Here is a 72,089-nt window from a genome sequence, read left to right as displayed (position 1 = left end):
TTATGATAAATATTATACTTGCTATGGAAATATATAAATGTTTTTCTTGTAGTGTCAAACATCGCAGGTGTCAAACTTAATAACCTATTTATCTGGATATGCACATAAGTAAACTTTTTCTGGAATTTTAATCTATTTACAACAGCATACATTCATTATGAATGTTTTACATGTAACCATTAAAAATATATTCTATAGAATATGAAAATAATTAGCATTATTTGCATGCTATTTATAGAGGGTTGATGCATGAAAAGCTTTAAGTATCATGATGATGAAGACTATCATCATCCATCATAAAAGGAAAACATAATGTATCCCCCAAAACTATGTAATATGAATCTAATTTAGCATAAGCGGGACCTTTGTTTTATATTTTCTCGCAACAATTTAAAGTGCTTCATCAGCGTAACGGTGTTGCACAGCTGATTTGCTGACAGATAACAGAGGGTGTGGCTGGGCTGGGTCTGATTTGTGAAGAAATACATATGTCACCAGGAAAAGCTGGTCTTGCTTTCTCCTTCTGGTTTGGGACACACAGCTAGCCTATGCATTCAAAACCTTGTTACTACCATTAGTCTGTGAACTTCTGTTAGCATTCATTCATGCAGTCGGTATGTGGGTGTTAGAGGAATCCACGTGGGATTCTGGTTGAAGTGAGTCAGACACTTGGATGGCATCTCTGCTATCACATGGCAATATATAGAGGCTCCCTCTGAATATATGGAGGATATTTGTACTTGTCATTTGATTGTCTTTATGTATAACTCTTCTCCTCTGCCTGTGTGTATGTACTGTGAACTATTTTATTATATTTGTGCCACTACTTATTAATGAAGAAACCCTGTTTCATGGTAGTACAAAGAACAGGCCAACTCACTGGATCAGGTAGCTAGTCTGTAATGTATTGTTGTCTGATACACATTGTCAGGTTGAAATTAATTTGCACCTCCCAAATTGCATTGTAGAAAAAACTACTTTTCTTTGAGTGCTTTCTAAGACGCTCCTTGAGTATTATCTGATTACTTTCCAAGTGCTAATAGATTTTTCTTCCTAATCTGTGGAATGCTTGGGAAGTATCATTTATTTACATTTTACAGATAGACAATCAAAGGTTAAAGGAAATTAATTACTCATGACAATGTCACAGAATATCTCTGAAAATCAGTAGACAATTCTGGATCTGCTGAATCTCAGTCCAGTGCCCTAGTCATCTCCATTTCCAGTAAAGCTCTGAGAAATTATAGTAGACTGTACAGTCAACAGATTTTTCAAGGTTATGGTAAAGTCAGTCTTCTGTTTTGTGGGAAATTAAAAAAAAAAAGACTTTCACTTTTTTGAAATAGCCCAAAAACTCTCACAAAAACAACTCTAGATCCTAGTGTGACTGGCTCTGGAGATGCCAAGGAGCTCAAGTTATCTACAAACTGTCAGGTGCTTAAGCTCAAATAAGAACATCTGAGAAATCTGGCCTAAATATATTTGCACATTGTGTTCAGCCTCCCACATTCAACGGTGCTATGAGGTGGATCTGCCTCTGTGTTCTTCTAATGACCTCCCAAAGAAAATGAAGAGGCGTAGAAATTCAAATATATTTTTGTTAGAACATAAATTAAATTAATTAACTTTTGTTATAGAGGTTGAATAATGAATATTCGGAGTGAGTAAATGAGAGCAGAAATCAAAAAAGCTTATAAATACCATCCCTTCTACCCATTGTGTCCTTGCAGAGCAAGTACTTGCTTTCTGGCAGCATTTCAAAACACTTGCTGCCTTTTTGTCTTCCTCCAAGTTCTGCTCATTTCTCGTTGCCTTTTGGATATTTTTCCCATTAACTCTGGATGTCTGCACACTACCTGGCAGCCCATAGGCTTGGCACAAGCTGCAGTTATAGAGAGGTGTTGTAGAGAGTTGTAGAGAGGTGTCAGAGAAAGACGCAGATTGGTGTGACTGGAGGATGATGGAGGCTTCTTGGGTGTGGAAGGACTTGCAGAGACAGGGCCGTCAGCCAGACAGTGGACCTTGGATTGGCAGGCCTTAAGGACCTGCAGGCTGGAATTGGTCTAAAGGCTTCGACACCCCACCCAAGTGCCTCGAAAGGCAGGCTGGTGAGTAGAGTTGCTCCTGCTTTACCATTAAAAATGCCATGAAATAAAGAGTGCTGCCATTAAATGAAATAAGTGCATGTAATTAGATTCAGTTATGTTGAAAAAACATTAAGAGCATTAGCAGCAATGGGTTGTCATTTCATTTTGTAAAAACACCCCGAGAATGCACCAGTGTGTTTATTGGGCTCTGCAAAAGGAGAGCTGGATATGCAGGGGTGGCAGCGCCAGCGTGCCGATGTGGATGGAGGCTCCATCCCCAGCGCGGACCACGCGCTCCGCTGTGCTCGGTGGGGTTTGCACCTGGGAAGCGCTGGGTACAGGAGCCTGCTGGGAGGTGGTGCCTGGGGGCACTGGAGCTCTGTCACCCCTCAGCGCTCGGTCCCTCCATGCACGCCTCCTCCTCCGAGCTGGGGTCCCGCTGCTCGTGGAATATCTGACCAGGATGTAGCGCCGCCGCGGGGATCTGCTGCGGGACCTCTCCCTGGACGCGTTGCTCTGGGGGCAGGCAGAAGAGCCATCTCCGTCCTCATCATCATCTGCTGGCAGCACCCGCAGGATGCGATCGAAAGGCCGCCTGCAGAGTGGGCACACAGGTCTCATGGCGGCCCACCGCTGGATGCAGCCAAAGCAGAAGCGGTGGAAGCACAAGGCCACGCGGGCAGCTTTGTCGATTTCTCCCAGGCAGATGGGGCATGGGTCATCTTCTGGGGCCTCCGACCGCCCTGCCTGCTGCAGCTGGCTCCCGCTGGCCATCACGGCAGAGCCGCTGTCCTCCACAGCTTCCTCGGCAGCCGGCATCACGTCCTGCAAAGAGAGATGTGCAACACGCCTGAGCTTCCCTGGTGTGAGGGGAAGGGAAAAGCAGAGAAAACCCCAGCAAGCGGTGGGAGAGGGGAGCTCAGGGCCTCCCAAAGGCTCCCCTTGAGGGCTGAAAACCTGCGGGGCAGCCAGCACCATGGGCTGCCCTCCACACGTGCCCGCTCGTCTCCCCCCAGCCACACCGCCTGCCAGTCCCAGCCCCCTGCCACAGCTCCCAGATGACCAGCACGGCTTGTGCTGCAGCTGGCGGGAGGTACCTCACGGAGGAGGTGCTCAGGGAAGGCAGAGGCACTTGCTGGCAGTCTTCAGCCGGGCCTGCGGTCCCGGGACAGCCACTGTGGGGGAGCCCGGGCACCCCACGGCCGAGCAGTGGGGAGAGGAGCACAGGAAGGGGGGGCCTTAGCTCAGCGCCCAGAGCTGCTGCTCTCCTCAGAGCCAAGACTCAAGGCCAAGCCCACGACCCGGCTCGAGTGTGCGCGCCACACGCTGTGCGGCAGGACAGTGGCAGGGCCTGCTAAAGAGCAGTGGGGTCACGGGCTCCACTGTGACATCACAGGGTTCTCGGGGCTGCTGTCCTGTGCAACAGTCCTCCTGATGCAGCCCAGGATACTGTTGGTCTTCTTTGAGGCAAGAGGACATTGCTAGCTTATGCTCAACTTTGTGCCCACCTGGATTCCCAGATCCAGATCCTTTTCTTCAAAGCTGAGATGTGTTAGCCAGAGAATTGCTGTGCAGCAGTATTGCAGCCTGACAGGAGTCACTGCCTCCAGAGCTGGGGGAGACTTTGCAAGATGCAGAGCAAGAGCATTTAGGGTTGCACAAATACTGTAAGGGAATGTTGTGCAGGGACTTGTGGAAATATGTGACACTCATCCCAGGATGTCTTGGGGAGGGCCTGAAGGTGTAAGGAATAGATGGATCCAGCTGGATGGGAGAGGAAGCAGTGTGGGAAGAGAAGGGTAATCATAGGCTCATAGGAAAATTCAGATTGGAAAGAACACCAGGAGGTCCCCAGTGTAATTACCTGCTCAAGGCAGCATGAGTGAGGAGGCCAGACCATGTGGCTCAGGGATTTTTCAAGCCTGGTGCTGAAAACCTCCAAAAAGGCAGGCTGTACAGCCTCTTTGGGCAATCTGCTCCACCCTAGACTGTCCCCATGGGGAAAAACGTTTCCCTTTATATCCATTCTAAACATCTTTTTTCAACATATGCCCAGTGTCTCTTGTGTTGAGAGCCTGGCTCTGTCTTCCCAGCATGTGGGTCATAGGTAGAAGGCGACTACCATGGAGTTCTCCCAAAGCCTTTCTTTCTCCAGGCAGAACTAGCCCCACTCCTCAGGTTCTCCTAACAGAGCAGGTATTCCAGCACCCTCATGGGTCTCTGCTGGGCTCATTTAAGCCTGGTGCTGTCTTTCCTGCACTGGGCGCCCAAACCAGAGAACACAGTATCTAGGTATGGTTTAAGGTGTGTGGAATTGAGGGGGATCATTGTATCCCTCCACCTCTTGGCTGTGCTTCTACTTCTACAGCGCTGGATGCTGATGGGCCTTGCTGCTGCCAGCCTTAGGGTAGCTCCTCTGCCCTGTTTCCAAAGCCACAGGGACTTCTGTGCAGAACTGCTACCCAGGCAGGGCAGGCAGTGCTCAGTTCCTTGCACAGAGAGTAAATTTACATTGTTGAAATGTTTGAACTTGGCAGTCTTCTCAACAATGTCTTTTCATAAAACTTGGACCAGAATAATCTTCAGATCTTAACATTTTTTATGGGTTCTTGTCCTGGTTTCAGCTGGGATGGAATTAACTTTCTTCTTAGTAGCTGGTGGAGTGCTGTGTTTTGGATTTGGTGTGAGAACAATGTTGATAGCACACTGATGGTTTTAATTGTTGCTGGGAGATGTTTATAGCAAGTCAAGAGCTTTTCAGTTGCTCAGGCCCGTCCAGCAAGAGGGCTGCAGGGGCACAAGGAATTGGGAGGGGACACAGCGAGGACAGGCCAAAGAGGTATTCCATCCCATGGTATATGGGATGCCATGCTCTGGAGGAAAGTTGGCTGGGGCCAGCTGATCATTGCTTGGGGACTGGCTGGGCATCAGTCAGCAGGTGATGAGAAGTTGTACTGTGCATCACTTGTTTCCTCCTTTCCTTTTGGATTTTATTCCCACCCCCACCCCACCCTCAGCCCTCTTTTTCATTATAACTGTTATCATGATTATTATCATGATTATTGTTATTGTTCTTTCATTTTTATTTTGTTTCAACTATATAAATTGTTCTTATTTCAACTCTCAAGCTTTACATTCCTTTCTGATTCTCCTCTGGGTGAGGGGAGTGTGGCACTTCATTACTGGGTTATTATATGGCTGGGGTTAAACCATGACAGTCCTGCACAAACTATCACAGCATCTTTAGATTATAATGATAGGTTAACTGAGATAGGAAGGGATCTTTCACAGTCATCTAGTCCAACCTTTGCTTAAAGCAACACTTAGTCCCACATCTTATTATGTTACTGAGGGCCTTGTTCAGCTGAGTTTTGACCATGTCCAATGATGGAATGTCCTTAGTTTTCCCTTTTCCTAAGTTTTCTTAGTCTGTCCTGGGCTGCATCAAAAGCAGCGTGGCCAGTAGGCTGAGGGATGTGATTCTGCCGCTGTACTCCGCTCTGGTAAGATGCCACCTGGAGCACTGTATCCAGCTCTGGAGTCCTCAGCACAGGAAAGAGGTGGACGTACTGTAGTGGGTCCAGAGGAGGGACACAGAAATGATCAGGGGGCTGGAGCACCTCTCCTATGAAGACAGGCTGAGACAGTTGGCATTGTTTGGCCTGGAGAAGAGAAGGCTCCAGGGAGACCTTATTGTAGCTTCCCAGTACCTAAAGTCTTATAAGAAAGACGGGGACAGCCTTTTTAGCAGGGTGTGTAGTGACAGGACAAGGGGCAATGGCTTTAAACGAAAGGAGGATAGATTCAGGCTAGGTATAAGGAAGAAATTTTTTATGATGAGGTTAGATGTCCCATCCCTGGACACATTCAAGTTGATGTTGGACTGGACTCCGAGCAACCTGATGTAGTTGAAGACGTCCCTGCTTATTGCAGGGTGGATGGACTAGATGACCTTTAAAGGTCCAGTCTAACCCAAACTATACTGCGGCCCTGTGTTTCTGTTATTCCTCTCCCATTCTGTTGCTACACATAAAAATGGCTATAAATCCATATTGATGAGTGATGTTAATTATCTAATTATTTGTACATGGTTATCTCTTAATTAATGGCAAGGATTTGAAATTGCATTTTCTCAGGTTATTAATTGCATCATCTCAAGGCTAATGTAATTTAATCAGAGACTATACAGACTTGATCAAAATATCAGAAGTGTGAAAATCAAAGGTATAGACATTTTGGAGAGAATATAAATTGCAGACTGAAAAAGGAAGTATGTTGTTTCTGAGTTTAGGAATTTTCTCACATCATTCTTTAAATTGTCTTAGTGTGGTTCTTTTAAAGAGAAACAAACCAAACAAATCCAAGTGTAACAATGCCTAGAAATTCAATGAGAATCTGTGCTGATGAATGAGTAATATTTGATCATACTCAAATGGGACATTCCCTATAACACAAATTCTTCAGAAACTTGGCTGTCATCTGGCTTTTCATGTATGGACTCAGAAGGTGGCAGAACTGATACAGTACAACAAACTCTAGTGCTATAGTAACTAATATTAACTCCCAAAAGTTATTTTTACTTCACCTTTTTCCATTTCTTAAGAAAACTTTAAGTTTCTTTTGACACCTAAGTGCTTATGCCATTGGGATTTCCCCCCTTTGTAAATCATGTTTGTATGGTTACTGAGATTAAATACAGGAAGTAACAGTAGTTACGATCCGTACAGTTATTTCTAGACCTATTGTATTCTGAAAGTAACAGATCTAAAAGAACAAATTTCTAAAAAAAACTATTAATGGTAACTTTGAAAGACACCTCAAACATATTGAAGGATTTCCTGTTATTTATTTTATGTCTGGAATAGTGGTACCAGGCAGCTTGGTTTATAAGGAGATAAAGCTGTGTAATAGAAACTACAAAGTCTTTCAAAGGCAATCCTCTAGTTATGGTGTCTTCAGCACCAGCATATGGGGTACACTGGCATGTCACCCCATTTCTTCCTGAAAGACAGTGCATTGTACTTAAGGAGAAAGCTGATAATTAAAGCACAGCAGAACACATATATCTATCAGGAAGATTAAAATTAAAAATATATCATGTAGCATTTAAAGGAACATGATGTAATTTCTTGTGGATCTTTGATAGGCCCTAATGTATTTGTACCATCTGAAACCATTTCAATGGCAATAAAAGGATGCATAAACATTTTATATCTACCCTCAGTTGAGTTATTACAAATAATGAGACTGCTGTACATGATTTAGCAATGATAAAAAGCCTGCAGCACTCTATATCCTGTTTGCAAAATTACTATGGATAACGTAGCAGTTTCCTTTTTGAGTCTTATTTGTCTTGCTTTGAAAGACTAAGCATAAATTTGAAAGACAGACAGTGAAGACTTACTGCCCCCAGGTGTCAGTATGGGAATTCATTTCATTAGGCGGCAGCAATATCCCTTGAGGAAGTATCTTCCTTTTTCTGTCAAAAAAATTAGATTTTATGCTTTTATCTTAGGTATCCAAAGACTTTCACTTTGGTTTAGGATGTACAGTATCATTGTCAGAGTTAGAAATAATTTAGATTATGTCTCAGGCATTGACCAAATGCCCAAGCTGAATTTCTCAAGAAACAGTTTGTTTCTATTTTAACTGGAAGTGGGCAAACTTTGACTATATAATCTGCTATACTGCTAATGGTCTTGAACAAGTCAAATCGGATCTTACCCAGCTTATAGTAACTCAGAGAAAAACTGCTGAGAACTGCTGTTTCAGATAAGAAACGGTGAAACAGGAAAACAACAATGAAGGAAGCATGATTTACATCCCAGAAGCACCACAAAAAAAAAAAAAAAAAAAAAAGCAAAGCAAGGAAAAGGAGTTATCCCTGTTTGATTCTCTAGAGGTTAGGAGAGTAAGGGAACTGTTTACACAATGGAACCACTGGAGAATTAGTGCTTTATGTTCCATATTCTGCATACTCATTGAGTTAATTCTTTGAACATGACACTTCCTATATTTCCTATGTGACACATGAGTCACTGAGCAGGGAAGTATTACTGTGTGATGAAGTTGGGCTTCCAGTGGGATCCTGGGCTGTCTGGAAGGGTTGTGAAAAGGCAGGTTTTAATAGCAGTTACCCTTCACTACCCCAGGAATCTTCTGCTATCATCTGGAGGCACATCTGCTATATACAGATCCAGCGTGCCAGAAGTCTCTCCCACCTTGTGTGGTATCTTACAGATCAGCAAGCTGAAGCGCCTCTGCCTTCACTCAGGTTCATAGACTCCACTAATCACTCAAGTAGCAGAGGCTTGTGCCGTGAGGTGTCAAGGGTCCCTGCCAGGCCCATCTTGATAAAAGGGCATCAGATCAGCATAGCATTTTCTTAATGCATGTATATTTATTTAAGATAACAGAAGCATATGTGAGCCATGCTATTCTGGACTACTTTAGGACAAGCTCTTTGTGATGCTCTCAAGATAGTCCATCTATGCTGGAAGGCGCAGTTTGCAGGAAGCTGTGATATATCAGGTGTCATTCTTCCCTTGAGATGTACAAAACCTAATACATTCACCAACATAAGACAGGCAACCATACACAGTTTTCTGTTTTTCGAATGACAGATTAATCAATGTTCTTTAACATTTGTGGTAACTAAAGTTTTAGATATTTAAAGGTTGTGTAACTATTAAATAATTTCCTAACCTACAAGAACATACTACTCTGACTATGATCCTTTCTGCACTCTATTTAGCAATTTATTTATAGTTTCAAACGGGTACAATAGTCTTAGTTAATTCTTTAACTAGACTATTAAGAGATCTTTCATAAAAGCAGTGCTATATTAATTCTAGAAGTATTTCCACTTAAAGAATCCTTAAGTCTATTCTGTATAAGTCTAATTTGCAATTTCCCTGGGAAGAAAGATGCTGCCTATACTGAAGATTTTATTCCTTAGTATCTCTAAATCGAAATAAGAAATGATACATACATAATACTAGATGAGAAATGTGAAGGCAGTAACGTTGTAGAGGATAAAACCCTACCTTTATATTTTTAAAGTGAGAGAAACAAAAAGAAACTCTATATTGACTAAACACAGTATCAGAGCTCCAATGCCTTTATTTGCCAACACTTTTCTACTTTCATCATCCAATTCAGAAGTTCTGCAGTTCTTTTTAAGTGCATGGATTTAAACCTCTAGCATTAAAAATAGAACCGAACATATTATACAAGTCCCTTTTATGAAGTTCACAGACTCACAGAGTGCTTGAGGTTGGAAGAGACCTCTGGATGCCACCTTGTCCAACCCCACTGCTCAGGCAGGGACTTCTACAGCCACTTGCCCAGGACTATGCCCAGACTGCTTTTGAGGATCTCTGAGGATGGAGACTCCATAACCTCCCTGGGCAGCCTGTTCCCATGATCATTCAGCCTTACAGGGGAAGTGTTTTCTGATGTTCAGGAGGATGCTCCTGTGTTTCGGTTTGTGTGCATTACCTCCTGCCTTGTCAGTGAACACTACTGGAAAAAAATCTCAGTTGCCTTTGCACCCTCACTTCAAATATTTGTACAGCCTGATGAGATTCCCCCTGAGCCATCTCTAGGCTGAACAGTCCCAGCTCTCTCAGCCTTTCCTCTTACGGGAGGTTCTACAGTCCCTTCATCATCTTAGTGGCTCTTCTCCAGACTCTGTCTCCAGTAGTTCCAGAACTGGACATGCTTCACAAGTTGCCTCACCAGTGCTGAGCAGAGGAGAAGGATCCACCCCCCTCAGTGTGTGGTTAAGACTCCTTCTAATGCAGCCTAGGATACTGCTGGCCTTCTTTGAGGCAAGAGCACCTTGCTGGCTTATGTTCAACTTGGTGTCTACCAGGATCTCCTGGTACTTTTCTGCAAAACTGCTTTCCAACTATTAGGCTGCTAGCATATACTGGTGCCTGGGTTTGTGCTTCCTTAAGTGTAGGGCTTTGCATTGCCTTTAGTTGAATTTCTTGAGGTTCCTGTCAGACCTGTCTAGTTCCCTCTGGATGGCACCATAGCCTTCTGATCTATCAGCCACTTCTCCCAGTTTTATATTATCAGCAAACTTGCTGAGGTATACTCTGCACCATCATCCAGATTATTATTGAAGATGCTGTATGGCATTGGACCCTGTGTGGACCCCTGTGGTACACTGCTAGTTCCAGACCTCCAACTAGACTTCATGTCACTGGTCACAATTCCCTGGGCCCATCCATTCAGACAGTTTTCAATCCACCTTGCTGTCTGCTCACCTAGCCCATACTTCAGCAGCTTCTCTGCGAGGATCTTGTGGGAGACAGTGTTAAAAGGCTTAATGAGTTCTGGGTGGTCAAGTGTGCAATACTCACTGCTCTTCACTTATCTACCAAGACAGTAATTTCATTTTAGGTTATCTGGCTGGTCAAGCATGACTTCTGCTTTCTGAACTTGTGCTGACTAGTCCTCATCACCTTCTAGTTCTGCATGTCCCTGGAAATGGATTCCAGGATTTGTTATTCCCTCACCTTCCAAAGTATTCCCAGGTGTTGTTTTTAAGTCAACATAATCTAAAGACTGATGTATTTCTGGGTACAGATACAAAACTTGCATACAATAGCTAAATTCTACCATAATTTATATGTGGGGAAGTTGTGCTACGAACAAAAACCCTAGCCCCTAAAAGGTAGTCACAAGTGCTGTCACACTTTTTAGTAAAAAAAGTAAACCCCCAACTGTTTATGTCTAGCAACCTTGACTTACTAGATGAATAATGTTTCCAAACGGGCTTTATTCTAAGGATTCCAGCACTGCTTAAAATAGTGCAGACAGACACATGTTGATTTTGCACAGGAGCAGCTGTTTGGAATGTGGTTTGTTAAAGACGGTAGGTGTTGTCCATCTGCGGGCTGGTGCGGAATGGCAGATCAGCCATCCTTGGATGGCCCCACATGGGTCAGTGACAGTTTCTATGGATGAGAGACAGCAAAGAGATCTTCTGACAGCATAGCAGCTGGCCTTTGCCCATGTCCATTCCCCAAAGGGCTTTTCGCTTTCATTGCTTTTACGTTCTGTGAGCTCTGTGGTATAGAGGGAATTTAATTGTAGAATGACATTAGGGATCAGTGACAGCTCTTTCCATGATTCATTAAAGGCACTGGAAATACAACATGTTTGCAGAAAGATCTGCTGTTACTCTGTGGTCTTTCGTACAGAAGGAACTGCATTGGAAAACTATATCATATACCTTCAGGATATTGTACTTCTAAGCGGGCATTACGAATAAGCATTGAAGTCTTATCACAACTGATTCATTTACCCTCGCTATCTTTCCACCAGAAATTTTAGAAAATGCCCAGTGCACAGGGTATGCTTTTTTTTTTTTTTTTTTGGTCCTCTGTTCAGAAGCAATGAATTTTTACATTTTGCATGCGTCAGATTAGATACAGAGAATAAATCAGCACAGTTTTGCTGACTGAACTAGAGATCTGCTGGTAATTTGTGTGTGTGTGTGTGTGTGCGTGCGTGCATGTGCACTCACATGTGAAGTGTCCAACACTTGTACGTGCAAAAGTTAAAATTTATTATCTGGGATTTGGCAATTGGTTTGACTTGAAGTCAGAATTAAGTAATCTGTTGATGTTTTGTTGAAATGGTTTAGAAGACAGCCTTGTCCTCAGCAAGATGGCTGAATGGATTGATAAAGTCTTATTCCAGTGGTACAGAATAGAATATATAGATAGATGTAAACATGTATCGCTTTGTCCTTTGTATGTAAGTAAAGAGATTAATCAGCTAAAAAAAAGGGAAATAAGAATGTAACAGATCAGTATAAGAGAGTTTGTGTGCTTATGACATACTTGATTTTGACTTGATCAATTTTTTTTGTTTAGCACAATTATGTTCACAGTAAATAGTTATCTTACTGAGTTTGCCACCAGTACTAATTGCTTGTTACAATATGTAATATATCTTAGCATAGTTTTGGGACATTTTTTCACTTACTTTACAAGAACTTAAAAATACTAGAATCTTTAGTAAACACGATTGTGAAAGAGAAATATAATCTAGAAAACTATGTGAATTTGTGACCAAAGTTCTCTTAGTATTTAAGGCATCTCAGAATACTCATGAGATATGTGAGGCTTTTTTTAAAAAAACAGTCATACTTATTTATCTTGAATATGTCTAACTTGTTATATTCAGAATTAATCTTTGACTTTTCTACATCTTTGTTGTCACCTTATCTGAAATCTTTCCTTCTCTACTTCCAAGATCCTAGATCTTTTAGTCCCTGTATGCGCACTCTCACATGTTATATAGTTATCTTAGTCCGTTTCTAAAGATCACCCAGTTCTTCTGTATTTTATAAATATTTGTAGTAAAGCCATCTTTCCAAAAAAATCTTCCACCTTCACAGTCTATTTCAGTATTGCTGCTTTTAGTAGAAACTTCAGTCTGTTTACCTTTGAGCATTAACCTATTCAGTGTACATCGTTTTCTTTTATCACAGGCTATGAATGTGATTAATTGCAAAGTAATTGTGTCATGTCACTGTCAGACAAACCCCTTCAATAGAAATTGCATGACATGATACAATTTTGTATCTGAATAAATAAATGCACTACTCACACCTAAACAGTTTACCTACTGCTCATCATAGAGAAACTATGGGATGAGAATGCTTTACTTGTTATGAAACAATTTATTTGCCTGTGATTTAACTAAATTTTCTGAAATGGCCCTCTCATTTCATTTGTTCATTGTAAGATTATAATTCAAGTGTCTTTGCAAGGACATTTAACCATCAGTAATCTTCCTCCAAGATTTGTTACCTCATCATTTTATCCTCCCTAATAAAAAAGTATGTAACAAGGGAATCCTATTAAAAAATCTAGTTCTGCAGAGCTACCAGCCATGTTCCTAGTACATTCTAGCTGCTTCTCAAAAACAGGGAGAAAATATGACTCAGTTTCAATAGCTCATCAGCTTTTAAATAGGTCTTTGATTTGAAGTAGTTGCTTCTGCTTTTGAGCTTGAGTCACACAGTAGTTCTAAAAGTACAGAAATAGTATAAATGTCTAAACAATTTACTGTCCTAGCTGCAGAACTACAAGGAGAGAGAATTTGAATTTTTTGTTTCTGCAAAGAGCATCCAAGTATTTTCTCTCCCATAAAGCCTATTATGCTAATCTTCATTTTTTTTAATTGAAAAATAAGATTAAAAAGAAGACTGAAGTATTATGTTTGTGCTTCTTATTACATACCTTCTTTATTAACTTTCAATCAGTGCAAGAACTATGTCTCCAAATGACTCAGTAGGCATATATAAAGAAAGAGATATGACATAATCCCTTCTAGGGAGGGAAGATCTGCTTGTTGAGATAAACTTGGTAAAAGACAGCATATACCATAAATAGAACAAGGTTTTCAATTTATGTACTATTGTTTTGCCAACTATTCCCACAAATAATCACAAAAATTGTGACACTTTAGGCCCTGCCTTTTATTGCTCTTGGTAATGTTATTTGTACTTTTATCCCATGCCCACCTTGGTTTAGCATATTTTAGTTTGGGAAAGCAACAGAAAAACTGTCAAATTAAATCACTATTTAGTAAACTCATGAATTATTCAGAATTGCCTGAGGCCCCAAAAAGCCCATAACCCTGTAGCACAGGTCATCAAAAGGTATTTCTTTCTCAAAAAGAAATATAACTTTGAGAGAGCCAGCCAGACAAATAACCAGAGAAGACAGATGTATAGCTTTCTGCCTTAACATCTGGGTTTTTTTGCTTTCAGAATGTAGTAAATCTAAGCTCAACAGGAGATGCCAAGGGGAGCAAAGAAGAAAAAGAATGAAGACTGGGTAGCAATTCCACAGAATATATTCCCAATGTTTCATAACTAAAGGTCTGTCTGATTCAGATATATTATCTTTTGATGCATTTTTCTTGAACAAGTATTTGTTCAGCTGTTATAGATCCTGCATAAGCTTTTAACATCTACAGCATCTTGCATCAAGAAGTTTGAAAGCTCGATTACAACGAAGTACAACGACCCTAAATTTCATACTGGAAGAGGCTACAAATACTTGCTCTGTATTCACCTTCTTTGTGCCACTTACAATTCAAGTTTCACATACAGGCCTCCTGAAAATCCTAACAGTCACTTCTGAACTGAAGAACCCTAGTGTAAGTATTTTTGACTGTTGGAAATCCAGGAACACCTGGATTGTGTGTACCAGGCACAACTAAGTAGACTATGGAGAGCATATGGTGGGTTTATGAAATCCTGAGAGTGAATGAGGAATGACTGTATTTTTTACTTTCCAACATACATGCTAGGAAACATTGAATGAAGCTATTGTGGAAAGGCTGAAAACAAACCAAAGGAGGTGGTCTTTTGCCTAGCGCTCAGGTAAACTGTGGGATTTTAAAGCCGTGAGCTGCTGTGGACAGTGAAAGTCTGCATAGGTTGAAAAAGCTTATGAACAAAGCAATGGGGAGAAAATCCCTTGCAAGTTAATAATACACAGACATTGCATTTGGCCAGTAAGACCTAGATCTGCCTGGTTTTGAAGGTCACGTTTGGAAAAAGTACTGTTTGCTTATTCTGTTCTAGTTTTTCTCCTTAGGTGTCCACTATGGTCAGCCTTTAGAGCATGTATAGTGCGTTAGATGGACCTCTGATCTGTGCAGCCCTTCGCATTAGTGGTTTCATGATTTTAGTTTGGCATCATTTTAGTGATGACTTCGCTTTCTGTAAACTTTTGCCAAAATTAAGAAAACATGAAAACCCAGATTAACATCGTGGTCTTTTATTAGGGACATCTAGGATGATGACTGCCTTCTGAAGACTGCAGAATTTTTGTGGTCTGTTGACCCATGAAGCGGGCATACTCTTCTAGCTGAAGTGGGAGCTGCCCACAGTTAATTAGGGTCTTCTAACTGAAAAAACCCTTTAGCAACATGTGCTCCTCTCTTTGCCAGCTCACTTGCCGTGAAGCGAGGATGCTGACAGTAATATCTTTGAAACAAATCTGCCCTTCGGAATTACTGCAGCAAACATTGCTGTTTCTTATAATGAAAATTTTCCACAATAGAAAGCTTCATCTGGCAAATACAGCTCAAATGCAGCTTGCTGTAAGTGATTATTTCTTTCAAGATTTTAAAATTAATGGGGTGCATTTTAATTTATCTTAAAGTCTAGCAAGAGCTAGAATGTGTACAAATCCAAATGCAGATGCTGGTTTCTCAATATACAGAAAAATCCCTTTTCTTTCTACACACCTAATTGTATTATTTGTTAGGGTTTACTAGAAAATAATGTAGATGTGAGTCTTTTTTCGGCTTTATCCTTCCACAAAATTATTTGCCAAATATTTTCAATTCCACCTGTATTGTTGAGATAGAAAAAGACCTTCATAAAAACTGTGAAAGCATCAAGTAAGTGTTGACGTATTATGTCTTCTTAAAACTGCAGTTTGTATGGTGATTTCTCCAGTGCAGGTATTACATATAACTCAGGAGGCAGAGGCTAACATTGGTAAGTGTTGTTTTGTTGTCCATTTTAAATCAGGTATCTGATCCTGTAATTCTGTTTGGCACTCTGAGTGTAGTAGATCTAGACCAGAGAGGAGAGAATGATAATGTCCAAATAGACACATATAATCCAGTGTCTGAATGCCTGAAATCAAACAAACATCATTAGTTTAAAAATAAAAGTGCATTTTAAACCTTATTTGCCTAAATACTATTATGTCTTTGACTTATGTGTTATAATTTATGCTAGAATAATTTGATACTGAGATTCCCATGTCTGTCAAGCTATTTGGGAAGAGGTTATTGCCTTGGAGAAGCCTGTCATTTAAAAAGTCAAAACCATGGATGTGACTTAACCTCACTAATGAGAAGAGGTGGATGACTATCACGACGGAGGGCTGATTGCCAGTGCAGCTAAGCTGACCTTCTAGCTAGTTACTGTCAAAAGGGTGCCAACACCTTCGTGTGGGCTGCACCCTCATTCACCTGATTTTCATTAACTGTCTGACTCCCTGATGCGGTAGCTTCCAAATTTTTTTGATCACACACTCCATCAGTAAAAAATTTTTGAGCACACCCCCGTGATATTTGTATATTTATATTTTAATAAATCATATACATTTACTACTGTAGTAATATATTATGTATACTATAAAGCATGCACAAAAATAGGGATTTAAAAGGATGGGATTAAGAGGACATAAACACTTGTTTTAAAATAAATTTTAAAAACCTTTTTAGTAGCAATACAAAAAAAATATTTTCTTCCTGAACTTCAATGGACTTTCCTGTGTGTGCACCCCACATTGGAGATCAGTGCACTTGTGAGTCAGATCACAGGCAGACACTTTTAGAAAACTAACCTTATAAAACAAAGTGATGGATTATTTTTTGCCAGATAAACTCTCTGAACAGGCCCACTGAGAGCTCACATAAGCACCAGTGGGACAGGAAGGGCCACATCAGAAACAGGGAGATGTGACCATCCCATTTGTGGCAGCTTGGTCATCAGAGCCAGAGCATCAGCCTGCACCCTACCTAACTGCAGGAACTATGTCAGCCCAGAGTTCTAGGCTCTCTTTCCTTTTTCTGCTCATTTGCAAATCGGCTCTAATTAACCCTTCTCAGGACAAATTTAACTCCTGCGTATGACACCATTTTGTTACAATATTGCAGCCTTAGTCCTTGAACCTTGAGAGAAGCATGTACTGCGCTCCAGACACTGGGATTCACAACGAGAATTATACAGTATATCTTTATGTTCTGACCTCCCTAAGAAGTAAAGCTGTGTATTACAGACAAGATTTAAAAGCATAAAATGAACTTTTTCTATCAAAGTAAAGGTTAAGAATGTGATTCCTCATTATAGGGCTCAAGTATACGGGGACTCCTTTGACTTGTTTCTATCACCTTTACTTGCATCTTCCTGCATAGAGAAGCAGACAGCTCTATATATCATCATTCAAGCCAGAACTCCACTTTTCCTTCTCTCCGTACTTGTATGAGCCTTCTATACAGCCACAGTGGTCAGGGTTGATGAGCAGGACAGGGCTTCTCCTCACAGCTGCACTTCTATCAAGCCTCAGCATACCTTGCTACCACATGCACAATAGCACTCCTAGGTGTCACTACTACTACAGAAGTGCAATGAGCAGTTTGAGCCTACCTGGAGGCTGAGACCTACAGGAGGGCCTAGTACCCACAGCACCAGGCATTGTCTCCTTTTTACCATTGACATTACATGCCTCAAAGAGATGTACAGAAAGATTCATCGTGCTGAATTCGGAACCACCTGCACCCCATAGGACATATACTGAGCTTTCTACTAGGAAATACTGAAGACAGTGGTACCTGGAAACTTGCTGCCAGCATATTTAAAATGCATAACTGCAAGAACTGTCAGTGAGATGAACTCAGACATCCATGTAACCTAAACTAATGTGTTTAATTTGGGCAAAAGTAAATTGACAGAAAGTCTGGCTTTGGGGACACTGCCCACAGCCTAATTCTGCTTCCTGCCCTGTAGGAAGATGCATCTGTTCTTACTGTCCTGTCTACACTGACATAATATAAACTTTTCTTTGGAGACAAAACTCCATTTTTGAGGGACTGGAAAAAGACAATGGCAAAATGGAAGAACAAACATCTTAAAAACAAACAGACAATTTGTAAACTTAGAGATTTTCTGTCTGAACCCTTTTTTATGGAATTAATCTCTGACAACTGATTTTGCTTGTCCAGTTCTGCAGACCAAAAATAATGTTCTTGCTCTGCTATTTCAACTTCCTGCCTCAGTTTGTCCTTTCCAGATTCATTTGCTTGGATTGAGAAAGCTATCAATTATGCAGCTTAGTCAATGTATGCTACTCCTTGCAGCTGTCAGTGCTATCCAAAAAGAGTCTCATGTATATTAATGCTGTAATTTTATTAAAGCTTTTGAGCAAATAATATGATACCTGGTGGGACGCTGAGGAAGAGAATATAAGATATTAGGACTAATAAGTGAGAGTGGCGCAAACCACAGGATGATGGTGAAAGTCCTTCAATCATTTTCCAATTTCTGTTTCCTCATGGAGAAACAATATTACATAAAAAAAACCACCTTCAAGCCCATCAGTAACTTCAGCATCTCTTCAATAAATTATTACCAATTTGATATTTCCCTCTTTAATTGCTGGTTCATTATATAAAATACTAATTACTGTTCCTGCTTATTAGGCTGGACAGTTGGGCCTCCCTTACAAACATACTGCTATAAGATTTGTATCATTTTGAAAAGGCTTCTCTGAGGTAGCGGAGAAGTTTTTCTGAACTGCTGGTAAGTTGGAGAAGACAGTAGAAATTAAAGTGATTTCCTTGGTTAAGTCAGCAGACAGAGGTGGCTTGCAGGCTGCGCACTAATATATCTATGCTGTCTTCAGGTTTGTCAGCTGAAATTAATGACTCACTGCAAACTAGAAAGGACTGTTTTCAGTGAGCTGCTGGGGGATAAAACAGCTTTGCAAGGTCACATTCTGTGCACACTGTGTTCCTCATTAACCTCCGTCGGGCCTTAATCATCAGTGAAAAACAAAATCCCAGTGTAGACATATGATAAAAGGCAGTAGTATCTGATTGTATTTGGAAGACTAACAGGAGGTAAGTTAGCTTACTCTATGAACAACATATTTACCTAGATAAGACTTTGGCAGAACAAACCTGGTTTTTAGTGGAATTAAAGGAAGGAAAATATGAATATATTCCATACCCAAAAAAAGGTGTGGTCCTACTATATTCACTTTATAACATATCTTTTAAAAAAACCCCATAGATTTCATATGCATTTTAACTTGCTAATATCCATCAATATTAGCTATAAATAAAAGGTTTCTTTATATAAAATGATAGTCATCTAAATTATCTACATTCTTAAGACAACAACTTTTGTTGTCTTAAAATTTTTTTTTTTGTCCATTTAGACTGATAAAAGACAGTTTGTAATAGGTGGAAAAAGAGGAAAAAGAGCAGAGACTTCAGATTCTTTGCCAGAAGATAGCATACTGTGACCTTTACCCAGAACATCTTGGCCCAAACGAAGTCAAAAACCGTGTTCAAAAAAGTACCACATTGTGTCTTCATTTCTTTCAGAAACTTCAACTTGGTGTTAAATTTCTTCAGATAGGAAAGGAATTGTGTTTCTTTCAAGGGACTGAGAAGAAAGCACATAAAGCACACTTTTAAAAAACTCCATAAACATTTTAGAACTAAAGAGACTGCATACTAAAGAAAAGTTTGAATAAAGCCAAAATAATCAGATTTATTTAAAATAATAACATGTACTTAGACATTACGGTAGAAAATGTATATTTTTCACAAACTAGAGATTGGCATGTTTGTTTCAAATAACACATTCTTAACCAATGGACTAGAAAATGTGTGTAGTTCACATGATATACCTTGGTATGATGATGCTACACTAGTTATCAACACATTATGCCAGATGTTATACAAAAAGTATACAACATACATTATAAAAATACATAGTGATGTATCATATATATATGTAAAATATATTATTAAAATATGTAATATTTTGTATATTTTTCTATACAAAAATAACACAGTCCACTTCCCAGTGAGTTTATAGACAGCTATGAAGTGGACATGTTTTTGGCAGCCCCTTGAAGCTGCTATCTTTCTCAGAAAGGAAGAAGTTCCTGAGAGTTGCTCAGGAGTGTGTGGCTTTTGTGTTTTAGTCTCCCTGGTGGAATGCTCTAGGATCAAAATACATTTTGATTATGCCAATGTTTTTCAGTTTTGACATACTGTACTTTAAGAAATAAAGTACAAAATAAAACTATTCAGATACTTAAGTAACTGAATTTCCACAGGAAGCAGTCCTGTCTCCTGTGGCATGCGTGTTGCTATTAGTGGAGTCTGAATACTGGCAGAAAGAAAACTGAGTACTAAAATGGGTATAGAAATATGGAGATGTTACATAATTCTCAGATCAGAAAACACATCACTTAAAAGCATCAGAAACGAGTACGATGGGCACACTTGCAGTGTGAGTGCTATTTCACCTTTGCTGTCAGAGGCCCAGCTGTGTGCCACAGGCCGGTGGCTGCAGCTCCAGTGCCCAGGGCATCCCGGTGCTCGGGGCATCCCGGTGCTCGGGGCATCCCGGTGCTCGCGGCATCCCGGTGCTCGGGGCCTCCCGGTGCTCGGGGCATCCCAGCTCCCGCCCCCGTAGCAGCTGCCGCTCCCCAGGCGCAGGGCTCTAAGCGCTGCGGGGCTCGGCAGAACAGCCCCCGGTGCTGAACCTGAGGGGCTGCCATCGACGGTGCGAGAGCGACACCTTCCGGCCAAGGCAGAGATTCGCACAACCCGAAGACACTCCCTGGCTCGGGTGGTGCAGTGGTGGCGAGGGGGGCTAATTACTGTCTCTCCTGCAGTCTCCGATTGCTTTTAAAATATCGATACTTAATTGCTCTCCACTGATATAATTGATCCTCCTAATGCTGACAATCTTAATGCTCCACTGCTGGTATCTGGCCACTGGTGTGTTAGAATTGGGCTGAACTAAATAAACCAACTGTTCAAAAGTGAAAACTTTTTTTTTCCACCCTTTTTTTATCCTAATGAATATTGATTACCAAAATCAACGGAGAGAATAGTACATCTCTAGTGATGTATGATAACGATATCTTCATTACCTTGTCCTAATACTGCATGGCAAGCAAGTAAGTGCTCAGCATGCCACAGACTGAACTTCTCATGCAACACAGGGTTTCATAGATTATGACATGGATGATAAATTCTAACACCCAGCTTCTTTCACTGTCTGAAAATGGATGGACAGCCTAGGCTGCTGAGTGTCTGAAGTGTGCCAAGATAATCTAGTTCAGATAAACTTTATTATTATTCTTTCCACCTATTGAATTTGCTGGAAGTCTTTAGAAAGTCACCACAAGTTTTACTTTACTGAAATGTTACCTATCAGAGGTAGGTGAGAGCAGAGGGAATAGAATAACAGGGGGTCTTGTTAGTTGACTCAGCTGATGTGTCGGTTCTGTACCTGTAGGTCAACTGAGACTTTAGGAACCACCATAATGGAGAAATACTACTCTCTTAAAAATGGTCAGGCACCATCAACAGCTCAGTCAAATTGGTGGTTTTCTTTAGAGTACTTGACCTGGTGTGACAACAGAAAGGGGGGAAATTAAATAAGAGTGACACCTCACTTCTTCACAGGTAGGATGGTTGGGGATGTCAGCAGTTAAAAAAAATCCCCAAAAAGAAAAAGAAATGCAATCCATTTTAGTAATTTATTGATAACTAAATAACAGACCTTGACTATGCTCTTAGATATGTTGGTGCCTTGCCATTGCTCTTAATTTCAGCAAGGTATATCTTATATACCTTTCCCCTTGGGGATCTTCAATTATTCACCAAACCATCATATGGAAATCACACTTCTGCTTATAGGATGTTTTTCAAATGCTGTATTAATGACTGCTTCCATAAATCTCTTCCACTATATTCTTCTCAGCAATAATCTCTATCTGCTCTCTTTCAGTAAAACCACTGCACCACATCTCATCCTAGGCTGCATTTTTTGTCTTTGGACCATGTTTCTGCAATTCTTCCTATTCGGTGATAACAATGATGAGTAAGTCTTTATAATTAAGTGATATTAGGTGGTTTCAGTGAGAAATTGAGTGACAGCATGTGTGCAAGTCACATTTCATCAGCTTTTTTTCACTGTCAATAGTGTCACAATGGTAACAAGAGAACAGTATTTTTACTTCAGTTACCAAGTTTGGATAAACAGGATGTAGGATTTCCTTCATTGGTACTATTTTTTAAATTGTCCAACAGTTTATAAATAATTTCCTGAGAAAGTGCCATATGTTTTCTGGCTGGCTTCACCCTATCAAAGTAAATTGTCAGCTGGCTTACTTGGTCCTTGCAGTCTGGGGTTGCACCGTTTGCCATGTACCCTTTTGTAGCATTCAGCATTGTGCCGCAGGAATTTCCTTTTCAGAGGCTGGGAGTCACCTGTTACTCAGACAGGCTAGCAGGGGCAAGGCGTGAGAAGAGAAAGACCTGGTTCTCTTTACAAGTGAATTTTTCTGTCTTTTTGACTATTTTAGAAACAGTTCTTCTCCGTTTCTCCAGAACAACAATATGGTTTTTTTCTGGGAAAATTAATTTAAACAGAGGGTACACTGGCCAGTGAAATCATTGGTTTGACAAATGAATCAATAGACTTCCACCACTCAGTTCCAAGCCTCAGTTTATCTTTTGGTGTCCAAGACGCAGTAGGCAGCTGATGACCAAACATGGTCCCTCAGATGCCCTTTCTGTGATTTAGTTATTATACTCAGATAGGAAAACCCACTTAAAAGGTACATCTTCCAAGCACTGTGCAACGTGAAGTGATCTGTTGTTATGCATAATTTTATTAAAGGAAGTTATAATCTTAAATTCCTATCTGTGGAGCACAAAATTATGAGAAGTTTATTTTGCTTGATTCCCTCCCACATATATAGAAAATAATTTAGCTCTTTTCTATGCAGACTGATTGACAGGAAGGTACTTAGGAAATACAACATTATGAGATGGACTGCAAATCAATCTCCCAGTTGGGCCTTAAAGTAGAAAACTATATTTAATCTTCTGCTAAGGTTTGTGGAAGAGATATGAAAAAGCAAGTAACAGGCTTAAATCCACTATATTGCTGCTTCTTCTCGCATGGAAAATGTTTAGTTCTAGAAATCACTCAAATCTTGAAAACTACCAGTGGCAAATACAGATTATTTGAAAAACTGTAAAATCCCAAAAGAAGCACATTTGCCTTACCTATTGTCAAATATTGATTGACTTAATACTTCAGAGAACCATACGTTTTACATTCAGTGTTTCCAGGGGGAGGGGAAGGAATATTCAATGTATTTCTTAAATACTTGTTCTTATTACTTACGACCTCTGGGGGTTTGACTGCTGCTAGAAATTTACTGTCAATTAACTTGAATAGCAAGAAGCTTGGTAAGTTTATGAGAGTTATATAGGAAAAAAGAGGTTTTGTGGTCTGTTTCCAGCCAGTGTTGGAAGGAAGCTCACCCTTGTGTAGGGTCCAGCTGGGACTGAGTTAATGCCCTTCAGAGCAGCCCATACAGTGCTGTGCTTCAAAATTGTGGCTAAACCAGTGCTGATAACACAGCAGTATTTTGGCAGTTGCTGAACAGTGCTTGCACAGCATCAAGCCCTTCTCCTTCCCACTCTGCCCCTGCAGCAGGTAAATTTAGGGTGGGAAACATTAAGAGAGTACCTAGCCAGTACAGCTGATCCAAACTGACCAAAAGAATATTCCATCCCGTATAGCATCCTTCACACCAATGAAAACTTAGAGAAGGGAGGAGGAAGCATGGACATTCATGTGCATGGCATTAGTCTTCCCAAGCAGCTGTTACACATGCTGAGGCCCGGACTCCCTTGAAGTGTTTGGACATTGCCTGCCAATGCCAGGTGGAGAATGAATTCCTCTTTTTGCTTTGCTTGCATGCACAACCTTTGCTCCCCCTGTTAAAGATCACTGTCTTTATGCAAGTCTTTTTGCCTTCCTTCTGTTTCCTGCCTGCCTCACAGGAGAGTGGAGCAAGTGGGTACCTGTGTGCATATTTGGCTGTTGGCCATGGTCAAATCACCCCCACAGCTGCCTACCTACCAACATGGAAAGTGCAGACTTGTGGGGCATGCACAAGAACACTTGAAGGATAAAGTGAATATGGATACACAGTAAAATTTTGGACTGCAGTAAAGACCAAAGTAAAATATGGGCTGCAGTAAAAATTTGCACAGAGGTGATTTTTGCACAGCACCTAATAGCAAACTTCTTCCACAATTCTTCCCCTTATCCCACCTTTTTCCAGGCTCTTTTCCTTTGTATGCAGTGCCTAAAGTAATCCTTAAATGACATAAGACCTATGCTCCTGTTGAATGAACAATGAGCATCCTTTACTATAGGGGTCCTCAAACTGTTTAACCAGGGGGCCGGCGTGCAGATGCAGTGGCAGGCAGCCATCTGCGGCTGCTTGGTTCCCCCCCCAGCCCCCGGCGGGGGGGGTCAGGGGGTGTCTGTAAATACCAGGGGCGGATTGAGGACCCTGGGGAGCCATATCCAGCCCACAGGCCATAGTTTGAGGACCCCTGCTTTACTAGGTCTGATATACTTCATTATCAATACAAGCTGAAATAGCAGCTGATACCATTCTTTCTAAAATGTGAGTTAGGAGAAAGCTTGTCCTCCCTTCTCTGCACAGGCTTTTATTACTACCAATGCCAGAAAACAGCCAAGGAATGTTAAACTCTCCTAAAGCAGAAATCTAAAGGGTTACAGGAATCAACTCAGAATGTTCATTAGCTCCTATGTCTGCACTGTCAATAGCTGAGGCTTGGCAGAAATGAAAATCACCTGAACTGCTTTCAACCATAGGATCTGATTTCCTCATGATGGCATCTTCGTGTGCTATAGACAGTTGCAGTTCCTTCCATCTAGCCTAACATAACAGACATAGACCAGGAAGCTAGTTTCCCCAAGTTAATTGATCTGACAAATGCTTTCAGTTACTTCTCCTAAAGCAGGCTGTGCTTTTAAATGTGCAGCAAATTACATCATGTTTTCTAATTAGTATCTATACATATATGGATGGAAGGAAACCAGCAAGAACTTTTACATATGCCTTACTTTTCTGAACTGGTGGTTCTATCTCATGGGATTTCTTTCTTCAAAGCATTTTCCTGATTCTTTCTTATTACTTCTATTCCTTCATTTCTGTATCACAAAAGTTATGGTCACAGACGTTTGCATAGACACTTGCTGAGCAGAATCACTGCACCTGAACCTAGAACAAACCCAAGTCCTGACTGTGCAATTTATGCAATGCCTGAGCTATGTGGCAAACAGATTAGCTCACCAAGAGAGCCACATCACCATAAAAGCAAAGTAATTCCCAGATTTCAAAGAGTACCTGCATGACCTCATTCCTTCTGACAGTCTTAGTGGGAGCTGAGAATAACCATGTGGGGGCCCAATCTATCAGTTTAAAGGCTAATGTATTTTAGAGTCTTGGACATAATTATCAGCTCTTTATCAACAGAAACAGATTAAACAATGGTTGTTAAACAGTAGGGAAAGGGTACTGCTATTTTATTAGCACTACTGAGAGTCTTTCCAATCCATTGTATGGTTGAGCTGCCAGCTTTTTTTGAAGACTGTATTATTATATGTATTTTCCTTTATGGTTTTGAGAAGTATACATGCATTTAGAAAGACTGCAACCATTAACAGCAAAGGATAAAAATCTTTATTCCTCTCATTTAGAAGGCCTCAAAACTTTACCTCTGTCTGCTATTACTCTCCCTCTTTCCTACATACTGCCTTTTAAATTCTTATGGCAGATTTTTTAGAAAGACAATGAAGTAGTATTTATTACAAACCTAGACTTCACAATTGCAGTAAGTTGTCCTTCAAGTATCTTGGCTGCACATCCTACATCTACTTCAGAAGTGACTACTTATTGCTAGCAGTTAGCTTAGGCTTCGATACTTTTACCTAGACTGGTGCTGTCTGTACAAGAAATCTCAAGTGGCAGAAACATAGCTAATAGCACTCTATCCTCTTCCAAAGGTCTGCCTGCCTATCTTGCTATCCTGTGCTAGGAAACAGATACCACAAATATTCAAAACAACTTCCAAAAGGGAGACTTAACATACACTTGCTGCTGTGCAGTTTAATTAATCACATTTGAACTCTTCAATCAAATAGGGCAGTCAGCAAGGATGAGCTGTGTGACTTGACACACCATTAACATATACTAAGAAAGTGTCATACTAAACCTGTCTGTGATCACAGTAGAAGGCAGTCTAAGGAAATATCCCTAAGTCTCCTTCAAAACAGTAATTGAGAGAAGCTAGTATACATTTCAATTTGCAATCAGAGATGTGTCTCCATAGGAAGACTAACACCATTTAAAAATAATTTTTTATAAAGCACAAAGTATCAAAACATAACACTGTCTCAGAGGCTGAGATTTACCCTGCTTAACTCCAGCTTCCATTTAGACGGTTCTTTTCTACTGGAAGATAATCCTTCCCTTCCAAGCCCCATTAACAGGAAACAGAATACGTTCCTAATTTAGATGTCCAAGTTAGAAGCGATGAACCTAGGCCAGATGCAGTATGTGCATTTAGAAAGGAATTACTTGGACATCTTTGGCAATTTCTACCTAGAAGGTTATACATCTGAGCAAAGGCAGTTCAGTAGTCAAGCAAATAAGCAGTTTAGGTCTAAATTAAAATGTGTGGATATGGACAAATAAAAAGAAATGACAGTCTGATTTTGTTTCTTAAAGACACCAGGCATATGTTCACTCTCTGCTTCATGGATTCTTCATGGTAAAATTTATTGGACTTCTCAGTAAATACAATATTATCAATTAACACTACTCATAACTACTCATTATTCCATATACATCAAACATACAGAGGCTGTTCCATTTTCTGTACAGATCTTACCGCTCAAGCAAAACAATAGAACAGTTGAGTGAACACAGAGTATAAAATCAGAATATAAAATAAGGCAAGCGTGATAAAAGCATTAGGTTTAGTAGTCTTTCACTAGAAAAATAGTTTTTGCTGTCATGTTTCCTCTGAAATTTTTAACAAACATATTGCAAAAGAGAAAAATTAACTTAACTATGGTAAACAAATACCTTCCTTCAAGGCACTGTTACATAACTTTTAATGTCAATTTGAAAATAATTCAGTAAGTCAGTTGATAGAAATATTACCCATGTAATAAAAATGGACAAAAATCTTTGTTTGGTTAAACAAAAGGCTGAACGGCAAAATGAATCAGATAAGTTTCTTTATGGAATAAAACCCAATCATTTTGACTAACAGAATAAACATTACAAGTTTGAAGTCTCATAAAATTCAACTATAAATATTAACTCAGGCATCAACAGTAGATTTAGACAACCCAGTTTCAGTAACAAGTTGTAAAGTTTGGAACTTGAGTTATTTTTCTCATAAAGAATTGTTTAATGCATTATATATGCTCTGGTATAAGAAAGTAACAAGAATGCAAAACTATTTAAAGCAAGTGGTAAAAAATTTCCAAGGATGTAACTTCTGATTTTCTTATGAAACATACCACTTGGCTTTGTGTTTTCACCTGCACAAGTGCTTAGCAGTAGCAGATTGTTTACAGTCACTGTACAGAACTTTACACAAACACTCTGAATGGCACAACCAAAAAAAGTTTTCCTACAAATTTACACTCTGTCTTTCTGCACACATTGAACTGCCAGTCATCTCACTCCATTCCTGCTGTCCCTCAGGACCCCTATGGAGTATCTGCAGGTCCTTTCCATGCCCCTGCAACCAGTCTCAAGTGGTTTCTTCCTCACTCCTTTCCCCTTCCTGCTTTTGGGGAGCTCCCAACTAGAACTGCAACATCATGTGACTAATTGCGGTCAGTCTGCACATGCTGGGTAGCTCAACACATAGTTGAGTGGTCCTCTGAAAAACTCTGCCTACACTGAAGACACCCATCGGTTTCTTTCTAAATTTAATTGCTTAGCAGTCAACATAGAAGAGTTTTCAGAGTGAATTTAAAGGTAGCATATAAACCTAATTTCTTTGGCTGGAAAACAGAGGCACATGGATGCTGATTTCAATATCAGCATCAATACTTACACGTTTTCTTTCTTCTTCAGGATTGGCCATGTCAAATGACCTATGCCTAATTACTTAATCATCTTGACTCACTACTGGGTATTTCTTAGGTCTCCATCCTAAGGAAATTTTCACACAGTTCTAGCTGAGCTCGCAGTTTGGAAATAATATTTGTCACTCTTCACTAGGAATCTGGTCTCACAGCTGCTAGTGTCTACTTCGGACCTACGGAAAGGAGGAATTTGCAGTGACCAGTTTGAAGCATTAGGAACAGCCCTTCAAGATTCTTTTGCAGACTAATTTTTTCCTCTAGGACTTTTGTTAGTATAGAAACCAGTAACATACCACTTTTGCAAGAAAACAAGGATTTTGTCTTAGAAGACACAATTTGCCAAACAAATGCAGCTGTTATATGGGTAGGCAGAGTCTAAGTCAATTATTACAGATTAACGTTCATTATTAAAGCTAATTCTTCTGTGGCTCCTTATACTTGCTCTACCTGCTGTTTGAAAGAAATATCTTCAGAATTGTTTTGGCTCTCATTTGGTACCTCTTGGCTTGAAGGAGTTAAAAATCATTGCCTAGAGCTTTGGTTTAAGGTTGCCAAATTTTTGTCCTATTGAAGGCTATGTTTGCATAATAAACCAGATACACAAAGCAACTGCAGTAGGAATGTTGTCAACATACACAACATGTATTTGTTGACATACACACAAGAGATTTCCAGAGCTTCCTATGTGGCATGTGAACTAAAAACTATAGGGTTTATGCCTTTGGAGTTATGACCATTATGTCAGTTATGTAGTATTTACTATTTAATATTATTTACTATTGCCTTCCATAGAGAAACCCAAGGAAGTTTGAACCCAGGCAGACATACAAGGAATAAAACCACTCACCAAGATGAAAAAACTACTTGCCAACCTAAAACTAAACATCAAATGCCTTGCAGACATGGCGAGCAGAACATACTAGATGCAGGTCAAGACAAAACTACTGTTACAGCAGCCAATCTTAAACTCTAATACAGTCCTGATAGGAGGAACACATCATAGATCTAAAATCCATACTTAATGTAGGTTCTCCAGTTCCTGCCTGCATTCAGTGCAGCCCTTGTTCGCTAACACCAAAAAGCATCTATTCATGTAATTTGCATATGTTGGCAAAGACTTCATACCACAATTTCAAGATGGGAATGCTCAGTGAGGGTAGCAATAAACTGTTACCACATCTGATTAAAAGGTGGGCTTTTTGCCAGATACTACCTAACCTCTTCTTTGTTGCAAAAGGTATTAATTCTGCTCTACTCAATCTAGTGATTTGATCTGTAAGCTTACTTTTTGCTACTAGATTTCCTACAAAAAAAATTGATACAAAAAATAAAATGTTTCAAACAATTAATATACAGAAGTAAATCTTTTTAAACTGCCAACATTTTTACAACAAAAATGCTGTTATATCAATGATAAATTCATATAAAGACCTGTAAATGCATTCTGGTTTTTATAGTGCATAGAAACTCCAAGGCAAAATACAATAAAAACAGTATCTTAGCAAGGGAAATCTTTATCACTGTTCAGCCCTTACAGTCAATCACTCAATGCTTATGTACTTCCCATTGTTTTTTATTTGGGCTTAACTTGCTGTTAAAGCTGCAAAATAAACTACAAAACCAAAAAAAATGTGAGTCATACTGGATTTTGTCCGCCATCTCCAAGAGAACAGCCAATGCTAGGCTTTGGTAATTTCAAACCCATAAGAACAGTAAAATAGAAAAAATAAAGGGAATTAAATCTATTTCATCTTATTTTTCTGTATTCCTTTATGTTCAAAGAGAAACAACCACTTTGAGGAAATTGTTTAAATGTTTGTTGTTTTTTTCCTTCTACTTCCTCAGGGAGTTTGCAAATGTTGCCTGGTTTTTCCTTACATATTTTGAGAGAAGAAAATCTTTTGAAGACTTTATATTTGCCTTTCTTAAAATGGAAGTTTCTGTTATTTTTCTTTTGGGTTAGCAAGCAACAGCAACAAATGCCATCACCTGCTTTTCTATTAGCTGCACATTTTTCAATTGCTGAATGCATAATGCAACTAAATTGTGTAATTATGGCAATTAGCTCATCTAAAGCAAAGCCATAAATCATAACAGCAGTGTCACAATTTTATGTATTAGAGAATTAATTGTATTCATGTTGCTTATCCTGTTACCCTGAAAATTTTAGCTTCTCTGTGCTCTGAGTGGAGTTTAAAGAATAATTCAATATGCCACAAGTAGTAAGGGTACCAACTACACAGGATGTATGATAAGAACATAAGATACAGGTATATTGTGAAATCTGTGTTCCAAATAAATTATAATTGCAAAACTGGATTGGCATCTCTCAGATCCTGCAGTAATTTGTGCAAGCATAAATAGTTTTCAGTTATATTCTGGTATGGTACTGTATCCCCTTTGCTTCTTTCACCTACTCTGAAATACTGCTGAATTTTCTGATCTGTACAGTATTTAAGTGCTCAACTTATTTAGAATTAGAATATAGTAGCACACAAATAGCAGGACGTCTTAAGAAGATTTGTATCTTAAGTATTCAGAACATACCAATATTTCTTTCTCATTTAAATGAAGCAAAGAAAAGTTAGAATGAAGACACTTTACTGTTCAGAGCAAACTGCGAAACTGTTATCATTTCCTTTAAATCATGATAAAGATTTCCCTTTGACCATTTCTTTGGTAAAAAAAGCTGTGTCACATTTGCTTCATCTGCTATTAAAAGGTGTTTTCTTTGGTGGTGATACTTTTTGATCTTAAAAGTCCAGCTCTATAACACTTGGATAATAGGCTCATTCTATATTTCCTGTTCATTCAGTGAATACAAGGTTAGTTCCAATTCAGGACAAAGTCAAATGGATCAGTCATAAAACAGGAAGTCTGATCATGTAAAAATTGCCTTTTAGTAATAAAATGGCAATGGTACAGACAGCAGAGACCTAAATGCATTATATCAGAATACATTATCATCTGTATAAAATGAGCAGTTTCACAGCTACTTTCAAAGCATCTTATTTAGCTTAAGTGTAGAGTCTACTTAGAAGCATAGCAGACGTTTAAAATGCATAGCTGCATACATCTTCTGTAGCTTTGTGATGATTTCCACTTCTGTCGGCTTAAATCTCCTGGATTAAAAAGAACACACACATTTCCTTATAACATTCTATTATTTTGCTGCTTAATATTTTCCCATATTTGTTTGAAGATTTCCTTACGGTTTACATTTTACAATTTTTTGAATGGACCAATTTGCAAGTCTGAATCCTTAGTGATTCATCACATGTCACATGCCAAAAAGACTGTACAAGAATGGGACTTTAGATCCAATATGGGATAAATGCTTGGGAACTTCAGTCACAGCAATCAACAAATACAATTACATGCAGCAAACTGAGGAAACAATATACTCTTAGAAAGCATTTGTTCTTGATTTTTTACTGATTTGTAATCTTTATGAGATTTACCTGACACTTCTCTTTGTTCTTTAAAAGAAAAGGTATGGAAGCAATCTTCCTCCAGGTAGATGGCTTGTTATAGGGAAAAACAGTACCAGCAGTGACATGAATACCAAGTCACTCATATCTCTCATCTTGAAACAAGAGATTGTGGTGCCAGATGCAGAGGGGGAATAAAAAGAGGAAATTTAGAGTATGTAGGATTGGTCCTCAGCTTACAGACCATCCTCTGACAAGCATTTCCAGCTGGTGGAAGTAGAAGCAGCCTGTAATTAGACTGTAAAGAGGGCAGAGAATCAGGGAAGTTAATTATATAGCTTCCACAGGGCTACATACCCTCTGCTTCCTTTCTTCTACCACTAATCCTTTCAGTCATTATCTATTAAGCTGTCTTCTTTCCTAGACTGCTATAATCCTTGCTTCATATATCTGGTACTGTGACATTTCCCACTTGCATTCTTACTCCATAAACTCAGTCAGCACCCAAACTACAGCCTGAAAGAACATGATTTTGGATACATCAGCAATTCTTATGCATCTCAGCACCTACCCTGGCATTCACAGAGTGTTTCATGATCAGGAGCCAAGCAATTAAGCACTTTCTTGCTAATATTACATCATGAATGACTATATATTGTTTTACCTAAACAATGGTTCTATTACTATGTTGTTCCCACATCCAAAAAAAACCAGACTAGGGTGACACAGTGGATTCCTTTGTCCTTGTATTAGGCTGTTCAAAAGAAGAGTAAACTCTGGTCTCTGTTTCATCTCTAACTTACCTTTTTAGGAACCAGATTAAATTTTTCTGTGCCTAGTGCTACTGTTTTCCAGACCATTGCTTTCTTCAGATTTACTGTAAGAAAGAGAAGTCAAATTCCAAAACTCAGTGTTCAAGTATAAGATGAGTACAGTCATTCCACTCCCACAGTGCAATCAGAGTGCATCTAGAACTTACTTGATTTTCTTTTAGCATGAGAAGTTACAAAAAAAAAGATTTAAAAAATTTAAGCAACCAAAATACTGACTCTTAAAGTCTTGCAGCCAAGTAGTGAAGACTCAACACAATCCCCCTCAAAAATCCCACAAAGTTTTAACAGTGACTGTATTCCCAGAAGTGATTGTTGTACTATTATTTCATTCAACATATAGAATTTCTAAACAGAGTGAACGCTCTAATAATATACAAGCAATGTGCAGGTCAACATCCTCAGAACATGGGCTGGAACAACCATACAATTGCTTCTTCTGGAGTACCTACAACTAGCTATATGGTGTTGGTTAAAATCAAGACTTAACAATTCCCTTGCTCAAAAAAAAAATTGTTTCTGAACCACTAGTTTCCCACCTAATGCACTGTTAGATGTGGCATTTTAATTACAGCCTCAGACAAGTTCAGCTGTGTATTAGTTATCACTTGACATAAAATCCTTCAGAGATTCTGTCTGGTACACAGATCTATCTTCTAAACAGCCAGTAGTTGAAATGCCTGGTTCTTATAACTGAAAGGTAAGTAATACATATTTTAATAGATTTTCCTCAAATGCATTTATCTAAGATAGAAGTCTAAAAGATTAAGCAGCTGATCAAAACCACATCCTACATGTCATCAAGTAGGAAAAGATTATTTTAGTCCCCTATACTGTGTTACAATCCTGTTGTAATACACTTTCAGCATGTTTATAAAAAGCAGGGCTGCACAACAAGCGCAATTATTCAATTTAACCCAAGGCATGTCCTCACTCAGCAGTATAATACCACACTATGTGCCCAAGACATATCCTCACTTAATAGCATAATTGAATTACAGCTTTAAAGCTGTTTAGATAAGGGGGAAAGCACTAAAATGTGTTTCTAGCTAGCACTAGAAAAAGGAAGAGGAAAGTGAATACAACAGTGAAACGGAGAAGGTAACTGCAGCAAGAAATTCAACAAAGGAGAGACAGTGCTACTCAGAAGGACAAAAAGGGAGACAAACATAGGAGGAGAGAAGGGACTGAGGAGAAGAAAAATGGAGTGGACGGGACACAAAAAGAGGAACTGCGAGGCTCCATCTTACAAAAGCAAAACAGGACAAATGAAGTGACTGGGCTTCAAAAGGATGGGCAGGAGAGAAGTATAGCTTGTTTTAATAAGCAAGCTTTTAGAAATGCATCATACTAAGGATGGGGGGAGGAGCCAGTATGGGAGCACCAACCCTCAAGCAGCAGGACAGCAGAAGTGCCTACACCTACTCCTTTGGCTCCAGTGGTGCAACCACTCCTGCGCCCAAGCTATTGGCACTATGAGAGCCCACCCACTCCACCCCCCTGAGAAGCTGGAGTTACCATCAAAACAGCCAATAATGCTAGCTCCCAAAACCCCAGCAACTACAGGCTTACCTAGGATAATTAGGGCTTTGACCACATGCAAGTGAGAAATTTATGTTAATAATGACAAATACAATGTAGGAGAAAAAGCTTCAAAACCTCTTTTATAGAATTTCCACCTGAAAGTGATTTTCCTCATAGTTATAGCCTTTTAGAATGAGGACACATGGTGCTCTCAACAAAAAAAGTGAAACATCTTCCAAACACCAAAATGAAGTGCCAGACAGAAAATATCATTCTGCACACTCCACAATTAGGAAGTCTTAAGGAAAGGAATAAACTGTACTTTCACATTTATCACTAACCCTTACCAACTAGGTCAGTAACATATAATTTTATACAACACTAATAAGCAAAAGAGCAGGTATTTATCTATAGTATACAAATTCTTCACTTACAGTTGCTCAATTTGGTCAAATTCTTTTTCATCTGCTGAATAACAGAAAAAGGATTATATAAGGTCTTAATTTAACAAACACTGAAAGAGTTCTGTTTAATTATATTATTTACTCCATGTCTAAGCGAAACAAACTTATTTTTTCATTTTATTAGTTTTCTTAAATGTGTAATTCAAGTTATCCATTTCTCTATTCAGTAGAATTACCTACAAATTTGTCAAAAGCTTACTGTGATCAGCTTATTAATCCGATTTTGATACATATATTAGATAATGTATACAATTTATACATATATGTGTAAAATATAGGAAAATACATGGCATATATATGCATAATATATACATATCTATACATTGATTTTATATAGATCACTTCTGTTTCATTGTGCACGTCTAGTTCAGCTTACCTGCACGCACCTTAGATTCAGCAACCAACACTAATGCACTCTGTTTTAATGCATTTTTCCTCCTTACTCAGTTTCTTGACAGAAGTTTCTCCCATCAAGACTACTAGCTCTTGTTTCCATTCCCAAGCACTCCCCCAAAAACTATAGCCTCGAAACTCCTTTGTCTTGTGAGGAAAAAGGACTAAATCAAACCTTTTATGGGGAAGTACTGCTTATTGAAAGCAATACCTGAATACAAGACTATGGAAGAGATTTAAAAATCTAAAATAATGGCACTGTTCTTGACAAAATTATTTTGTCAGAAAAAATATAGATGTGAAAAGCACACTTAAGTTCATATATGAAGTGCTATGGGTCACACTTTTCTACCTTTGGCTACAGTTTCAGTGGAAAGCAGGAAACAAGACTACTTACCTGCACATTTCTCCTTCTTTTTTGAATACATCTCATACAGGAAAACAACAGTTACTAAAACAATAACTTCAGCCACAATTGCTAGAAAGGGTTTGAGAGGCACCATGAGGGATAGAACTTTAAGCTTCAGCTTTCCTTTACTTTTCCCTAATTCAAAACCAGCTTCACACCAATATATACCATCGTCTTCCTTGGTGAGCTTCAGTATCTTCAGATGGGTTACATTGGCAGATACTCTATTAATTACATACTTGTCTGCCAGCAAAGAGTCATTAATGGCAACCTGAAAATAAAATATACAAGTCTCACTAATGCAGTAAGAAATTGTTTAATCAAATTATTTATATTATCAACACATAGTTCTTCACAAAGATGTAAAATGAGTTAAGAACAAGTGGCATTTGTGATGCATGTTTAGTCCACCTCCAAGGGAAGAATTTCTCTTTGGTAGCCACCCTGGTTCCTTTTACATTTAATGGACAAAAATACGCACTTTTAATGAGAAGATTGTCTGACCTGTTTTAGTCTAAGATCAGATGAAAGTTACTTTTGACTCTATTGACTCACCACTGACAAAGGCAGCCTCCAGTGTCAGGATCTAATCTCCAGGTTTCACCACAGCACAAAGCATGCGCTTTCAACGAAGTTGTACTGGGAATGCTGCTTCACTGGGAGTTTGCTGATAGTCTTACAAGTCAGCGCTACTCTCCAGTAGTACTGGTAAGACAGATCTTTACCTCCTCAGTTGACAGTGCTTCCCCTAGAAAAGGGGCTAGAACAAGGTGGCTATGGTCCCAAGGCTAAGGGGGATCCTGAAGGATGGGTATGTTAAGGAGGCAAACAGCTGAGGGAGATTTTTTTCCTGAAAGCCTTTAAGCCAAGAGGTGAAGAAGATATTTCAGCTCCTTCAGAATCAAGTGCCACAGCAGTCTCCACCACAGAATTACCTCCTTCAGGTCCAGTGCCCCAAAGAGATCATACAAGCTGGGAAATACAGAAGTAAGAGAAGGAACATGCTCCTGTTCTCCTTCAAGCCTCCAATGCCTTACATGTCTTTAAAAGAATGTCCTGCTATTAGATTTTTTGGAGTATTCAATAGTAATATTTGAGCAATATAACCATTACTTGATTTTACTATATATTAATATATCTCAGGACTCACCTTTGTTTTACTGCTGTCTGGGTTGTAAGAGTATGACAGGGACTTTTTGGAAAAGAATCATCATACAAACCAGAACAAAAGCTACATCCCTGTAACAATGATTACATCCGAATATCACAGATTTTTTTTCCTATGTACAGAAATTTACATTAACTTAAGTGGAAGTGCAATTTATAGAGCCTACAGTGAAAAGTCATTGCACTTTACCAAGTGTCTGTACCCAGTTTTTACCATACCATATTGTTTTACTTTGTCAACAGATGAAACTGTTACCTGTTCACTTCCATTGGTCATATACCAGGTCCAAGCAGTGGGAGTATAGCCAAAACTTTTACAAATCATCACAGCTGTATCTCCTTCATAACTGACTATGGGTTTTTCTTTTCCTTCAATTTTCGGTACTAAGAACAAGTAGGAAGAACTCCATCAAGTTACAGGTACAGGTTGTAATTACAGTATTACAAAAAGATAGAATATATTTAAATATCTATTTATAGTAGTCCATGCATTTTCTTTTCCCTTAAGAAACACAGATGATTCTATCACTCATGACACTATGTAAATGAAGAGTCATTTCAGCCTGATATTCCATACACAGAATTTGTACAGAAGACTACAGGAATCCTGTTCTCAATTGTTCCATGATCTTAACAGTTTCCAATACTGAAAACCAAGTGATAATCAGACTGACTTCTATCCTTGCCCATTTCCTCCTTCCCCTCCTTGACAGCTGTGAGCTACATGCATCAGTTCTGGTACACTAGGAACCAACACTAATTTTTCTACAATTGCACTCAACCCGCAAAAACTGATAAAAGTCTATTCCAGCCACAATGCTGCCACATTAATAGTATCTGGCAAGTTCTGCATGCAGAGAACTTCTTTGTAATTAAGACAAAACTGCAGACAGTTTTCTAGTTACAAATGTTTTCTGAGCTGAAATAATGACTTCTGGGTGCATGCCAATAAAAAGGACTTTTGGTCCAATCTTGCTAAGGACAGAACACGGCCACAAGAAGACATCACTTTATAGCTTTAGAGCTACTTGTCCCAACCATTATAACTGCAGATGCCCCACAGCCTTCCAAGGGCAAAAGCCTAAAAAAAAGGCTTTTTTTATACATTGAGGCACCCTATAGATAGAGCTGAGCAAATATATCATACTATATTATGTATCTCCCCTTTTTCTCTCTTTATCAGGATGTTTTCCTCAGATCCATTTAAGTTTTACTTCAAGTTTCATTGTTTTGTGTTAGTACAGATCCAGTACATCTTTTAAATTATATTGTTCACGCTAGACTAAACAAACCAAGAATTTGCTTTCAGCAGTTATGATGGAACAATTTGGAATAAACTAAGATTGTTCTCATTCTCTCCCCTTCTTGACTGGCTGAGCACAAATTAATTTTCCCAAAGAGTTCACTTGAGTATTTAAATTTAAATTTCCATTCCAAAAATATATATGAAGCCAATTTGTTAACAAGAGCACTGCTTATAGCCTCAGAATTCACTGCACCGTACCTCAATCCAGCCTCACTACACATGGAGCGAGACTTCACTAATACTTGTTTTAATCATTAAACGCTATACTTCTGAAGAGTAGTGACCAAGTATCTTCACTGCTGTCAGTAAAAGGGACTAATTTACTAACTACTGCCACCTCCTTCACAATTCATAGAGAAAAAAAGTACAGAAAAAAAGACTGGAACATGAAAACAAATAAACCCTTACACCCAGCACAACAGGTTTATGACAGTCAAAAAGGTTTAGCCATGCTGAGCAACACATGTGATCACATAAGCTATGATTAAGAACATGAATATCCATCATTAATTCTGGAATCTGGCTCTGTAACAGAGTTGTTAACCTTGAATGCATGCATGGAAATAATATGCTTTGTCCCAGGTAACTTTGCAATTAGACCACACAGAATTTGGTAACAAAACAGTGCTGCTGCACAGAAAGCAAACAAACTGCTGATGAGATGGACAGATTTATACCAGCAGCAGATTTCCACACTGGTTTAAAGACCAGAGTTGTTTCGTAGTGCATGTACCTGGACAGCTGCTTAAGGATCCCTGAACAAAGTGCAAACAAATTGATCTATTCTAGGTTTCAATATAGCTATTACAGCACTTCACACCATTTAAAATATCCATGAATGGTCTCCATGTTTAATAATTTGAAATTCCTATAAGCATCTCTTGTTTTCTGCAGACTTGGATAAAAGCTTAACTCCTCAGTCTGTGGGGTTATGCCAAACCAGTATCAGGGGGGAAAGGGAGGAGGGGTAACATCCAATAATGCCCAACTGCCTAGTGGAAAAGCTATTTCCGTTAGTTACAGCAGTGATGACTTTAGCCACTGAGTCTACAACCCATCACTCATCTTTCAGTTTCAGAAATGTTCTTTCTGCATTGACTGGAAGATTCAAGGACTTCTTTCTCATTTCCTTCACTCTTGCATTAATCTTAAAAAATATCAAGCCAGTACTTTTTATGGCATCAGAAGTGGCAGCACTCAACCATTGTGAAGCAATTCTCCTGTCTTCTTGTAATAAATCAACTAGTCTTATGCACTATTCTGGGAAAAGATGACTTCCCTATTGAGTCATTCCTGCCTTTACTGAAATAGTTATGGTATACTTTCAAAAGTATAGATTAAAAAAGTCAAAGGAGACCTTAAACAGACCTGGGTAGCCATTTAACTAAACCTTACCCACATGTTCACATGAAAAACATCATTTTTAGATATTAAAAGGTCTGATAAACTGCAACTTTTGTCTCTCTTCAGTACTGCAAGCCAGTCTCCCCTGGCTGAAGATTTGAAAGCAGGTGTGAACATTACTACTTGGTATCTGAACATACATGAGTTCCCCCAAGTGACATGACCAGATATCCCAGTGAACAACGGCAGCTTGCAGCACTGAACTACACAGAGCTGCTAGTTAGTTCAGCTGAACTTAGGGGTAGTTATTTGAAGAGCTAGGGTTTTAAGGAACCTGTGCTCAGGGAGAATCTTTTTGATGTATCAGTCTGGAGCTTTCGTAGATCAAATACTTGCCTTGCTCTTTGCAAGATCTGGATGGTGGGAATAGAGAAGCAAATAGCGGTCATTGAAGATAAGGGTTCTCTGCAGCTTATGTATGTTTCATTTCTGCATGTCTTCCATTCAACTGAACTTTGCCTCCTACTGGCAGGGGCAACATTATGAAGAGAATACAAAACAGAAGGAAGGACACTCACACTGCCCAGTGAAGCACACTAGTTTTAATGTGAGCGCTGTTCTCATATAGAATGAAAGATACTCTAAAGCAGTAATTTGGTGTTTCAGAAATACAGCTGAATTTGCTCAAAAAAACTGCCTCCTTTCTGCTAATCATCGCTCCTCTTTGTAACACCAAATCTCAGGCCAAACTTTCAAGTCATTGGCTCTGCTTTTTGAAAAATTTACCTAAGACACCATCCTTTCCTCCCACCCCCCAGAAAGTGGTAAGTATTCACTCCTGCTGTAAGGATGGAGAAAGAAGGGGAAATCAGTTACTCCGGAAAAAAAAGTAGGCTTAGACATTCTTTTGGTTGTTAGCAAATTTTCTTCTAAAAAAACTTTTCCTTCTTGCTTCAAAATTCTTCTTCCCTCCAAGCTATAGAAATGCCTTTAATAATGATTCTCACTTAGATTGACCAAAGTAAGTTAGTTTCCACACTATCCAGAAACCATATTAATACTGGATTTCAATGGCCAAGTGAAGAAAAATTTAAAATAGATTAAGATTAAATACAATTACCTTGTAAATGAAACACAGCACTGATTTCTTCTTCACCTTTCAGAGTACAACTGTAGCTTCCCAGCTGACTGTTATCCCAGATCCTCAATCTGCAAGAAATATTTCACCAAATTTGTTTTTGTTTGTATTCTCTTCTGTCCTACAGCTATCAGTGACTGCTAATTAACATTCTAAAGAAACCAGCAGAGATCAGTAGCAGAACAGAGAACATTACTGAAACACTAGGATTCAGGTTAACATCAAAACACCATGACATTTTTAATAAGTCAGAAGAGCACAAGCAGACCTGGCAACATAAATACCATTTTCACCCTTGTTGCTCACAGAAGGGCAAACATGTTCAGGCAGTAAGATGTACAGGTTACCAATCTAGTTCACATGGTGAAGCCGTATCTATACAGCCTATCATATGCAGGACTTCAAAAGAGATTTTATTCTTTCTAAAGCCAGTCAGTCAATTGATATGGAGAAATAGTGTGAAATGGGGACAATGGACATTGATTGTGATTGTATATGTCTGCCCAGGAATGTGGGTATGGTGACTAGTCATGGGTGCGATGTCTGGTCACATAGCCACACAGCTTTGAGGACACTCCTACATTTTGGAGGAGACGCTTGCCCTTCCTCCTCTAACAAAGGGGCTATTTAAAAAAGAATGAGAAAAGGATGAGAGATATTCCAATGCTATCTAGAGGGAGGGAGTGCTAAGTCTCCTTGCTGGAGAAGACCGCTCCTTGCTGGAGAGGCAAGGAGACGATTGGATGGTCACAAGGACATGAATCACCACTCCTTGCTGGAGAAGATCTGATGGTCACAAGAACATGAATCACCTACAAACCTCCAAGACCCACCACATTCCAGGCAAAGGACTGATAAGCTAATTAACATACGAAGCGGGTTTAGGTAACGAATATGTATAGGCATTAATTGAATATTCATTTGTTTTATTGTATAAATGTGAGATGGTTCATCACTTCGGGCATGCACACTTGTGGAGGAGCGATCCCCCGTGCATCTGCGCGCAATAAACATACCTACTTTATAACTTTCGAGTTATAGAGTCTAATTCCGCACGTCACAATGACTAGCATAGGTTCAAGACAGAATAGTTTTAAAGAGCTGCATCTAATGAAGTCCAGCATCTTCTCTGCTGGCAAACTATACATCACAGGCATCTTGAAAAATATTTATGTCGTTGTCTTTTTGCATATGGAGTAGCAGAAAAGTGACATCACATCCTCATCGCATTTTGTATCATAAAAATTTTATATAAATATTGTTGATGTTAAGAAACCAAAGCTATACAGAAAACAACTGGAGACTACCCAGTTAAAATTAGTCCATTTACAGATATTTTTTTTTAAAAATCACAGTAAATTGTAGAAAGTTTTCTTCAATGTATACAATATTTCTTCAGTCTCTGCAGAGGTTTGAAAGAGTTAAGACAACATTTAAAACAATCCAAAACATCTTTACTGAAAGCTGATTCCTTCTCTGTTTCACTAATTATGAAGGAAAAAAACTGGCCACTTATGCCTGTCAGACTTCTGCAAAGCAGAACTGGGGTGGAAAAGAGAATGTGGAAATAGAGGTATTTTAGCATTCACTTACTGAACACAATTACTGGAGTTCAAAGAACTGTGTCCTTAATTCTATATTCTTGCCTTGAAGAAACCTTGTTTTCCAGCACTAGAAAAAGAACAGGAGCTCTTCCTTCAGGCTTGAGGTAACTGCAACCCTTCTCTTTCCTGCAGCTTCAGTATGTCAATTATGGGCATATATTAATCACCACAGAATCACAGAATAGTCAGGGTTGGAAGGGACCTCTGGAGGTCATCTAGTCCAAAGCCCTGCTAAAGCAGGGTCACCTAGAGCACATTACAGAGGATCACATCCAGGCAGGTTTTGAATGTCTCATGTCTCTAGAGACGACTACTCCACAGCCTCTCTGGGCAGCCTGTTCCAGTGCTCTGTCACCTTCAAGGTAAAGTTGTTCTTCACATTAGGTGGAACTTCTTGTGTTGCAGTTTGTGCCTATTGCCCCTTGTCCTGTCTCTGAGCTCTACTGAAAGGAGCCTGGCCCATCCTCTGACACTGGCCCTTAAGATATGTGTAGACATTGATAAGATCTTGTCTCCAGGCTGAGCAGGCCCAGCTCTTTCAGCCCTTCCTAACATGCTGCAGTCCCCTCATCTTCATAGCCATTTGCTGGACCCTCTCCAGCAGTTCCCTCTCTCTCTTGAATTGGGGAGCCCAGAACTGGACACAGCACTCCATGTGCAGCCTTGCCAGTGCAGAGTAGAAGGGGAGGATCACCTCCCTCGACCTGCTGGCCACGCTCCTCCTAATGCCCCCCAGGATCCCACTGGCCTTGGCCACCAGGGCACACTGCTGGCTCATGGGCACCTTGCTGTCCCACAGCACTCCCAGGTCCTTCCCCGCAGAGCTGCCTTCCAGCAGGTCAGCCCCAGCCTGTGCTGGTGTGTGGGGTTGTTCCTCCCTGGGCACAGGACCTCACACCTGCCTTTGTTCCTCTCTGCCCAATTCTCCAGTCTGTCCAGGTCTCACCGAATGGCAGCGCAGCCTCATGGTGCATCAGCTACAATTCTCTTAATATACATATAACTAGTATTGAGTAGTGTATATGCATGTGATAAACTCAGAACTTGAAGTCAAAACATAAAGATCGCTACTTACTGGATGCCCCAGCTGTTTTCAGTTTTGTTGATGTGTCTGAGTGTTTCATTTCCCCACTTCCAAGTGACTTGAAGACTTTTTAAATGAGAGTGTTTATTGTCCAATCTGCATGAAAGCTCAATTCTAGTTGCACGGTCTAAAGTGATATTCTTTTCCGTGGAAGTACCAGAAACACCTAAAAAGTGTGAAGAATTTTATGAAAAAAATCTTTCATCATTTTCAGGGAAGAGATTCAAAGACTGTTTGACACATGCTGGATTACAGGTGGATACAGTGTGCTGCCGTTATACTTTCCAGGGTAAGAAAACCAAAATCAGTCAGTGTTTGACACTGATTTTCTGAAGTCATAAATTAGTTTTGATACAAGTCATTACAAAAACACAGTCAGTCCATCCTGTAGGTAAACTTCCTATATAGAAACACAGATACTCATTTCACTGAAAACAAGATAAATTATGTAGAAGCATAAGTCTAACAAGCCAAAATATATTAAGTACTACTTAGCTCTCAGAGGGAGCAATATATGCTTGCCTTTTTGACTTCACATTTGGTATTAAAAAAAGCAGGATTTATTGGATTAAAGATATTAGTGAGTTATATTTGTAATATCAAAAGGAGCTAGATTTATAAATATAAGCATCCAGGCTTTAGCCAGATGCAGATTTTCATGATACTGAGTGAAGTTATTGGCAAAATCTAAAACCTTAACACTGTTGGATCTGGCCTGTCATGCTATAGCTACTCAACTTGAAACTAAACAGCCTTCAAATCTATTTACGGCTGCCTTTGCCTTCCTAGTGGCAAGCCAGTAAAATTACAATGTGAAAACTTTTAATACAGTAGAAAAAAATGGATGCTTTTTTAACAAGCTTCATGACTGTAAAATGTGCATATCCAAAAAGTAAGTTTCAACAGCACATAACTTCTCTGAACCAAACAGCCTTTTATAAGAGAACACTTGACTTCGTACCCATCAGCACTGACATTTTATTTCATAATTGGCCTTTTCTTTCACACCTTATAGATACAACTGTGGTTAGCCCTCCTGAATACTCTATGAAAGCTTATTCCAACCTCACCTCAATCCTAGACCCACCCTGTAGTACCTGATGATCAAAGTGCAGCTGTATTTCAGTTTAATTTCTTTCTCAGAGAAAAGGAAGTTTTAAGGTACAGCTCACTGACTTACTAATGCAAGTCATACCTAAGAAGCAGCAAAGTCTGGCTGAAGTGGAAGTACCACATACTCCCATTGAATATTTGAACTTTACTGGATCTGGCAGAGATATTTTCAGCCTGCAAAACAGTGTGCCCAGAACTTCAAGTCCCAGCCAAAATATTACAGATCTGTTCAACTGGAGTGAAACTTAGAGGAGCAACACCTTAGTCTTTCATAGCAGAGCAAAGTCAGATACAGCAACTCATTTATTAGAGCCACTACACTCAATGAGCCAAGCATAACTCACCTTGTTGAGGTTGTTTATGATCAAAGGAATTTTACAAATGGAATTGGTTTCACAGTAGCAGTTTTACAGACAGATTAATTGCACTGGCTAAAAATAGAATCCGTACCTTTTGATATTAAATATATACACTTTAAATTAATAGAACATGAAAACCCTATGCTGTAGAAGATTAACCACAAGCAAGACTGATATCTGGGGCATCTCTGTACTAAAAGCAGATGTACCAGAGGAAATAGACACTACCTCAAGCTTCCTGCTAGAAGAAAATACAGCATAAATGCTGTGCAATTTCATCCTTAAAATATTGCACCAGTACTTTGCAAAGGAGTCCTAACTGATCTCCTCCAATTGAGAGAGATTTTGGTTAGATCAGTTTTACCAGTTGTCCAAGAAATTAGTTATAAATGATTATTTGGCAATGGGGAACTTCACATCTACTTTAGGGAGAGGGTTCTCTTGCCTTTTCTCCATGCTTTAACTCTTGAAATGCTGCAAAGCTGACTAACACTTTCTGGTTAGCAAGTACCCTGGCTTGCATGGTCTCTCCAAGTAGATTCATTAGTGCAGAGAAGTTGTCACTTGAACTGATTTGGAGGAACAGATAGCCATAAGTTAGTTTTACTTGTTGTTTTAATGAAAAAGTAACAATTTCAAAATCACTGCAAAATAGTTATTAGAACACAATACCCAATATGGCAACAAACTTACTCATATTTTCTTTACTGAGCTCATGACATGCTCCCTGTGAACATTTTAACTTTATCATGAAGTTGCCAGCCTAGATACTTCTATAATTCACACAAAAGACTGTGTGTAATCACAGGCATTAAATATATTATAACTGGAAGAGAAAAACACACTCACCAGGCAGGAGTATCTCATACTCCACAAAAGTGGCATTAGACACGTGCTCTTTGGTTTCCTGCTTGAACTCTTGCGTGGTAAGATCTGGACCTAACAAGGTTGTGGCGGGAAGCAAAGTGTTATGTTATGATCCTGTAAAGGTAATCATACAGGTGAATGTCAATGCAGTATTGCAACTGAAAAATCTTATAGCAATCTTGAGTGGAGGCGGCAGGGAAAGAGGACCTTGCCAAATGCTGACTACTATGGGGATCCTTTCATACAGCTTCTGTGTTAACAACCAGAATCTTAAAGCAGCAGTGTTGCATAGTCACTGATAGAGTAATTATGCCATTTTAGAATACAGTTTGTATCTTTAATATAATAATGAATTGTGAATGTCAATTCTGTAAAGTTGTAACTATTTCACAGCTTAATTTAAAGAGTCACTCATAGCTTACAAGTGGGTCCCAAAACTGCATAGCACTATGCCAATATGTAAGTAGAGCTTGGAAAAGTAGTAAGCTTTAGAAAAATAAGAAGAAACAGAAGGAAAGAACACTGCCATTCCCAAAGCCACTACAATTTAACACCACACCCAGAAAGCCAGAGATAGATGCAGCTCTAATGAATGCAGAGGCAAGAACACCCTGTTCTCCCCTGAACACAGAGCCCCTCACTGCTCCACAAAACTGTTATACTGCAGGGAATACCCTTCCACACACAAAGAATACCAATATTGACAATCATCTCCCTGACTAAAATACACTCCTTTCCTTGTGTGAGGGAAAGACATTTATAAGGTTTAACATGGCCAGCAAAACCCCCTTTCTATAGGGCTATGGATTGCATACTCTTCAGAGACTACCTTTATAAAGCTCTACAAAGCTTGATACAGCTATCAGGCAGGCAACTCTAAGCATAAACAGTCTGTTCCCACCACTATACTTGTTCTCATGCTCTGTGCATTTCAAGAACAGAGCAAGAAAGCAAATTAGTGAACTGCAACTTTAACAACAGATGTAGCCCAGCTAAGGAAGCACCACCCTTCCACATCTACACACACAATTGTTTCATTAGTATTGTACTATGTGCATAAAAGTTCCTAGTAAACTGAAGCACACTGTGGGAGAAGACATTACAAATTAAGCTTAAAGGAAAGGCCAACTCAATAGTTAGAGCAAATTTTATTTTTTCTGTTTCCAAAGCTACTTTCTACACAGCTTTAAACAAACTGTCTTGCTAATTATCAACTAATAAATCCACCATAACCACATGATTAAAAAATATCAAGGTAGAACCTTAGGACAACTGATATTTAACAATTTAAGTAGAAGACAAGATGCGATTGCTTTTACCAGGTACAGATACATTATGTCCGAATGTCAAATGATCTGAAGGGCTCCCCTGAGTTTGCCTGTTGACAGTTCGTGTAGTTGTCATGGGCTCTGAAAGGTGAAAAACTAAGCTTATCACAAAAAAAATGAATTTTCTCTCCATTTAGTGATGAAACAAAAGAAATAGATTACACACACCATGGTAGATACAATGCACTAAATGTTTTAAGCCCCACATTTTACATGCTTACAAAGTAACTTTATTATCTGTTATTTTATAATGCATTTCAGAAATATATAAACAGCAATTATGGATTGAACCTGCCTATTCATAGAGCATGATAGGAGAAATTATTTTTTTTTGTAGGAGGAAAGGAGCTTCACTATCTCTCCTGTCCACAGATTGAGAAGGTTACCACTCACTGTTGGGAAAATAAAGAGAAAATTGGGCCACAGCTTCAGCTGTCTCACTAAGAGAAGCACTGGGCGGTGCTCACTGATCACTGCAATGCAAACAGTTATCTCTGAAAGCCTAGATCTTCACAGAATTACTTCTCTTTTCCTGCATAGAATACTGAACTTTGAGGTAATTTTTTTAAACACATGCCTCAGCTGCAGTTCAGAGAATCTGGCTGTGCTGAAGGAGGTCCCTGCTAGTGATTTGATCTAAACGTCTCTGAGCAAATATAAGCAGAGTTACCACATGCCTTCCAAGTTGGTGGCCCATTCTGTAAAGCAGTTTTTTCTTTATCAACATGTCACTTCACAACACAAGAAATGCTCTGCCACAGGCAATCAGCTTTTTGCCTGGCTGTCATACCTTCCCCTGTGCTTCAGCCAGTTAAATAACAATAAACCTGTATATCAAGGTGGATGATGGAGAACAGAGCTTCAGTCTAGTTCATCTGGTGGTTAACAGTAGACTGCTGTCAAATCTCAAATACCAGTCCAAAATGGCTTTTTAAGCAAAAAAAAATTAAGCTGTCTCCTAGCACTAGACAGGATGCCCTATTAGTCTAGACAAAAGCACAAGCATGCCTTGACCTCTGCCTGATGGAGACAAACTAGTCCAGGTGTTTACCCCTGAAGTAACTTGAAGGCTAAAAGTTCTGGGGAATCTTCCTGTGTCTGTGTGTGCAAATAGCCCATGAGCATGCCAATGTTCCCATGGATCACCCAAGTTTAAATCTGTCTAGTACACACATCATATGGCTTGTTACTAAAATCCCTCATGGTATAAAGCCAGAACATGCCAGTGCCTGTTCATAAAACTAGACACCCTTTAAAAATGTCTTGCATATCAGTAGGATCCTCATACTGACTTTTTTCTTCAATTCACATATCAAATGAAAATAGTCAGGTAAGGTCATATTAGACGAAATACTTTGTGTATTTTAACTCATATGTGTATTTCTGTATGGAAAGTGTTACCGAATCTATTAGCTACAGCACTCCCTCTAGTTCTTATATACATTGTGCTAAAAAGCTCTGAACAACAGGTAAATAGCATTACCATGTCCAACAACAAAATTGTAGATTGAATAACTTGTCAGAACTGCTTGAGTTTATGTATAAATACCTTAGCCCATGTTTGATTTGCACTAATATGAGCTTTGGTACATCACTGAATTTCTGCTTCTCTGATCTTTATGGAGAACAGAAAGATGGAATCAACAATCATTGGTTTCTTCTCCAGCCTCAAACTTATCCTCTACTCCCTACCAAAACCACAATTAAGGTCTAGAATATGGCCAACAAAGTGTGGGGCAACAGGTTTTGACAAATCCATAACAAAAGAAATAGACAGATGAAGCTAGCTGGCACAGTGATGCAAGGGCATTATTAAACCTCTCACTACAGAAAAGCATAAGGAGTCATCATATGAAAAATTATCAGGTGTAAGTTCCAGAACCAAACTTCCCACAATGGTTCCAGTTTGGGAGTTATCCCATCTCCAGGGTCATTGCCTGCTTTCATGGTATATATGCATAAGGGCAACAGATCACACAACTGGCAGTTGAATAGCTTCTTCCGGTCCTTGAGATGCTTACAACAAGCTCTTGTAGTGGCTTTAGAAGGCCTAGATGGTATATTTACTTCTGTTCCTTCTGAAAAGTCAATTTCAAAACATTTCAGCATTAGAATGTAAACTTTATACGGAAACTTAGTATCACTAGGAAAAAGTTATTATAGCTTCAGGTGTACTGAAATAAAACAATTACCAGGAGAAGAGACATTAAGTCCAGTTTGCATCTTAGTCAAAGAGTTTGCCTGAGAGTGGCTGGCATCTTGTGTTGTCACAGTTGGATCTAAAAAGAAAAAAGGATTTAAAGAAATGTCATTCTCTCTCAGTTGAGCTGAGCTAGAAGTATCTAGCATGAAAAGAATTCAAACAGAACCTCCCCCTTCCATTTTCACACACACACCCCCCAAAGTTCTGAGCATGTACAGCCAAAATGAGCAAGAATTATTTTTTAGTAGTTCTTTAGCTTATTTTAGGCAAGAAATTATTGAAGAACAGAGGCAGTATTTTTTACCTCTAATTTTTCTATACAGATCTTTTCCTGTAGTTAGCCAACAGTCAGGCAAAGCCATTCTCGGGAATATTCCAACAGACCAATAAAGTTTATAATCTGTAGGCAGATCGGTCTTGTTTGTAGGCTTAGGCCACCACAGCTTTTGACAATTACACTAGTTAATTTTAAACATACATTAGCAGATTCACTAACAGAATATGAACCTAATCATAACCTTACATGTCCACCCCATTTTGTGATACAGTGAACAACCTCCTTTCCTTCTTTTACCCTGGTAAGCAAACCAAAAGGCATCTGCCAAACAGACTTCACCAAGTAATACTAATGACTACTTCCATTCTCCTTAACACCACTGCAACTCTGATTCTGCTCCTACAGTAGTCAGGCAAGACTCTAGGAGTCTGCTTTATATTGACTGGGAAAAGAACAGCGTGGGAAGAAAGAAAAGACTTGCTGCCCTTGTTTCAGCTGGGACAGAGTCCATTTTCTTCTCAGTAGCTGGTGCAGTGCTGTGTTTTGGATTTGGTGTGAGAATAATGTTGATAGCATTGATGGTTTTAGTTGTTGCTGGGTGATGTTTATATCAAGTCAAGGGCTTTGCAGTTTCTCAGGCCCTGCCAGAGGAAGCTGGAGGGGCACAACCAGGTCAACTGACCTGAATCACCCAAAGGAGTGTTCCATACCATGCAATGTCATGCTGAATATATAAAGCTGGGGGAAGAAGGAAGCAGGGGGGAACTTTTGGAGTGATTGTATTTGCCTTCTCGAGGAACCATTTTGCATGACGGAGCCCTGCTTTCCTGAGATGGCTGAACACTGCCCTGCCAATGGGAAGCAGTGAATGAATTCCTTGTTTTGCTTTGCCTGCACATGTGTGCAGCTTTTGCTCTACCTATTAAGCTTTATCTCAATCCACAAGTCTTCTCACTTCTGCCCTTCCAATTCTCTCTCCCATCCCACCAGGGCAGAGCGAGCAAGTGGCTGTGTGGTGCTTAGTTGTCAGCCAAGGTTAAATCATAGCACTTGTTTAGTTTGAGTATGTTGCTGTTGTCACTCTTCTATTAGGAATTCAACATCCCTAGATGTTTTATAAAAATTGAGATGCTTGCTCCTTCCTACCTGTTCCCAAATTGGGGTGGCAGAACTAGTTAGCATAAAACAAACATTACCTTTACATGCTTAAGTACTCCAGGACATACTCTACTGCCATAACAGTTCTCAGTTTGAGGAAGAGTGCATCCTGCTATCTCATATAAGCAGCTTTTAAGCAATATGGCCAGTGGTTACACAGGGGTGGAAAAGGACATTTTTGCTGTTGTGACTACAAGTCTGGAAGAGGTAATAAGCTCTGCTAGACATCTAAACCAGCAGCAAGCATAGATGAAAAGTAAACCACTAAATAATACTTTGTGTTCAAACTTGTTGAGAACTACATGCCTTCAGCAGAAGGCAAAGTCAGCACCCTGCCAGTTCCTACAAGTGAACAACACTACTAACACTCCTACCGCATTTCAGCACTACAGGCATAGACAGCCTACAGAGTCTCCCACTGGCACCTCCAGCACACAGTTACTCCAGTTACATCAGAGTCATGCCTGGCTTGCACCATCTGCTTTCTCAATCTGCCCATCACATTTCAGCTAGCTTGGATCAAAAGTAAAATGAGGTAGTCAAAGAATATGATGAAGAAATTAAGCATTAGTGGTTTTTAACAAAAGGCTTTTCACTCTTCATACTTGTTCATACCAGTGCACTGGTCCCACGGCCAAGTGTTCCCTCCCAGCCCTTCACCCAAGCAAAGAAATTCAGAAATCTCCTCTGTCTTGAGTATCTGCTGGCTTATGACCAAGCCAGTAAGAAGACCGAGTCCTGTTCTCTGCTTGATAGATGTGCTGAGAGCAGGAAGAGCTATTAAGCTTCTGATATTCATGCTAAGGTTGAAGAAAGGTCCATGAATTTTTATATCTACAGCATCTTGAGGCATTCTAAGGATGTCATGGATCACCTGACTGTCAACTTAGTAGATGCATCACCTGCACAGTAATTAAAATCCCCAAAGATGATAAATTTAGAAGGTGCCAGTGCTAAGTTGCACAGCAGTCTTATGTCTCAGCAAGGAAGGCAGATAACCTGCAACATGGTTTGCATACTAATAGTGTTCTCATCTTAGCTTTCTTCCTTGATTCACGTACCAAGTGAAAGCAGTCAAGCAGTGTTATTTCTAGTCTGCAGTGCTTCCACATCTCAGCCCTTATCTGTCCATATATTAAAATACATAGCACAGAGATAAGATTGCACCGCTCTTCTCCTCCCATATACACCTGCTGAACAGCATCAGAGATCAAGATGACCCAACACTGCATGATTAGTGTCATCAAGCCAGGCAGTTACAGCAAGTAAAGTGCAGTAGCTTCTCAAACATCTAAGTCATGGCTGTGTGCCTTAGCCTACAATTGATTTGCATTAGATTTAGTCAAAGTGTGATAACTTGCAGAGTTCTTGATGCCCTGATCTTTATAGAAGGAGCAGGTGAGACTATGAGGTCATTAATTTATTTTTCTGCCTTGCCTCTGCTCCATACTGCAGCCAATATTTGGAGGATGAAGTGTGGATATACAACACTTCTTATCACCAGAACATTTCAAGCTTTAAAATCTATTTGCTGCCTTTCTCAGCCAGAAAAGCAGCTGAACATGAAAAGCTTGAGATATAATTTGTCTTAATTTAACATCATTAATTTAATGACAATTAATTAAATAGCAATTTTACACTCTGTGCATGCACACAAGCATTCAGTAGCATCCAAAACCAGCCACCCGAAACCATCTTGTGCCCCTAGAAAAGGCAAAAGCTGCAGGCTGAGCTCTCCTGAGGCAGAGAATCTACAGGAAAGACTTCTAAATGCTCCTGATAGAAGCCCTTCCCTCAGGGCAACCAGAAAAATCCAACCTGGAAGCAAAGTCTGTAACACATGCCTCTACTCATATAAGCTTTAGGGGCAGAAGCTGGTAGATAAGATGTGGCGAGCCTTCTTTTTCTAAAGGAATCTGGCAGCACATGCTGCAACTAGATTAGGCATCCACAGCAGTAATCAAATTAAAGCAGCAAACTAACAGTGTTGTGACATTTTGTTAGAAACTACCCTCAACTCAATGCAGAATAGAAGTGATTATTTAAATTTTTCAAAACCACCAAGTTACAAGACTAAATGACAAAAGTAACAGAAGAATAACAACTCTCCTCAATCTACTTACTTCAAAATAAAAATCTAAGAGGCCTCTTGTACCTCCCTTAGGAGCCTGCAGAAGGCTGTGCAACCCACCTTTCTGCAATTCAGTCCTTGCACATCCAGTAGCTTTTACTGCAAGCATTTCTTTTGATGGAAGAAATCTGCTGAACCCTCACATCTCCAGAGTGCACACTGTTTCTGGACTTCACTGGAAGACAGTTTTAGTTCTCCTCCCTCCAAGAGAACATGAACTTAGCTTTGCTACACGTGTGCAGATCATCCCCATGCTTGACTAGCTTTTTGCTTATTTGGTTAATGGCCAATGTAAAACACACTTCCTCATATTTAAATCAGAACGGAAATCACAGCATGAAGCCTCCCTACCTAGTTCATACAAATAACAGCATCTAATAGAAGTACGAAAAAAACAACTTACCTTTATACAGATAGAGGATACTAAAGCAGGTGGCTCATTACTTATGTCTGCTCAAAACAAGACATTGATCCACCATTGCAGGAAGATGGTACATTTGTGGTAATTTTGTTGAGGTTTTTTTAATTGTGGGTTGTTTAGGGTGGGTTTTCTTTGTTGGTTTCCACCCCACCCCATCCCCAGAAGAGGATATCATTGCACTGGTGGCTTTACATGAACTTAGAATTGCTTCAGCCACCACTGGCTACAATTTTCAGCCGCAAGTCAAACATAGATACCCTGTGGCTAAACTGCCGTAACATGGCTCACACATTCCTACAAATTATCAGGCCACTTATAGATATAGAACTTTTTGATCAATGAAATTAACTGTTAGAAAGGATTTCAAGTTTTATGTGTGTGTACATAAATACATATATATATTTTAAAGAAGCTTTAATAACTACAAAGCGGAATTGCCTCTGCACGCATACATAAGTATATGTATTTTAAACAGCCCTTGGGAACTGCAAGACACATTTTCTGTCCTTTCACATAATGTGAAACTACAACCAATATTACAGAAGTTACCATGACACAGGGAGCAATACTGTGTGCCTTTCAGTATTAGGAAGACCAACAGAGGCACAAACAGGTAACTACTTAAGGTATCACAGGCTGAAAATGCTGCTGAACGACTAATTGTGAAAGTCACAGCAATAAGGTTCACATGCACACATTGGCAGAACTTTCAGCCTTGGGAAGACATGCTCCAACAATCGCACCTTGCACAGCAAACATCGGCCATCTGGTATTTCCTATCATTACCATCCTGCACCATTCCACAACGCTTCAAAACAGGGATTAACAACAGAAATCCACTTGTTTAAACTCCTATTGCCTTAGAAGTGCCTGGCCTGCTCCTGAACTGCTGAAAACTACTAGAGGTAGAATAGGGCCCAGAAGGCTCAAGTCCCTCTTCCTTCACCGACTTTAAATGTCACATTTAAAAAGACAGTATTAAATCCTCCAGGCCACATGCCTCACACCCTTCCAGGCGTACTGATATTTTGGTAACGCAACTTACCGATCCGGGTTGGGGGGGGGGCTTCAGTAATGCTTTGCTTCAGGACAGGGCAGCGACAAGCCGCCGTGCCCCGGCCTCAGGCGCTCGCCGGTGACTAACGACCCCCCGCCGTGAGGCGCCAGCCCGCAGCGCGACATCGCTGCCCGCGGGTCAGCGCCGCAGCCGGCAGCCCGCCGCCCACCGGCACGCACAGGCGGCCACGCCACCCAACGGCGACGTTACCGTTCACCGGAGGACGGCAGAGGAGGGGTCCCTACGTCCCAGCAGGTCTACCAGAAACCCGAACGCTTTTTTGAAGCTAAAGACAAGAGAGTACTGGGAGGCGGGTGCAGCGCTGGGGAGCTCCGGGCACGCCGAGGAGAACAGAAACGCCTCAGCCGTTCAGATAGGCAAGGCCGAGAGACAGCCGCCTTGCCGGGCCACCGCTTCGTCCCCCTGGGGAGCCAGAGGGATGCTTCAGGGCAGGGAGGCGCTTTGCTCAGCCGCAGCTCCCAGGCGCTGCCCCTGCTCCCCGCCACCCGAGCCCATCCCGGCGCCGAGGGCGGACGCGGCGTGACAGCCGCCCGGCCCGTGAGACGAGGCGGCGTTTACCTGCCGGGCTCCCGCCCGAGAGACTGAGGCAGAGCAGCAGCAGCAGCCGCAGCCGCAGCCCCGGGCGCTTGCCGGAGAAGGCGGCAGGCATGGTGCCCCCGCGGCGGCGCACCGGCAGCGGGCTGGGCTGAAGCGGGCCGCTGCGGTTCTGCGGGGCGGCCGGCTGCCGCAGTGACGACAGGGATCGAAACCAAGGAAAGCGGCCCCAAATCCACGAACAAGGCAGACCAGGCAACGACCGGCAGAGACAGGCCGGGGAGCCGCTGCAGGCACAACCGCTCCTCCTCACGGTGAGGGCATATCACTGCCGACGGCGTGTGCGGCCCCGCCGGCCTTTATGCGGCGGGAGGAAGGGCGTGGGTGAGCCCCGGTGGCTAATTGGAGAGGCCCGCACAGCTGATCCGGCCCGAGCCCCGCCGGGGGCAGACGCGGACAGAGCGCCCGGCGGGGCTGGGACGTGTCTTACTTTTTGCCGAAGGTGGCTGTGGCCGCAGGACCACCTGGGCCCGGCAGCCGGCTCTGGCCGCGTCTGCCTGGAGGAGGCTGGCGGGGGCAGAGCGCAGCCCGCCGCTGCCCTTTGGCTGGTGATCTTCTGGAGAGCCCAGCTTTGAGGGTCAGTGGCTCCAGGGCAGCTGGGTTATACTGTATGAGAGCTGTGGCTTTTCACATCTCTTGCTCTGCATCTCCTGGCTTGGGTGGCAATGCCGGGGGTGCACTGTTTCTAACAAATGCTTCTCCGGACTTTGACTGCATCTTAGTGCCTTTACAATCACAATTTAATTGCTTAGACTGTTTTGATCTGTGTACGTGTGTAGTAAAATCACTCCTATATGTTTATATTAAATGTATGCATTTCTGTTTGTTGCTCAATAAATACCTGAATTTGGATCTTGCAGTATGAAATCTGGCAGGGTGGCATTCTCTGAAGAACAGCCCCTCTGAAAGGGTACTTGCTATTTCTTCTCTCCCACCAAGATAGTTATTTCAACTAATGCAAAAGTTGAAGAGTGTGTAAGGTTTGTATCAATGATGCAAAAAGGTCACTGCAACTGAGCCTTTACATCATCTTAGCTGGCAGAGCTGTAGGAGTTTATGCAGAGCAGGAGTAAGTCAAATGCCTTGTGTGTTGATTTCCCAGCAGTGCGCATGTTCATGCTGCAGTGCATGTCCTCCAATACCAGTACTTCAGATTAAAATTTTCTGTCATAAAACCTCCAAATAAATATAACTAATGGCAAAAGACCAGGAACAGAATTGTTTCATTAAGCCCTTGCTGTGTGTCACAGGAAGGCTCAGGATTCCTGATGGCTAAATGGGACCATGTATAGATAGCAGCCTTCCTGGTTGTTGAAGGAATGAACACCCTTCATATACTTGGAGCAATGGGATGGAGCCTTCTGTGCTCCAGCTTTAACATTGTTTAGCTCATGTATAAAAAGTAGGAAGTCATGTATGTGAGTAGTCAAGGCACAGTGATGCCTATACAGCTGTAAATCCACTACTTTAGAAATTTATCTGCAACCTGTAGTTCTGTGGTATGGTATGACAGACAAGACAGTACTAGTGTGCTCTTGGGAGAGATTGAACCCCCAAGAGCTTTGTTAACCTGCCAGCCTGCTAAGACTGCACAGACTGATAGGATTCAAAGAGAGAATCCAAATCAGCTAAGGCTGTTTAGGAATGGCAGAAGACCTTCAGCTTTTAATGGGGAAAAACTGCCTGGAGCTTGAAAGCTGTTTTATGTGAACCAGTTAGACCTGAAGAGGCTTATCTCTTGGGGGGTTGGGTAGGAGAAAAGGGTGTGTTGGACTGCCATTAGATAGGAAGGGGCTGATTTGTACCTCATTAGCTTCCCTGGAATGGGTGAAAAGGAAACTTTATGTTCACCTGATTTAGTAGTTGTGTATGCAGCACCTTTTGGTGAGGTAGATTTTATCCACTTGGAAACCATGTGGATGGGTTAGTGTGGGGCAAGTCTATGGGTAAACTCTGCCAGCTGGCAGGAGTGGAGCTGCTAGGACAGTCTGATCTCCCTTCTAGCTGTAGCTTTATCAGTTTTTGTTCAGTGGAAACTGTAGAGATTCTGATGGAGATGATTTAATCTCAGATGACTGACTTGAGATTATGTCGTGTAGGGGACTGGCTTCTGTCTTTCCCAACAAATCATCTTGGGTAAAGCATCAAAGCAGTCTGAAGACATGATGAATACCTTTGCAGGATTCCTTCTGAACTATTCTTCGGGGCTTGTCTGCTAATGGTACACTCCACACTTACCTAATGCTGAATGGGAAGAAACCAAACAATTATTAAACTGCTTCCAAGGGAGCTGTTTGATCCTGGACTCATGGTATGAGATACAGAAGCTGCAACACAATGGAAAGGCAAAAGGCAAAAAATACACAGAATTTAGAGGAACAGATTGAGCAAAGAAACAAACGGCCCTTTAAGGGTTTCAGTGCTCCAGAGTTTGCCTTACCATAATAATATGCTAGTACTAGATTATTCCCCAACTACTACTGCTGGACTTGTAGATCATGGAAAGTGTAGGAGTGAGAGATTTCAGAAAATAGAAAGTTACTGATAACACATTATGAGAAAGTAGAATATTGTGGGTATTTAAAAAAAAAAACTGTTGTCATATTTGCTTGCATTTGGAAACACTAACTGGTGAGTAATTAAGAATTTCAGGAAAAGTATGTCCATCTAAATTTTACATACTAAGACTAATCTGCTCCATCTATTAGCATCCAGCATATTTTCCTTTTCTCTCTCAAGATAACTCTTCTCTCTTAATTTCAGAGAGAAACTGTGACTTATTCTCACATGGTAATTACTTGACAAATGTGATGTTTATTTGGAATAAGGATTCATATGTTGAACCATACTCTGCCTTGTAAGAAAACGTTTATATTTAAATAAACCTCCAGTACAGGGAAATTGCTGGTTTATTCAGCTGGAAGATCTTTGCCAATTTTTTTTGTGGCACAAGGAAAGTAAATGAAACTCTGAAAATTGCTGTGACATGGTGATTATTGGCTGAAAAATCTGGATGATAATTTGTACTTTTACAGCTCCTTTTCTCCAACAACCACGTCTGTTCTCAAAGCCCAGTCTTTCGCATTCATTTATTTCTGTTAATAACTAAACAGTGAAATAACTAAAGGACATACTCGATCCAGTTGTTTTCTTGGCTGGAGGTTTACTTTTTATAAAAGGCACTCAAATTGTGAAAAGGTGACTAACGTATATGTGAGAAGAACTGGGAAAAGGAAAAAACAGTTGAAAAGGACTGAAAAACTCTTGAGGTGACAGTTCAGATATGTTTCAAGGATGGTTCAGAATTTGAAGCTGATTCAAGATCTTTTTAGATTCTAGCTAGATTTTTTAACATTTGTGGAACCTCTAATGAGACATTTGTTTATGGGTGTAGAATTCTAAATTCAGAAAGCATGAAAATAAACAGTGGGAAATGGAGAAACAATTTAGAATTACTAGGTCTTGCAAGCATGGCCAAGAGATAATTTTGCAAGGCCAGGAGATAATGTGCTACTAACCTATGGACCACTATCAAAAAGATGTGCCAGAGTAGATGTTATGCAATGTCTCCAGGGGTTCTACTGTTATGCTATGGTAACAGGTTATAATAAAAAAAAATAAAATTCAGAATGCACGTGTTTCTGAAAGTCAAAGCAATGCTAGTACAAGACTACTAACCAGAATTTTATTGTCTTCCCCAAACATTTATCTTTTGCTTGCTCTTTCTGAAGGATTTAACTAAACTGACCTGGATTTAAAATTACAGGGCAGATTATGCAATGAGCATACACTCTGCAGTTGCCTACTCTGCAATGTCTGCAGCCCACTGAGTGGCTATAAACCCCAGTATCTCTTGTCACCTCCTCAAAGGGAATTTGCAAGATTAAGCATATAATCCCTATTGAGAATCCTGCTATTTATCAGATGTTTAGTGTCATGTTCTAAGATCTGAGCTGTAGAAGAAACAAAAATGTGGGCTGTAGTGCTTTAGAAATATATTTCTTAAAAATCATAGGTGGCTGCCAGTACCAATTATTGAGATTGGCAGTACTGATCATACAAAACAGAATATCAATTGTTATTGTGGGGGGTCTGATTTTGTGCAGGGTTGCAGATTATGCAGTGTAGCTCTGCTTAGAAGAGGCTTTGTTCACATGGCGAACACACCATCATCAGGAACTGGCAACCACAAAGTCAGCCAAGTAAGATTTTTGGCAAACAGTTATTTTTGCCTTTCTGCCTGCTTCCCCCCCACCCCTCAATCCTGAACAAACCTGACGTTTTTAATGGAAAATATAATGAAAAACAGTATTTTGTTTAAAGCACAATTTAGATTGAAACCTTACGACATCTAAAGAATTTTCTACAGTTTGTTAGTTTGTAGAAATAAAGTTCACTGTGATATCAATGCATACAACCCCATCACAGGGTTTGTCTTGCAAACTGTTGCTTTAAAATGTGTAAAAAATAACTTTAAATATCGCAAGCAAGACCGGAATCTGAGGGAGGTAAGATCTTTCATCACAGTGATATACCTGGAAAAAGTAAGCCAGCCTCTGATGTGAATACAATTTGAGAACAATTACTCTGTGTAGTTGTATTTATGCTGAGGGTGCACACTCACCTACTGTTTTAATATCAGGAAGAAGATTTTCTTTTTCACTAATTCTCCATTTTCCAACCTTTCATACTCTTAAAAATAGTTTATCTTTTGTTGCAAAGATAAAAAAATTATGAGAGGCCTTGCATACAATAAACTCTACAGGACAGTCTCTTAACATTCTGCTACTGTATGTGCTCAATTGGTAGCAGCAATAAGTGGGAGCACTGAATCATCTGATGAAACAGACCTTGTTTACACCACGGAAACTGGGTGACCTGAGGCTCCTGCTCTGGCGGAAGTAACGGTATCTGCTGCACAAGATAGTAGTTTTCCGGTTTTTGAGGGTGTGGTGACCTAGTGCAGGCTTTGTCTCATTCAGCTGACCCATTTTATGGTTTTCCTGGGCTGTGTGTTTTTTTTTCAGGTAGTTGACACAAACCTAATTTCTCTGAATTTGTTGTTGGTTTTTTTTTATATGGAGATACATTTGTAATGCTGACAGTAAAACCTCAAGATAAGACAGTGTAAACTAAGCAACAAGTGACCTAAGCCTTCTTGATTATGTTCCTGATGGAGGGAAGTCATTCAAGTTAAACACCACACCATGTAGTTATTAGTCAGCTTCACTAAACTTCAGAAACTGTATCTCTACCAAGCATCCTTTGACTTTCAATATTTTTTTTCCTTTAGTCTTTGTGGTTTAGTTTAGAAAGAGAAAACAGTGATTCAGGAAAAAAGTGGAGAAAGCTATGTAACTAAAACTGTTTGAAATTTCAAGATCCTGAGTTTGTAAACAGGTGGGGTTTTTTGCTTTTTAGTTCTTTTCTCTCTTAAATAACAGCTAAGGTTTTTCTCTGAAAAAAAACCAGGACTCCAGGAATGCGCAGAAAAAAGAAGCAAGAAAAAGGATTGCAAAAGTTGTGATAAAATCTTCGGCACTTGTACTGAGTGTAGAGTCACCATAGCCAAACTGAAGAGCTGAAGTGGGAAGAACTATGCTGGTTTTGATCACTTCATAACTTTGCCAAACGCAGGCAAGATATGTCCCTGTCCTCATCAGCACAGAGGCAGAGACCTCAGTCCGTGTGCATTGGAAATACCTAACAGCAGTGACACTGAGTGAATGGAACTCTCCTAATACTTAAGAATCCATATACTCCTTGGCAGAACCATGCCACCTAAGACAGCACAAGCAAACATGCCCTGGAAACTGCACACTACAGGAATATACCCATGTTTCTTGTACCATACTATTTCTGTTACAGAAAAAAATCAGTTTCAGAATTTACCAGAGTGATAATTCTCATAGATTTTAATTCACCCAAATGCAACATCTATTTAAATGCTCTCTGAAATAATGCATACTGAGAACTGAATAGCTTAGTACTTTAATTGAGTATGCTGGTCCAGAGTGAAGTGTTCTTAGGTATTTTTCTTCCAGTGGCAAGGAAAACATTTTAAAACAAAGCACCCTGCAAACATTTATAGTTCTTCACATGTGGAAGAGCTTCTTTCAGAAATGTATTCCGGTTTTCCAGTCTGCAAATATTTTATTTGAAAAAGTGGAAATGGCATGTAGCAGAGTTCAGACAAAGGAAAGAAAGCCATCAGAACTCTAATATAAATAAACTTTTTTGCAATAAAAAAGAGTATCAGAAGTCAGGCTTTGTATGTCTAGAATTTGTGGAATACTTATTTGTACAAAACTATTTTCTCTTATTGGCTTTTTCATCCTGACTATGCATCATAATCCTGCAGTTTCTCTGATGCCTAAAGTGGTATATGCACTCTTTGGCACATGAAACATTTTCACCCAGAGCTGTAAACCACTCCATCAGAAGTGTCCAGTGGGGTCTGCAAGAAAGAAACTACTGGGCTGTGAGACAGTCACCTTATGTATCTTTTTAGTCCTATTAATACATAAATTTTATTTGACACTGGTAATAATGGAGTTAAAATTCCTTTTTTTAGCTGAGCTATGTCACACCAGAAGGGTTCAAAGATGAACTTCTGAAGGTGACTTTTTAACAGCTGATTTGTTCTGCGAGGCATTTCCACAAAGGAATCATCAGGGTTATACTATAACTTTAACAATGTTATCAATATTTCCAGGGGAAAAAAATAAAAATTCAGTGAAAGAAGCCTAAAATATATTAGTCTGTAGAATGTGAATTTCAAAGTGGAAAAAAATGGATGGTAACAAGTAGCTTTTACTTTTAGGTCTGATTCAGCAATTGTTAATATATTTCCAAATATTTCTGCACTCAGTAAGCCTGAGGAGGATTATGCAAAGATAACATCCTAGTTGAGTTTTACCTTTGAATTAAATTTAAAAAAAAAAAACAAACCACCAACAAACAAAGATTCCTTATGAAGAGAAAAATGTGCAGAACATATCAGTAGTGAAAAATCTACAAAGGTAATGTAAATGTTTTCAACAATAACTCATATCAACTTATCCTGGCTGATCTGTGAGGTTTATTTCAGGTTTTGTAAACCCCACAAATGCCAGGAAAAAACCACAACTTTTTGTTCTTCATTGTTCCAGCTTCCCCTGCAGCTTGTTTTGGTTATGACACATACTGGAACCGAAAGTAAACTGTATTGGAGAATTTCAATTAATAGTTTAAGAAATAGTATGTTGTAATTATGGCATTTGGATTAATTTAGCCACAAGTTAGAGTTAGTAAGACACCTATTTAGACGAAGAAATTTTTTTTGTTGTTGTTTTTTAAACGACTCAAGAAGAAGAAGTAAAAAATTACATCTGACATTGTAATACTTTAGAAAGGATATTGCTAAGAGTTATGTAATTATTTACTGGAAAATGAGGTTTTAGAGAAGAATGTAAATTGGTCTGCTGCAAGGATGTTGGGTCATTCTGGCTACTTAGAGGTGTCTTACATTCCTCTGACTGACTTGTCACGGTGTCTGAAACAAGTCTGTCAGAAGAAAGTGTGATGTCTCCATGTGGACCCTATTCCCATGCTTGACAAAATTTAATGTGTTTGTCCTCACATCAGCCTTGTGTGTAATGTTAGCTCTGGTGAGACAGTAAGTGGCTTACCTTAGATAACCCAGGAAAAGGGTTACACTTGACTGTTCTTTTCTAGCTTTTTCTGCCCTGTGCCAGGTTCTTTTTGATTCCCCAGGATAAAGCTGAGTAGATAGAAAAGACTACTTGGGGTGCACTGAAAAAGGCAGAGGCCTTTCCTGGTGACCTGTTTTAATACTAATCTTTCTTTCAGGAGAGAGCAAGCCATGCCCTTTGTACAGACACCATGCCTGGACTCGGCTTGGGAAGAACTTGAGTAGCCCCCTCTAACAGAAAGCATAGATTGCAAGGTGAGCATCTGAGATTGCAGACAGCTGTGTGAACATGGTGATTTTGATGCAAGCAAACATTTGTGCACTTTTACACATTGGCATTACATTGGAAATCAGATTCCAAGTACGAGTGACTGGAAAAACTGTGGTTGCAACGAGTTCATTATTCTCTAGGACTTCTGCAGGGTATTTGATTGTTAGTAGATCTCTAGGATTTAATGGTTACAGTTCTACTGGACTTACAGGTAGTATCGTATATTAGCAAGGACAAACACTGTTTATTAAGCTTAATCTTGTTACAGAGATGTCTTCTCTAGGTTTTACAAATAAACACTGTCCAGCTTTATTGTAAAAGTGCTCTGCTCACTCCTACATTTGAACTGTCCAGGGACATTCAAACTGGACATAAAAAAATTTAAGTTACAGTTTCTTATTGGTACACACTTCTTTTAAACATGCTTGAAGGTTTAATGAAATGATTTCAAGCTTCTCACAAAGTCGCTAAACCAAAGCTTATTAATTCTAAATTTTCTTCTCTTGGTAATACACCCTTGAGGATCATGGTGTCTCACTATCACAATGCATCAAGCCAGGGGCAGTGCAGGTGTTAATTACATTTTTTACAAAATTACAAAATCATTAGGTAGTTTGTACTTCACACAGAGACCATGACCTCCATGCAGTAAGTTAATTGAACCTAGTAATAGGAAAATAGGAGAATAAATCTGCATTGCAGAAGTCGCTGCCAGAAATCTGTGACTAGAGTGGCTGGAAAATACATAATCCTCTTTTCACATGCCTTTCTTAGTCACTGTTCTACTTAATCTTGATAAGGGGGATAGGACTAGATGACCTTTAAAGGTCCCTTCCAACCCAAACCATTCTATGATTCTATGAGGGTATGGACAAAACCGCATCATCTAGTACATCCCAGTTTATCAGTGCAGCATAATTCATCACTATCTCTACAGCTTCTCTGCAGCCTCATCCTTGAACAGTGAAAGAGAAACCAGTTCTAAGGCATCTGTCATGACAGTGCACTAATTTTTCCAGTCGCTGTGTGCCGCAGAAGTTGCTCTGCCCAATGAAACTCCATGAATCACATCTTTCCTTCCCAGTAGGAAAAAAAATTTACTTGTGCATTTATTACTTTTTTGGTAGTTTTCTCTTTAGGATTTGTATGTTAAAAAAAAAACCTTTGCACTCTCTAGCAGACCTTCAAAGCATACTCTGTGATTTCTTAGGCATAAGCAATACAGGTGTTATTACTGGGGAAACAGAGATCCTTGCAAGGAAAGCCCACCTCCAGATGGGCTTGTAGCAAGGAATATGTTACAGTCTCTACAACACTTAATCTAACAGACTGGGTGATGACCTGTGCTGGTTTTGGATGGGACAGGTTAATTCTCTTCATAGTAGCTAGTATGGGACTGTGTTCTGGATTTGTGCTGTAAACAGTGCTGGTAATTCAGGGATGTCTTAACTATTGCTAAGCAGCGCTTACACAGAGCCAAGGCCTTTTCTGCTCCTCACACCACCCACTCAGCAAGTGGGCTGGGGGTGCACAAGAAGCTGGGAGGAGACACAGCCGGGACAGCTGCCCCCAGCTGACCAAGGGGATATTCCATACCATATGACGTCATGCTCAGCATATAAAGCTGGAGGAAGAAGGAGGAAGGGGGGAAATATTTGGAGTGATGGTGTTTGCCTTCCCAAGTAAACATTACACATAATGGAGCCCAGCTTCCCTGGAGATGGCTGAACACCAGCCTGCCCATGGGAAGCAGTGAATTAATTCCTTGTTTTGTGTTGCCTGTGGATGCAGCTTTTGCTTTACCTGTTAAACTTTCTTTATCTCCACCCATAAGTCTTCTCACTTTTACCTTTCTTATTCTCTCCCCCTTCCCACCGGGGTGCAGGCTGTGCTTAGTTGCTGGCTGAAGTTAAGCCATGACATGGCCTTTCAATTTTCTCATTTCACACTCTTTTTTTTGCAAAAAACGAATCTCTTTTCATGTACATTTAGTTGATGTCAGAAGAAAGGGGGACATATTTTCCTAAAACACATACTACATAACATTCTGTAACACAAAAAATCCACACTTGGAGCTTTTCAAAAGAGACAGGATCTTGTAATGGCAACCTGAAGTCAACTGAAGCCGGAAACATCAGTTTCCAATGCTTTGTCTGTATGCCAAGTATGCAGCTTATCTGATTCACAGTATGACTGTCCACATTTGTCCTAAACAGGCATCCTCTGTAGTTCAAAAATTTAAAGTTCTGGGCTTTTAAAAGGGAAGCAAAGTACAAAAAAGGGATATCTCACAAAAGGACTAGATTTCTCTGGGAACTGAACAAACATTTTTCCAGAGGATCGCTACTGAGAGGCAGTGCTATCGAGTAGCACTTTTATGTCTCTCATTCAGATAAAGCCTTTGTGCAGTGTTTGCTACTTTTTAACTCTTACAGCAGAAAGTAAAGAAAAATGTTTTATCAACTGCATTCATGTTTCTTGCTCTCTTGTTATAACTTACCTGCAATAGCTTTTGCCATTTTTTGTGTGTGTGTATACGAGTATAACTTGAATAAAGAAGTACAGTCATCAGTTGTATTTCTTATTGGAGAAGATAAGAAATATGAGTATCATCCCCTCAATGCTAAGTTTATATAGTATTTTTTTCTTCTTACATAAATACATCACTTACATACATCACTTCTTCTTACATAAACATAGAGGGAAAATGCTGTCTGTAGAACACTATCAGATCATGAACTACAGGCACAAAAAATGGCATGTGGGAAATATGCATTAAGCTCTTCACAGTGTCTCTGAGGTAGCAGTTTTACTGTCAGTAGGCACTGACCAGGCAGGAATGTGTTTGGGACCATACTAAACAGTAGCATATGATTCACTGTCCTATTAGGAATGGTTGAATCTCACCCAAAGTCCATGGACTTCTGGCATGGATGAACTTGGACTTGAGTGCAGGTTTGGGTCTTATCTGGAAGGCAGTCTAGATGTATCCAAAACAAGCCATGCTTATATAAAACCCAGATAACAAGAAATATACAAATAAGGCTTAAAGCAGAAAAGAAACCTTTCTCCAATGCAAAATTAACTTTTTGTATGATAATGACAAGTCTTTAGCTTCCTTTCACAGATAAGAGCAATCTGCCCTGGAGCACAGCTCTGCAGGAAAGGAAGCCTCATCTTTATAGGTTTCTGCTTCATTATCCCTAGGCAACTTCACTGCTGATAGCAACATGCTGACTTGCCATCATGCTGGATTCAGTAACAGTAGAGAGGGTAGATGGGTGGTGGCAGCTATTTTATTTTGGGGAAGAAGGTGATCTCTGCTTAGCTGGGAGATAAATTGACTTTTGTCATTTCCACTAAACATATTTTTAAATCACAGTATCTGTTTTCAAATCAGTAAGCTTTGTTATGCTAATAAGAAGAAAAGTGCATGTATCTGCAGCAATTCAGTGGTAGGTTAAACTGGTGTATAACAGAAATCACATGTTAAGAAAAAACTTTCCCTTTTAAAGACAACCAAGATTAACATCCATCTTGAAATCACACAGAATCTGCCCATCTCTGAATTCTCACCAATTCTTGTTAAAAATATCTGTCATTAGAAAATGATAAATTAGAACACTGGGTTTGTTTTTACTTCTTTGCACTTTCTGCTGCACTTTATGTAGGGCCCATTTACACTCTGGCTAAGCGAGTACACGTCTGAACCTCAGTTCTGTCTAATGAGCTAGGAATATCCTACTCCTGGCACGCCACCTAGTTTCCTCTGCAGAGAAACTCCTGGGACTACAATGTCTGGTACTAAACACAAGTAAGAAACTGATAGCATTCCTCTATTACAATAAAGAACTTTCTTGTACTTTTTTGTGCATGATCTCCAATCAGTCCTAGATTCCTACTATGTTTTGTTATCACCTTGGACACTCACACATTTTCCTTTCATTTTAAAGCCATCTTCCTTCAAAACAGAAGAGCAGCTTATGCTTGTTTTCCTTTCTCTGAGCTTACTTTTAGGTAGGACATATGTAAAAGTGAATATTCCAGTTGTTTTTAAATGTTTTTAAATGTGCTAAGATCATCTATATAGAGTGCAATATGGTTGCATTCCATATAGTGCAATAATGTTTTGTGTAAAAAGCTCAGAATGCAACAAGACCTTATAGTGCATTATGTAGAGCACCAAATACTTTTATGAAGGTAACAGCATTCACTCATTGCTGTGACAAGCTAGTTTTGAACTGCTGAGCTGTAAGATAGAAGGAGAGGTGATCATTCTCTGGGCACCTACAAACTGTGGTTTTAAATATAAGAGTTTTTCATTGATCCTTGCTAGGACATACCTGCATGTTTAGATGTTTTGGGAGATCTTGGATTTTTTAAGCAGAGGTGACAGGAGTCACATGTGACTGGTTGTAGTAAATCATATGTTTAGTGAAATGTCATAGTCATAGCATCCATGTTGCTAATAACTGAATTTTACTGAGAGTATTGAACTGCTGAAGTGTCAGTTTTCTCTGACTTGCATTATATTGTTCTGCTGAGTATTGCATTAAAAAATAAAGCTGTGATACAGTGAAGAAGACATACTGAAAATGAGCACCTTTATTGTATGGGTGGTTTAAAAGGAGGTGTGGAGAATTTATGGTCAAAACAGGAAGGGCTAGAATAAGAAATTAACTGTGTGTTTTTATAGGGGTCCTTTATTACCAGATTTGAATGCCATTTAATTATTGATTACTTCCACAGTGAGCTCTAATAAAGAAACAGAACTGGCACTTAAGCTTACAAAGAATTTCAAAAAAGCATCAGAAATACCATGGTCATGAAGAACTAGTACAACCATGAAGAAAGCAAGCAAACTTTGTTAAACAGAGTGTTTTCAATGGAAGTTTGAAAAGGAGAAATATTTTCAACTGTCACCAAACAGTGTGTATCAGACCCCTACTTTTTCCTCAGTCAAGAGAAACAGCCATTGTAAGTATGCAAGATTACATCTAAGAAGGTCTATTTCCCCTTGATAGCAAGCTGCAAGATGATGAATATCAGTTATATGACTAGATCAAGAACTGTAAATTTTTTAACATGGTCTCTGTGATTTTTTGATGTTATTTCTGATAATGCTTATATCAACTCAACTTTTCCTTATGCCTATTATAATTGTAGGTTGGATAGTGACAGTGTTGGGTCTGTTTCAGACACAGAAATCTCAGAGAAGACTGAATACTGAATGTTGGCAAAAAATTCTTTATGTTGCAATCAGGACAAAATGGAAGAGGTGACCTTAGAAACATGTTATGCCTTGGCTCTTCTTTATGAACATTAAAGTGCATTATTCAAACACTTGAAAGCTGCAGTTAATCCTGGCATACCTGCCTAAATGCTACTGAGGTCATCCCTGTAACCTGGTAATTAGCAAAATCTTTTTTATCTAAAATTCTAGAGTTCTAGTGATGGTGATAAATAAATTGTGAAAAAAAAATCAGCACAGGAGCTTTTGAGAGCTTTCATTTATTTTAAAGAGGGTAAAAAAATGCAAAAGCATGTGTCAGGTCCTTAAAGGTTATTTGGCGCAGCACCTTAAATATCTGTAAGTGCTAGACGCTTTATATGATAGACAGTATCTAGCAAAACCAGTGGGAAAGCTAGGGAAACCATGTTTAGGAAAAAAAGTTCTGTGTCTGTGTCTCACTATTTCTTTGCATACCTTTCCCTATGTGTGAATTCAGCACCTACTTATTTCTGTATTTTTCCCTTGTTGCACCTACCCAAGCCTCCATGAATTCAATGTTTTCTGCATTTTCCTTCATGGTGAGAAAAGCTGGGACCTGAGAAACTCGTAACTCAAGAGTTAAGACTTGTGTCCTTTTTTCCCTGTCTTCATTTGCACGGTTATCTCTCTATAAACCAAATGTTGTTCTAGATTTTGTTTCAGTTGTTTATTTTGTTGAAGCAAGGAACTCATACTCCTGCACATGAAAATCTGCTCACTTGTCATTATGCTGAATTTAGAATGGCCTATTCAGTACTACCCTCAGCAATTTGCTATTCTTTCATACTTGCAGTCTGTCAGCATTTGTGTCTTCTCAGGGCTTACTCTTCTCCCCCTCAACAAGGGATTGTCTTTTCCCTATCTCTCAGGCTTCTCCTGACTCTCTTGTCATGTTAAAAAGGGTGATTTCCTTGAACCCTTTGTATTTGATCAGCCTGTCAGTTTCCCAAGAAAGACAAGACCCTTGTGTCCAACCAGCCTGTCCGCTACCTGAGTTTTGACAGGTCACTGTATCGGAGGGTGATTTGAGTAGTCTGTTCAGGGACTCCTGCTCACAACATCATGGAGTCAAATCCTTTGTAACAACTACTCAAATCTATGGAGACTTACACAAAGTGAATTTCAGCTGAAGATTTTTATTATACAAAATGCAAGTTTATGACAGGATAAGGTTTAAACATTGCCAGTGATAATATATTGACTGCAAAACAAGCTTAAAACAATACACCTAGTAAGAGCTAATATGAGTTAGTCACTGAATAAAGTTCTTACCAAGCAGGCATCCCTATGGGAGAGAAGACAGGTTCAGCCTGTCAACTGATGCCAGAAGTTATGATGGAGTCTTCTCTAGTTTCTCCCCTTCCTACCTTACTTTTACACTTTTTAATTCAGATGGAGCTTGAGTGACTCTAGTCTTACATATTTGTTACTGATAGGTGTAAAATTCTCACACTTTACCTTTAAAGGTACAGTCAAAGAAAAATATAAAGCACATGCTCAGTGTGGGGTGGTCATACCTTGGAGGCAGGTAACTTTGGGATGGAGGTGTGCATTGGTATTACAATGAGGTTATAATGAGCAAGGTTCATCTGAGGAAAGTAATTTCGCCACAATGGTTGGCTCAACAGCAGACGTCTTCTCATACACTCTGTGTTTGACAGCTGCTATGCAGCTTATCAGCTGTGGTACCATCAAGTTCCCATTCCTGCAGGGAGCACAACAGAGCCTGGTTGCGAGGTCTCCACTCTGCTCCACCCTCAGTTATTCCTATCAGCAGGTACTGAGATGGCAGGGTGTGTTGCTTAGGGAGCCATAATAAAGTAGATTCCATGCATGCCAACCATCCTGAAAGTGGTAACTATATTTTACCCTAAAAAGCTTTCTGTAATACTATGCTTCTATTAGGTGACAGTTTATTCTAATTTCCCCCGAGGTAATTTTCCCACACACTCTTCAGAGCTTTGTCCTTTTAACAGACTCCCTTCTGTCCCAGGTCCAAGAATGAAGACAATGCTTTTTTATTTTTTAATCTATTTGGCATTATGATTTTTTTTTCATTGTTTTGGTAGCTATGTTTGTACAGACACTTAAGAATATATTGATTTTCTTAAGGAAGAAGGTAAAGCAAATCTGCCTTTGTCTCTTTAGTACTGTACTTAAAGTACATAATCAGATATTGCAAGCTCATTCTCAAGGCAGGAGTTATTGATGCCAACATCCCAACTAAACTGCCCTTTCTACATTTATAGTTAGAACAGATGTAGAGATCTATCTGTCCTAGAGACTGACCCTGACCTAAATTGGTTGATGAATAAGAAATTGTAAAATGACATGTGTCAACATACAGAGCAGGATAAAATCCCCCTGTTGAGGCAGCACTGAGATGGGACTTGCTTTTTCACCATGGCAGGCTCCAGCCCCATCCCTCACTCCCCACCCACTCTGCAATAGCTTTTATATTTGTCACAGCATAATTAAAGATTAATTGGCCTGAAGAGACAGGCTGAAAAGGAGCATGAACCTGTGGCCATGCAGTCAGAGTGCTCATTGGGGAGTGACTGAAAATACTCTAAACCCCCTTTAGGTACTTTGTTCAGTAACTTCTTGAAACAACATTGGGAATCCAATTTTTCATTTAATTTCATATTTTCAATTTTACTTTCAGCATGAAAGTCTTATCCAGTAGGTATCAAGTCATGTTTTTCTGGTAGTGAAAAACAGCCCTGTGGTGGGAAGCAGAAGAAGCCCCGGTGGCAGAGGAAGGTGCCAAGCCCCAGTCCTGAGGTGTTCCTGGCACTCTGAGTAGCTCCAGCACCTGCAAGTACCAATCTCAGCATTTCCTCACAAGTCAGAAAGCAGAACACAAATGGAGTATGAAGCCATAGAGGCAGTGCCCTCCTCCTCCCTCCACATATGAGGCCTCTCATGTCCTACCTGGTACCTATGTGTGTCAGGCCCAGAGGGCACCAGCAGGTCCTGTCTGGCCCCAGCCTCCCCCAGCCTGCCCACGCCCCTGTTTCCACCCAGACCAGGCTGCCAGTCCGTGCCTGGACCATGTTTTCAGCGTGCCCACCTCAGATCCTGCCCTCAGCGTGGAGGTTAGGCCCCCACTGCAGCTTGTCCCCATCCCAGCTCCTCTTGCTCCTGACAGAGCTGCCAGGGGGGGTAGGGAGGTGGGCCTGGGGCTGGCAATGGGCGCTGTGACCAGACATCTGCCTCCTTCAGGTATGTCTTTATTTCTCATTTTGAGGAGGTGGACAGCCTAGGCACAGCCCATAGAGACACAGGTGTGAGAGGCCAGGGAGGGGCCAGCATGACAAGCAGTGCAAGCAAGTGGTGGTGCCCGTTGTGTGCTAGGCCCCACTCCAATCATTCCATGAGCGTTTTGTCTAATGACAGTTTAATTAGTAACAGACCTTGGAGCAAAGACCAGGAAGAGGCCCTTGTGAAGTTAAATCCCTTGCATGCTACTGCCAGCCACTAAAACCCAGTTACTGAGTGGGGACGCTCAGTGGGGCAGCCTCACTGGCATGGTGGGACAGGCTGCTGGGGGCATTGCCCTGGGTGAGGGGGTGCCTAGCGGAGGGGACTTCAAGCTGCAGCCCTTTCTCCTGCTGATGGGAACATCCTACCTGCTGACCTCCAACTCTGGCTCCTGGGACTCACTATGGGCCTGTTCTTTGGCTATCCTAAATGGACTTAGTGTTAGGGGACTGGCCACCTTCGGTCAGGGAGCTAGTCCTTGGCAGTGCTAAAAAAACATGCCCCGAAACACACAAGGCACATGGATTATAGTGCAGTCTGAGCAGGGAAGCTGAGCACCCCAGTCCTGTCAAAACGAACATGTGATGTACAGAGTTAGCCCTTTTTGAGTAATGCCTATCAAAGGCACAGCCCGTGGCACCCTGCGGCATTTTGGTGTCTTCAAGGTAAGGTGCCAGCTAAATGGTGTTTTCAGGCTGAGTAGGTAATTCTTCTAAATGCCTATGTGAAGAACATCTCTCTTCCCTGGATCTATCTTAGCTTCATACTATCTGTTGTTTAAATTGTTACATACCTCCTAAGGGTTACATTTTCTCTAAAGTACTCACATAATAATCTATTAAAAAAAAGTAATCTTCCATTGCCTCAAGACAGGCAGACTCTTGTTATTGTCATTGTGAATCTCCTCCAAACCAAAGCATTTTTACATAGTTCAGTCTTTAAATGCTGTCTTTTATTCTCATTCAAGAAAGTCTAGATTTGACAACAGTCCAGTATTTTACTATTTCATTTTATCTAAAGAAAAAAAGTCCAAGGAGAAATATGGTAGTTTTTATTCCTTCAATTATGATACTTTTTTTCTGAAGTAGAGCAGTGAATTCTTGCTAACAACATATAACTGAAGAAAGTTAAGTCATCTTATCTGTAATTTTAGTGTTTTAGCAATTTCTGAAGTAAAAATACACCTGTGTGTGTAATTTTGCTCACTCACTACTTTTAAGGCTCAGTCAGAACTGCTTGTGTTGTACAACAGTCAGCATTTTGCCTATACTTTAATGCATGCAATTTGTCATCAGTTTGTGCCTCTTTAGGGCTTGGCAATGATTTCTTAAATAATCTCTTCTAGATGCAGTGTTGCTTTCAAAAATTACTTTTCCTTCCTGAAGCTCCTTGGTAAAAGGCAGAAGAAGGTATAGTGGCAGAAGTATTACAAACTAAAGCAGATGGCATTTCAGTTTCAGAGA

The 72,089-nt window shown here is 40.0% G+C and overlaps 1 protein-coding gene and 1 long non-coding RNA gene across 7 annotated transcripts; one reads left to right on the top strand and one right to left on the bottom strand.

Moving 5' to 3' along the window:
* Window positions 1–26,550: 26,550 nt before the first annotated feature.
* Window positions 26,551–54,897, bottom strand: EMB (embigin). Of its 6 annotated transcripts, none has more exons than XM_056324824.1 (11): window positions 54,091–54,897; window positions 48,457–48,543; window positions 46,256–46,345; window positions 44,919–45,008; window positions 42,589–42,763; window positions 39,892–39,980; window positions 36,378–36,505; window positions 34,943–35,225; window positions 34,123–34,153; window positions 32,138–32,211; window positions 26,551–31,025 (listed from the first exon to the last, which is right to left on the bottom strand). In XM_056324824.1, exons 1-10 carry the CDS (start codon window positions 54,179–54,181, stop codon window positions 32,154–32,156), a joined length of 1,122 nt encoding a protein of 373 aa, XP_056180799.1. In that variant the 5' UTR covers window positions 54,182–54,897; the 3' UTR covers window positions 26,551–31,025; window positions 32,138–32,153. The 6 variants fall into 6 exon arrangements, with proteins under 6 accessions (XP_056180799.1, XP_056180798.1, XP_056180800.1 ...); XM_056324823.1 differs by having other exon boundaries at window positions 34,123–34,156; window positions 54,091–54,895; XM_056324825.1 differs by lacking the exon at window positions 54,091–54,897 and adding an exon at window positions 52,094–52,650 and having other exon boundaries at window positions 34,123–34,156.
* LOC130142595 (uncharacterized) lies at window positions 54,242–67,061 on the top strand. Its single transcript, XR_008819470.1, has 3 exons — window positions 54,242–54,380; window positions 61,978–62,074; window positions 66,840–67,061. It is a non-coding gene; the product is annotated as an uncharacterized LOC130142595 (long non-coding RNA).
* Window positions 67,062–72,089: the final 5,028 nt, after the last annotated feature.

The sequence above is a fragment of the Falco biarmicus genome, chromosome Z (assembly GCF_023638135.1).
Source record: "Falco biarmicus isolate bFalBia1 chromosome Z, bFalBia1.pri, whole genome shotgun sequence".
NCBI classification, from domain to species: Eukaryota; Metazoa; Chordata; class Aves; order Falconiformes; family Falconidae; genus Falco; species Falco biarmicus.
Note: the sequence above shows the minus strand (reverse complement) of the source record. Positions and strands in the feature narration are given on the sequence as shown.

Coding starts and splice junctions, on each gene's coding strand:
- EMB (XM_056324823.1), bottom strand. CDS start 54,181: ATGCCTGCCGCCTTCTCCGGCAAGCGCCCGGGGCTGCGGCTGCGGCTG. Junction 39,981..42,588: donor GAAAACAGCTGGGGCATCCA/GTAAGTAGCGAT, acceptor TATTTCTTGCAG/ATTGAGGATCTGGGATAACA. Junction 32,212..34,122: donor TTTGACCAAATTGAGCAACT/GTAAGTGAAGAA, acceptor TCTTTCTTACAG/TAAATCTGAAGAAAGCAATG.